General features: G+C 38.7%; 2 protein-coding genes and 1 pseudogene across 2 annotated transcripts; 1 reads left to right on the top strand and 2 right to left on the bottom strand.

Annotated features, from left to right (window-relative positions):
* Window positions 1-17,130: 17,130 nt before the first annotated feature.
* On the bottom strand, window positions 17,131-18,107 carry LOC102250790 (olfactory receptor 4F3/4F16/4F29). The gene has a single exon (XM_005861320.2). The coding sequence runs from the start codon at window positions 18,094-18,096 to the stop codon at window positions 17,158-17,160; it is 939 nt and encodes a 312-aa protein (XP_005861382.1). The 5' UTR covers window positions 18,097-18,107; the 3' UTR covers window positions 17,131-17,157.
* A 24,318-nt stretch (window positions 18,108-42,425) lies between these two features.
* Window positions 42,426-43,422, bottom strand: LOC102251975 (olfactory receptor 4F6). The gene has a single exon (XM_005861324.2). The coding sequence runs from the start codon at window positions 43,394-43,396 to the stop codon at window positions 42,458-42,460; it is 939 nt and encodes a 312-aa protein (XP_005861386.1). The 5' UTR covers window positions 43,397-43,422; the 3' UTR covers window positions 42,426-42,457.
* Window positions 43,423-53,355: 9,933 nt separating this feature from the next.
* Window positions 53,356-54,934, top strand: LOC102252271 (annotated as a pseudogene).
* Window positions 54,935-65,681: the final 10,747 nt, after the last annotated feature.

The following is a 65,681-nucleotide window of genomic DNA, read 5'->3' on the forward strand; positions in this document are numbered from 1 at the left end:
AGGCCTGGACACTTCAGCAGTGGGGCTGAGGGGACTGGGCGCCACCATCTTTGTGACGGAGTGATGGTTAATTTGCATATTACTCTTTTATTAGATAGGGTGCTACTATATTATACTTAACAACATTATATTTAATTATATTTGATTCAGCTCTTAGGCCTTATTTTTTCTATCTTTAGAGTATTCTTGCAATAAACATTCTAGTGCACCAGTGCTAGAAATTGTGCATGTGTATGTGTATTTTTTACGTACATATTCTTATTGTTGAATCATTTTTATATTTCAACAAATATTAACATTTGTTCTTCAAATGTTTTACTATTTTCTACACCCACCCAAAATTCTAAACATTATTACATATAGTCTAAGTACATTTTTAATTGACCATATTTCCTTTAATTTTGCTTATAATTTTTTGTTGTGGTTTTTTACTATAAAATTTATTAGGGTGACATTGGTTCTTTTGATTGAATAATTTAATTCTTTTACATTGGGTAGGTGAGGACTAATTATTGCCATTTAGTCAATGTTTTCTGACTGGTATGTAGTTTTGTTCCATTTCTTCCTCTCTTGCTGTCTTCCTTTGTGACTTGATGATTTGATTTTTTTGTCATGTTTTGCTTTGATTTATTTCCCTTCATCTTTTGTATATTTATTAAACAATATATTCCTTCTTTCAAGTGCACATGGAACATTTACAGAATTTGATCATTCATTGATTCTCAAAAAAAACATCAGTGTCACAAAGTAGAAATATTACAAAAAGTATTTAATAAAACTATAAGTTGAAAATAAATTTGAGAAACAAAGGACTCATCAACCTTGAAATTTAGAAGCCTGCTTTCAATATGAGGATTAAAGTGAATATACAGAAAAATACATGTAAATTTTCTGAATAGTGATAACAGAGCAGTACATATCAAGATATCTGAGATACAGTTAAAGTAGTGATCAGAGGAAAACCTGTAGCCTTAAACACATTTATTAATTAAAAAGAAAGAATTAAAGAAATGAATTAAATTGCCTCAACATTTTAAAAGGAAGCAAAAAAAATAAATAAAAAAAACTACAAGGAAAATAACAAGATAGCAATATACATTAATAAAATAAAGAAAAAGTACATCAATACCAAAAGTTTTATTTTGTTTAAATCTACAAAATGGGCAATTATAGTTTCATCAAGGATAAGAAAAATATAAAGAATAAAAACAGATAACCTATAATAATAAAAGCGTAATATGTTAATTAGACAGGACATCCTTCCAGATGTCCTTCCGGATGTCCTTCCAGACAAAGCCAGGGCTGCGAGGGAAGCCCGGATCTGGGTGCCTGCCAGTGGCCAAAGGGACGCCCAGGTCCCAGGTGCCAGATGGAAGCCCGGGTCCCAGGTGCCAGAGGGAAGCTGGTGCCAGCAGCCAGGGGAAGAAAGGCCTACGCTTGCATGAATTTTGTGCATCAGGCCTCTAGTAAATTATAAAAGGATATAATTATTAACAATAAGTGAATAAAAAGTCATTTGTAACAATGTTGATACACTGTACAAATAAATTTGAAAGCTATATGAAATAAATAATTTCTAGGAAAATGCATTTCACCACTACTCACTCCAGTAAAAATGTAACACTTAAAAAGACCAATTTCCATAGAAAATATACAGAAACTTATCAGGGAATTATAACACACATCCCAAGTTTAACTGGTTCACAAAGTAACCTAGCAAAGCTTTAGAAATCAAATAGTTTCAATAAAAATAAATTGTTTCAAAGAAATGAAATAACTTCCAAATTATTTTCATAAAGCAAGTGCAAACATTGAGCCCAGATTAAATAAAAATAGTACAAAAAATTATAGACCAATATTATTCATGAAAATTGAGGCAAAAATTCTAAATAAAAGATTAGTGAATTAGACTCCATTTCTCATACCATGCATAAGAATAGATTGCATTAGGTCTGAAATCCAAATGTGAAACATGAAGATACACAGTATAAATAAGGGTTGATGTCCCAAAATCCCTGAGTGCAAGGGAAAACTTTCAGTGACACTAAACCAAGATGGGTTTTTTTTTTAAGTGGTAAATTAAAACAATAACAAGCAATAACAAAATTTGCAATCCAAAATGTTATTTTAAAAAATAGATGCAAATTCAAGACAGATTGGGAGCAAATATTTACAACATATGTCACAGATTAGACTAATGTTATCTACACTAATAAAAGACAAAGATGCTAATTGACCATACCTTCGCTATGCCCAAGCCATGCCCACAAGCCAATCAGAGTGACTATATGCAAATTAACCCAACCAAGATGGCTGCCAGCAGCCACGGAGCTGGAGCAAGCAGGAGGCTTGGTTGCCCAGGCAATGGAGGAAGCCAAGCTTCCCGCCTGCTCTGGCTGGCTGTGGCCTCTGCAAAAGGCAACAAAGTTTCAATTATAGAAGCTAAATAAATCCCAGATACCTGCTTCCAGCCAGCCTCCACTGGGAGCTTGGGTGGCTGGGGGCCGTGGCCAGCCTGCAAACAGCCATCAGCCCCTCACCCAGAATGGTCACACCCTCATGGGGTGAGGGTCCCTGCTGGGGGGCTTGGCTAGCCTGTAAACAGCCATCAGCCCCTCACCCAGGCTGGCCAGGGACCCCAGCAGGACCCTCCACCCTGAAGAGGGTGTGGCCAGTGTGAAAACGGCCCTTAGCCCCTCACCCAGGCTGGCCAGGCACCCCAGCAGGACCCCCACCCTGATCTGGGACACTCTTCAAGGCAAACCAGCCAGCCCCCACCCATGCACCAGGCCTCTGTCCTATATAATAAAAGGGTAATATGCAAATTGACCCTAATAGCAGAGCAACTGGAAATGACTGGTCACTATGACACATTGACCACCAGGGAGCAGATGCTCAATGCAGGAGCTGCCCTCTGCTGGTCAGTGCACTCCCACAGGGGGAGCTCTGCTCAACCACAAGCTAGGCTGACAGCTGCCAGTACAGCGGTGGTGGTGGGAGCCTTTCCCACCTCCTCAGCAGCGCTAAGGATGTCCGACTGCAGCTAGTCCTGCTCCCTGCTGGCAAGTGGACATCCCCCGAGGGCTTCCAGGCTGCCAGAGGGATGTCTGACTGCCAACTTAGGCCCGTTCCCCCAGGGAGCAGGCCTAAGCCAGCAGGTGGTCATTCCCCGAGAGGTCCCAGATTGCGAGAGGGCACAGGCTGGGCTGAAGGACCCTCCCGAGTGCACAAATTTTTGTGCACTGGGCCTCTAGTTAATACATAAATAACTCTTACAATTGAAAGAGGAAGACCAAACATCTGGTAAATATAAAATGAACAGGGGTTGATGTTGGGGCAAATTGCAGAATAAGTAGATCCAAGGATTCATTGCTCTATAGAAACACTGACAAGTCAGGCAAAAGCTATCAGAATCAACTTTGTCAAAACTAGGGGAAATAGTCAAAGGCTTATAGCAACCAAGTGAATGATGAATAAAATAAAATGCAACTTAAAATGGTAGGATAACTTTGTAGCTTTTTTTTTCTTGCCATTTACCTAGACCCCTCCCTATGTCAGCATCAGTCTCTAAGATAGTGGCTCTGAGAGAATTGTGTTTGTTTGTTCTAAACTGTCTGAGGGCCACCTGAAGAACTTTGTTTCACCTAAATCAAAATTCACTGGAGGTGGAAAAGGGGCAGGCATCCTTCAAAAACACTGTAAGGCAAATGAATAACACAGCCACCTGGGACGAAAGATTGCAATTGAAGCAAACTATGCATACCTGAATGCCTGTGAGGAAAAAGTGGGCAGAGTTCTTTTGGGAAATGAAGTTATTCAAAACTGCTCATTTACACTTGCTACTGATTTTTTCCACCAAGAGGTTGAGTAGTGCAATGGGCTCACACAGTGCCGACCCAAAGGATTGTGGGTGATGCTATACCCGAAGTCATCGTAGAAAAGACATCTTGGGACTTGGGATGGGCAAGGCTTTGGAAATAGGCTGATATGAATTCATGGTATAAAACTTTATGTATAATGGTAGTTTTCCAAGTTTATTTCAGCTCATAATGTAAAGTATTTCAAATAAATTCTTAATCATTTTGCATGGAAAATTGATAGTGATACTAGTCTACAATTCTTTGCAGTTTTGCTTTCTTGGGGAAATTATAAACTAGGCACTGGGCAGTTTTTAAGCACTTTTAGTACAATGAGAAGTGATTTTTTGGAAATGGGTGACTTTCTAGCTTGTGAACTTGGCATCTCTGCCAGGTTAGTTTCGGCAGATTTCATGTGTCTTCTCCCTTTCCCCCATTTTTTTTACATAAATCAAATCATTTGGTAGAGGTGGAATTTAAGTGGTTGTCCATTTCGCTTTGCATGTGCAGCCTGCCGCTGTGCCCATTCAATGTTTGATGCATAATTGGACATTGAATCAATAAATGTAACTAGAACTTCTGATCTGTAATGCTTTTATACAAAGTTTATCTTAATAATAAACATTTTGTTCTTTTAAAATCCTGCTGATTTATAGTGGGGAATTGAGAAAGCCATATGCATGCCCAGGCAGGGCACACACTCAGAAAATGCCGGAGAAGATCATAAGCTTTCACCTCTGGCTGATTTATAGGCTCATTCTAGCAGAAAGTAAAGGCTAATGCCAAGTTATATGAGGCCTAGTAAAGGAGTGACCAAGCACATAACCATCCAACAAAGACTAGGAGAAGGGTTTTTTTATATTTTTCCCTCTGTCTTTCTTCTTCTTATTTTTCTTTTTTGGTTCTTGGTGTTCAAGAAAAATCTTTTTCAAAAATCACTAGCTGAACACATGCTAAAGGAATAGAGATTTCAGATACTCAACATAACAAAGAATACAGAAACTACAAAAATACTTTAAAAGAAATTAAACAAACAAATCTTGAGGAGAAGAATCTTATTTCCAGAATTTCAACTTTATAATGTTCAAAATTTCCATTTTAAAAATTTAAGCAGCATGCAAATAAAAAAATAAAATATAGCCTATGCACAGAAAAAATAAAAAAAATAAACAGATACTATCCTTGAGAAAGCACAGACATTGGATTTAATGAACAAAAACTGTTTTATACTAACTCAGCGAGCTAAAGAAAAGCAATAGAACAATAGGGAACAAATTGAGAATAGCAGTAAAGTTGCAATTATAAAAAGGAGCCAAACTTAATTTTAAAAAGCACAATTACTGAAGCAAAAGATCCTGGAAGAACTGGACATCCATATTCAAAAGAAGGAACTTGAACCCCCACCTCACACCATAAACAACATTTAATCCAACTTCAATAACTTCAACATAAGAGCTAAAACCACAAAACTCTGAGATGAAAATATAGGAATAAATCATGGCCTTGTATTGGTAATGAGTTCCTAGATATGACACCAAAAACTCAAACAACAAAAGAAAAAATAAATTGGACTTTATGAAAACTAAACTTTTTTATAACAAGGGACATTATCAAGTAAATGAAAAGACAACCTAGACATCAGAAAAATATTTATTAATCATATATCTGAAAAGGCTCTAGCATCTATATTTAAAAATTTACAATGGAGCAACAAAAAGACCAAAAACAACAAGAAGAAATAAACTACAACAATAAAACATGGGGAAAATGAATAAATATTTTTTCAAAGAAGATAAACAAATGTCCAAGAAGCACATGAAAAGATGCTCAACATTATAGCTATTAGGGAAATCACATCAAAACCACACAATACCACTTCATAATCAACATAAGGCCATTATCTTTTTTAGAAAAAGGAAATTTGTCGGTGTTGGTTAAGATGTGGAGAAATCAGAATCCTCATACACTGCTTGTGGATATGTAAAGTGGTACAACCACTTTGGAAAGCATTTTTACTGTTTTCAAAATGTTAAAAATAGATTTAGCAAATGACCCAGCAATTTCAATCCTAGGTATATACCTACAAGGATTGAAGAGAAGTACTTAGACAAAAATTATATAGATGTGTTCATAGCAGCACTTTTCACAATAGCCAAAATATCCAAACATCTGTCAACAAATGAATGGGTAAACAACATGTGGTATATTTATACAATGGACTATTACTCAACCATAAAAAGAAATAACATGCTATACATGCTACAATGTGGATGAACTTCAGAAATATGCTGAAAGAAGCCAAATACAAAAGGGTACCCATTGTATGATTCCACTTACATGAAATATCCATTTTAGGTAAATCTATAAACACAAAAGGCAAATTGGTAGTTTTCAGGGCCTGACAGGGACGCAGAATGGGGAGTAACTGCTTAATAGTATGTGGTTTACTTTTGGGGTGATGAAAATGTTTTGTAACTAGAGAGAGGGTGGTTGTGCAACATTGTGAATGTACTAAATGCCACTGAATTATTCACTTTAAAATTATAAATTTTACATTATGTACATTTAACCTCATTTTTTAAAGGACAAAAGATATAAACACTCTGAAAACAGATTTAAAAATCTCTTAACCATATAAAAATATTAGATTTCATCAACAGTAAGATAATGACAAGCTAAAACCACAATGAGATACCATTTCTCCCATATCAGGTTGACAAAAACACTAAAATTCTTGTCAAGACTATGGAGAAACCTAGTGTTCAAGTGGGAATGCAAAATAGTTCAATTTGCACCCTAACTGATTTTGCTCAGTGGGTAGAGCATAGTCCCATGGACTGAAGCATCCCAGGTTCAATTCCAGTCAAGGGCATAAACCTCAATTGAAGGCTCAATCCCCGGGCCTGGTCGAGACATGTGTGAGAGGCAATCAATTGATATGTTTCTCTCACAATGATGTTTCTCTCTCTCTGTGTCTATTCCCCCTCCCTTCCACTCTCTCTAAAAGTCAATGGAAAAATATCCTTGGGTGAGGATTAACAACAACAACAAAATAACTCAACTCCTATAGAAGGGAATTTGGCAATATCTAACAAAACTATGTATGCATCAATCTTTAATTCAACAATCCCACTGTTGGGACCTGGAGACACACCAACAAAGATACAAATATATATATATATAGTACTATTGTGATTGAAAAATATTACACACTACATAAGTGTGAAAATATTGGAGATATAGGTTTAATACATACAAATACTGCATATGTATTTGACTTGATGTCTGCCAAGTCAAATGAAAAAAAAATGGCCAATACAAACTATAGTGTCTTGGGATGCACATTTGGAATATAAAGCTGTAAAAATATGTAAGGAAGTTTTTACAATAACAGAATCATGATTTTGAGGAGAAAGGTGGTTGTGATTTGGATAAGTCACAGAGAAGATTTCTGGGACGGTATCATTTACATAGTTCTATACAATGACTTGAGTGATGACTACTTTATAAAATTGATTATACTATAAAATTTTGTGTATTATGTTTTATTTTGCAATTTAAAATAATAAATAAAATTAAAGCCAAAGTATGGTGAACTAGGTACAGCACAAAACCTCCAACCTTGTCATTCTTGCCTGGAAACCTACATTCAACTACCATTAGTAGAGACTAACCCTATCAGTATAAATATATTTTTAAAACTGAAACACAATGAACAAGGGAAATTTGGCTCCTCTGCCTTAGGGAATAAGGCGACTGCATCTTCAGGAAGCCAGAACAACTTAGAAAGTTTCTTTCTGTTGCATAATTCTCCCCTGTGCAAAGAGTTACACAAAATGCTGCCAATGTAAAGGCAGTTAATTAACAGCACTAATTATGCTTGGGAAGTGACCAAGTGGAATTGCAGAGACTTGGTATTGCCAGCCAGAAATCAGTCCATTATGGGAATTGTCTCTTAGAATCATTTTGGCTTTCCCAGGGTAACTAAGGGGAAAAGTGGTTAATGGGTCACTTGGGGGGTGACATCTCTTTCTGTAAATTACCATTTCCTTCCCCTATTACACTTTTTTTGGCCATAAAGCCAAAAGACAGCCCTTGCGTAACAAGGAAAGCAAATAATAACTGAATAAGAATAATGGGGAGGAAAATCTTGTGTCAATTGCAATATTACAATATTCCTGAGCCTTTGATTAATGCTATCTTCTATAATAAATTAAGGAGGTTCTGGCAGATCAAGCTCATTCTATATATGCCAGATTTGCATCTAAGTTTGCAGTCAACCAAACAAAGCAAACTATTACAGTCACTACCAGCCATCTGAACTAACATATTGAACACAAAATCATTGTTTAGTGCCATAATATCATTAAATGTGGCCCAACCCAATATTATATTCCTTCCATCTAGCCCAACACCCTTAGAATTCATTCCCATACATGTTCTAGATTTCTGTTTATATAAATATGTAAAATCTTGCAATTCTTTTGATGTGTACTCCATCTTCTCATGAATCCTACTTTGTCCTCGACTTATTGTAGATTTCTGGGACTTAAAACTGGTTATAAGACTAGGAGCAATGTGAATAGGTGAGGGCAGAAACTGAGGATTAACAGTAATCCCATGTATGGCAACCTATTCAGGGAAGTTCATTAGTTTCTTCAGGTAAGTGGAGACAAATATCATCAGATACAGAAAGAAAAGATGTCTCCACCAGTAGAAAGGATTGGAAGAATTTAGAGATTCAAGTTTCTTAGTTTTATTGGAATCTTCCCATATGCCTCCATTTTTATTTTACTTCTCAATCAATCCCATACCTTTAATTTAAGAGATGGTGTGATGTTGTGAACTCAGCTTGCCTTGTAATTCAGCAATATCCATATTAGAATTTTCCCTGTAGAAGACCTTATGCAGCAGTTACAGATGACAACAGTTTCTTTTAGGGGAGGCATAGAGGCTTTGATCTCAAGGCTTTGATCTCTCTTGCTTGATCTCTAAAGATGGGAATTTGCACTGACATGGTCTACATTTGGTATCAGGGTAATGCTTGTAAAATTAGTTTGGGACTGTTGACTTCTCTTCAATTTTTAAAAGAGTGTTTGTAAAGGATTTACATTAATTCTTTTATAAATATCTGGTAGAATTGACCAGTAAATCCATTTAGACCTGGACTTTTCTTTGTTGGAAAGTATTTGATTACTAACCTCCTCATTCATTGTTCCATTCAGATGTCACATTTATTTACAATTCAGAGTTGGTAGATCATATGTTTCTAAGAATTTGCCCATTTGTTCTAGGTTATCCAATTTGTTGGCATATAATTTTCTTATTTTTTTTACTTTAAAGTTTTTTTTATTTTTTAATTATAGCTGTCATACAATATTATATTAGTTTCAAGTGTATAACCCAGTTTTTAGACATTATATAACTAAGTGATCATCCCAAAAATTCATGTGCCCATCTGACATTATACATTGTTATTATGATACTAGAGGCCCGGTGCATGAACTTTGTGCATGGGGGGAGGGAGGAAGGGTGTACCCTCAGCCCAGCATGCACCCTCTCCAATTCGGGACCCCTCAGGAAATGTCTGACTGCCTCTCACAATCCGGGACTGCTGGCTCCTAACCACCTCTGCCTGCCTGCCTGCCTGATTGCCCCTAACCACCACTGCCTGCCTTATTACCCTTAACCACCTCTGCCTGCCTGCCTGATCACCCCTAACTGCTCCCCTGCTGGCCTGATCGCCCCTAACCACCTCAGCCTTGCTCCACACCTGGGACCCAGGATTCCCTACTCTGGCCAGTTGCAGGCACCTGGGACCTGGGCTTCCCTCCCTCTGGCCAGCCACAGGCACCCAGGATCTGGGCTGGCTTCACCCAGGCCGGCCACAGCTGCAGGGGACCGTGGGTGGGCGACTTCGCCTGGGCCGCAGCCACAGGCGCCTGGGACCATGGGGCGGGCGGCTTGGCCCTCTCCTGGGCCGCAGCCACAGGAACTGTCGCCTGGGACCATGGGATGAGTGACTTGTCCCTCTTCCGGGCTGCAGGCACAGGCGTTGGCACCCAGGACCATGGGGCGGCAGCTTGTTCCTCTCCCAGGCCACAGGTGCCGGTGCAGCCTTTGGCACAGGGGACCGAGGGGTGAGCGGCTTGTCCCTCTCCCGGGCCACAGCCCCAGCCGCTGGCACCTGGGACTGCAGAGTGGGTGGCTTGCCTGTCTCCCAGGCTGCAGGCGCTGGGCATGCAGCTTGTCCCTCTCCTGGGCTGCAGGGCCGGTGCAGCCTTTGGCACAGGGGACCAAGGGGTGAGCGGCTTGTCCCTCTCCCAGGCCACAAGTGCAGGTGCTGGGCATGCAGCTTGTCCCTCTCCTGGGCTGCAGGCACAGGTGCAGCCGCTGGCACCTGGGACCATGGGGCAGGTGGCTTGTCCCTCTCCTGGGCTGCAGGCACAGGTGCAGCCGCTGGCACCTGGGACCATGGGGCAGGTGGCTTGTCCCTCTCCTGGGCTGCAGGATGGCTGGTCCCCATTCCTCTCTTGCGAGCTCATTTGTGTCTGGTTGGTCCCCATTCCTCTCTCCCCAGTGTTGAGTGTCTGAGTTTGACGGCATGAGGGCATGGTGACCATTTGCATATTAGCTCTTTATTATATACGATTATTGACCATATTCCTATGCTGTACTTTACATCCCTTTAACTATTCTGTAACTACCAATTTGTACTTCTAAATCCCTTCATATTGTTCAACCATCCCCCACACGCCCTTTCATCTGCCAACCCTCAGCTTGTTCTCTGTCACTATTTGTCTGTTTATTTTATTTTTTACATTCATTTGTTGACAGATATGTATTTATTGCCATATTATTATTCATATTTTTAACTATTTGTCTTCTTCTTAAAGAAGACCCTTTAACATTCATTGTAATACTGGTTTGGTGTGATAAACTCCTTTAATTTTTCTTCTCTGGGAATCTCTTTATATGTCCTTCCATTCTAAATTATAGCTTTGATGGGTAGAGTAATCTTGGTTGTAGGTCCTTGCTTTAATCACCTTCAATATTTCTTTCCAATACCTCCTGACCTGCAATGTTTTTGTTTAGACATCAGCTGACAGTCTTATGGGAGCTCCCTTATAGGTACTAATTGCTTTGCTCTTAATGCTTATAAGATTCTCTGTCTTTAATCTTTGGCATTTTAATTATTCTGTGCCTTGATGTGGGCCTCTTTGGGTTCATTTTGTTTGGGACTCTGTGCTTCCTGGCATTGTGTGTCTTTTTTCTTCACCAAGTTAAGGAAGTTTTCAGTCATTATTTCTTCAAATAGATTATCAATCCCTTGCTTTCTCTCTTCTCCTTCTGGTACCACTATGATGTAGACATTGTTATGCTTCATGTTGTCCCAAAGATTCCTTAATCAATCCTCATTCCTTTTCATTCTTTTTTCTTTTCCTGCTCTGATTTTGTGTCTTCCAAATTACTGATTCAGTCCTCCACTTCATCCAACCTACTGTTTATTCCTTCCAGTGTAATCTTGATGTCAGATATTGTATTTTTTATTTTTGACTGGTATTTTTTATAGTTTCTATGTTCTTTTTCATGCTGTTGTAGTTCTCACTAAGTTTCTTGATCAACCTTATGATCATTACTTTGAACTCTATATCTGATAAATTGCTTGCCTCCATTTCATTTAGCTCTTTTTCTAGAGAGCTTGCCTCCTCATTTAGCTCTTTTTCTAGAGATTCTCTTTTTTTCATTTGGGACCTGTTTTTTTGTTGTTGTTGTTGTTGTTGTTGTTGTTGTTGTTGTTGTTTTTCTCCCCATCTTGGCTGCCTCTTTGTGTTTGTTTCTATGTTTTAGATAAACCTACTATGACTCCTAGTTGTCATGGGGTGGCCTTAAATAGTAGGTGTCCTGTGGATCCCATTGGCACAGACTCCTTGATCACCTGATGACAAGGGTACCCGTGTCTCTAGCAGATTCTGGTCTCTTTCCGGTCTCTTTCTTGGTGCTCCAGTAATGTTCCTTGTGTGGGTTATGTAGGCCCTCTTATTATAATTGAATCTTTTTTTGTTGTTTTTTGTTGTTTTGATTTTTGTTGCTGTTTTTAATCCTCATCCAAGGATAATTTTTCCCATTGATTTTTAGAGAGAGTGGAAGAGAGAGGGAAAGACAGAGATAAATACCGATGGGAGAGAAAAACATCGATTGATTGCCTCCTGCACAGGCCCTGACCAGGGCCCGGGCTGGGGAGGAGGCTGCAACTGAAATGCTCTATCCAGTAAGCCAAACCAGCTAGGGCTATAATTGAGCCTTGATTGCTATTGGTGCATTCCTGTGTAGAATTGACCCTCAGACTGGCTAACTGTGAGCCACAAACCCAACAATAGTAATTGAACTGCTGAGCAGGTGCTGACCACACAAAGCGGAATTTACCTCAGCAGAGTTTGGTGTCTGCCGAGATCTCCCTTTGGATATTCTGCTTGTGAAGCTTATTGCATCCTGCACTGATATTGTCTGAAGCTGGACACTGGGTGTGTTGGTTCTGGACCTTTTCAGAGGGACTCTGGTGCAGGCCAATGACAGACACTGTCTGTGCCTGGCCCTGGACAACCTGTTTGGAGCTACAAGCGATCCACAGTTTGTGGCTGCCTCTGCAGGGCTTGGATGCATGTGGGAAAAACCAAGCTGTGCGCCAAGTTTGGCTTTTACCAGCACCAGCTCCAGGAAGGAAAGCAGGTCAGCAAAAGTTCCTAGGCATCCTGAGATCTGCCTGCACCTGCCTCTGCCTGCCAGCTGCCTGTTAGGTCCAGTTATTATAAGAGCCTCTGTTGAAGTTGAGAGAATGGAGCTAGTGAATTTCCCATGATGGTGCCAGCTAGGCTTCAGGGAAGGTGGTGGATGTGGTCCCTGCCACATCCCACATAAGTCAATCTGTCCTGGATTTTACCCCAACCTCAGAAAGGCAGAGCCACTAGGGATCAGGTATTTAGGGCTTCCAGAGACCAAAGGGTGGGTCTGCGAAAAACTAAGAGGGTAGTTCTATCAATCTCCAGTGAGGGGGAAGCACCATTCAGATTCATGGGAAATTGAGTGGAATGGCCCCCACCCCAAAGCCAGACAACTTGGTCACTGACATACCCTGAGTTTGCCCAAACCTCTACACACTAGCCAAGGTAGCTGACTCCCAGCAGGGCCTAAGCTTTGCAGGGTGGGATGACAGAGTCCAGAGGGTGGGGCAATTGCTTTGCCCCAGGCTGATGCCACATAAAAGGGAGTGTTCCATCCAAAAAAGAGGGCATCTGTGGTATGGGAGAATGATTCAGCACAGGGATCCTGGTGGCTGTCCTCCCAGGTCTCTAGTCTGTTCTTCCTTCCCTCCACCAGAGCCCAGGGTGTGTCTGCAAATGAAATTTTGTTCACTTGCCCTTTAAAAGGGTACCCGTGTCTCTAGCAGATTCTGGTCTCTTTCTGGTACACAGAAACCCTGCTGCTTTTCATAGCCAGATATTATTGGGCACCTCTTCCTGGCTCTGGTGCTCTGGCTGGGGAGCCCAGCTTGGGGTTTAGGCTCCACACTTATAAGGGGAAACCCCCTCAACTGAGATATCCATCCAGAACCTCAATAACAGCCAGTGGGAGTAGGGACAGTCTTTTATGCATCTCCATCTTTCCTACCAGTCTCAATGTGCCTTCTTCTATAAATCCTTGGTTATAAGACTTCTTTCAGCTAGTCTTCAGTTGGTTATTCAGGATGATTGTTGTTATTCCAGTTTGGTCCTGGAAGAAGGTGAGTGTAACTTCTACCTATTCTGCCACCATCTTGAAATCCCCTGGATTTTGATTTTCTTCCCTAGATATGGGAAGTTTTCAGCCATGATTTCTTTAAATAGGGTTTATACTCCTCTCTCTTCTCTTCTCTTCTCTTTCTGGATCTACTCTGATACATATATTCATTTTCTTGTTGGTGTGTCATATTCCCTTAGTGTTTTTTCATTCTATTTCATTCTTTTATCCTTTTGCTCCTCTGACAGGTATAAATTCAAATGGCTTGTCATCAGGTTCATTAATTCTTCCTTTTTTTGGACGAATTCTTCTTTTGAATCCCCTCTAGTGAACTTCACAGTTCAATTATTGTATTCTTCACTTCCAGTATTTTTGTTGGTTCTTTTTCCTATCATATCTATCTCTTTTGTTGATATTCTCAGGGTGTTTTTTTTCCCCAAATGTTACTTTCCTGATTTTATTTAGTTGCCTATTATGTTCTCTTATAACTCAATGCTCCCATTAAAGATGATTATTTTTAATTACTTTTCAGACAATTCACAGATCTCCATTTCTTTTAGATTAGTTCCTGGAGATTTGTTTTCTTCCTTGGGTTGTGTCATGTTTCATTCTTTTTTTTAAATATATTTTATTGATTTTTTACAGAGAGGAAGGGAGAGAGAGAGTTAGAAACATCGATGAGAGAGAACCATTGATCAGCTGCCTCCTGCACATCTCCCACTGGGGATATGCCAGCAACCAAGGTACATGCCCCTGACCAGAATCGAACTTGGGACCCTTTCGTCCGCAGGCCGATGCTCTATCCACTGAGCCAAACCAGTTTCGGTTAGGTTTGCTTTTTTTGTCTGTGTATTTAAATAATCAACTTCCTCTTCAAGTCTTTATGAACTGGTTTTGACCAGGAGAGACCTTCACCAGTCAACAGTGCTCAATATAAAGCAAGATCCCTCAGTATGTGCTTTAAGGCTGGAACAAGACCCTCTTAACTTCTTTCTTGCCTTCCTGAAAAAAAGCCTTGGTTCTGTGCTTTTTGTCAATCTTACAGAACAGTGACAACTATAAGAGGATACACACTTCTTTACTTTGTTGCTTGCTTACCAGAAGACTTGGCTTTTCCAGTTTTTTAGCAAGTATGAGCCAGAACTTGGCTTCACAGAGGGCACTCTGAATTTCTGGGGATTAGGCCCCTTCTGCTTCCTTCCCTCCTTTCTGGAAATAAACCTCAGTTCTGTGTTTATTTCCAGTCTCACAGAGCAGCACCAGCTGTAAACAGTTGCCCTTCCCTTTCCTATGTTCTTAGCTGTGTCAGGGAACCAGGATCTCCAAACTGCCAATGCTAAATATGAGGTGAGATTAAAAACCTGCTCTCTTATAGGCCATAAGACAAGTCTTCATAAACTTTTATAATCCTCATCCAAGGACCTACTTTGATTTTAGAGAGAGAAACATCGATCAGTTGCCTTCTTGTAAGCAGCCTGACTGGGGATTGAATCCACAACCTTTCAGTGTATGGGACAACACTCCAACTGAGTCACACTGGCCAGGGCAAGTCTTCATAAATTTGAAACTATTCAAATCTTACAAAGTAGGTTATGAACTTCAGTGAAGATGAATTAGAATCAATAACAGAATATCTGAAAATTTTCCATAGAAATTTTATCCCATGTGTTTAATTTTTTTTAAATTAGAAATATATTGAACTGAATGAGAAGAAAACAAGATATAAAAATTTGTGATGCAGTTAAATCAGTGCATCACAAATTAAGGGGAAATCAATACAACTAAATGCCTTTATTTAAAAAATAAAAAGGTCTCAAATAAACAACCATAGTTTCTACCTAAAGAAACTAAGTAAAAGGCAAATTAAAAATGAAGAAAAAATAATATAAATATAAAAATTACAAGCAGAAATTAATGAAATAAAAAAACAGAAATAGAGAAAATAAACGAAACAAAAACCTGGTTCTCTGAGAAAATAAAAAAGTTGAAAAATTAGTCAAGCTGATAAGATAAAAAACAAAAAAGACACAAACCACCAATACTCCGAATGAGAAAGGAAAATATCACACATCTTACAGATATTTAGAAAGATAATAAGGGAATATTGGAAACAACCTAGTCCAATAAATTTAACAATATAGATAAATGTACTAATTTATTGGGATACTCAAAGTATATAAAAATTTAATTTATATGAAAACCTTCCCACAGAGAAAATTCCAGGCCTAGATGACTTCACTGGTAAATTTTACCAAACATTTAAGAAAGAAATCATATCAATTCTATAAAACTCTTTTTTTTTTCTAGAACCAAGACTGGCTTCATCTACTTTATTCACAGTTCTGCTTGGCTATGGCCCCAAGAACCTCTGTGGTCACACGGTGTGCCAAGGAAAATGACCCCAGCAAGAGATGCCACTGATTTTTTTTAAGAAGAACAAACAGAATTCTATAAAACTCTTGCAGTAACTTTAAAATAAGAAAATACATTTTAAAACTAAAAGTAATAAATAAGTACAAGAAAAACAAAAGAACTTATAGACACAGACAACAGTATAGTGATTACCAGAGGGAAAAAGGGTGGGAGGGTAGTAAAAGGTAAAGGGGATCAGACATATGGTGAGAGAAGATGGTTTGACTTTGGATTATGGGCACACAATGCTATATATTGATCATGTGTTATAGAAATGTACACTTGAAATGTATATAATCTTATTAACCAATATCACCTTGATATACTTAATTTTTAAAAAGACCAGCGTTACCCTGATACTAAACCAAAAAAGGTCATTTTACAAAATCCAACGTTTATTCTTGGTTTTAAAACCATTCAACAAACTGAATAGAATGGAACTTCCTCAACTTGATAAAGGACATCTATGAAAAACCTATAGTGAGCATGATATTTAAAAATAAAAAACTGAATGTTTTTCTCATAAGAATAGGAATAAATCAAGCATGTTCACTCTAACCACTTCTATTCAGCATTGTACCTTTTGATCTAGCAAGTATAATAAGGCAACAAAAATGAATAAAATCAACACATTAGAATAAAAGGTGTAAAATGTTTTTATTCACTGACATGATCATCTATAGAGAAAATCTTTATAAAAAAACTAGAAGTAATAAGTCTTCAGGATTCAATGTCAATCAATAAGCAAAAACAATCTATTGGATTTATGTATATTAGCAATAAACAATTATAAATTAAACAAAAATATACTTTTTAAAACAGTACCAAAAATTTAAATACTTAAAGATAAATCTCAAAAAAGATATGTAAGACCTATTCACTGAAAACTATATAACATATCTGAAAAAATGTTAATGGGAATTACATAGATAGATAGACTGTTTTATGGCTCACTCTTCCCTGGGAATATATATTCATCAGTTAAAAATTATGTTAAAGGTGTGATAACATTCAAATCAATATGTGGTGCCTCAAACTTCCTGAATCTAAAATATCAAACATAGAAACAAAAGGCTACATCATGGTTAGTAAAAAGGACTTATCATATCACTTAAGAGATCTTTCTGTAAATCACTAAATTTTTGCATGCTCTCTTCATTGCCTCCTTCATATCTTTATTCCTGAATGTGTAGATGACTGGATTCAGAAAAGGCGTGAGAACTGCGTCAAAAATAGCAAGAAACTTGTCCATCTGTGAATTGGGGTGTGGCCATGTATAAACAAACATGGTTGGGCCAAAGAACAAAAGGACCACAGTGATGTGAGCTGACAAAGTGGAGAAGGCCTTGGATGATCCCCCGGAAGAATGTTTCCAAACAGTAAACATGATGAAGATATAGGAAATAAGGAGAATAAAGAAGGAACCAACACAGATAAACCCACTGTTGACAGTGACCATGAACTGCAATCTGTAGGTATCTGTGCAGGCCAGTCTGAGGAGCCGAGGAAGGTCACAGTAAAAGCTGTCCAATACATTAGGACCACAGAAGGGCAGATTAACAATAAATGCTAGTTGGAACAACGAGTGACTGACACCAAGGGCCCAGGCAGCAGCTGTAAACAAAATGCACACTCGTGGGCTCATGATGGTCAGGTAGTGGAGAGGCTTACATATGGCCACATATCTGTCAAAGGCCATGGCAATGAGCAGCACCATCTCCACACCACCAATGACATGGATGAAGAAGATCTGAGCAATGCAGCCTCCAAAAGAGATGACTTTATGCTTTCTGAAAAGGTCATAAATCATCTTTGGTGAGGTGACAGAGCAGGCTCCTAAGTCAATGAAGGAAAGACTGGCCAATAGGAAGTACATGGGGGAGTGTAAATGAGGATCAGTGGTCACAGAAAATACAATGAGGATGTTTCCAGTCATGCTTGCCACATAGAGCACAGAGGAAGACACCAGGAGTAGAAGCTGGATCTCCCATGAATGGGTGAGTCCCAGAAACACAAACTCAGACACAACCGAGTGATTCCCTTCATCCATAGATCCACCCAACTGGGATGTGGCTGAAATTATGAGAACTAAGAAAATGAGGAGGAAATTGTGATTATGGAGATGACAACATGCCAAAGAATTTCAATGTTCTCATTATACATGAGAAGTATACAGTTATCCAGTTCCTCAAATATACAAAACGAAAAATAAAAGTCAATATAATATCACAACATGTGAGCTGCAACATACTTTAAACCTATCTCTAATACTCTCACTGTAATGTTCAGCTCTCAAATTAACAGATTAAGCAAGAACAAAAGATTCATGAGTGCTCGTGACATTCATCACCTGTTTAAATCACTTCTGATATTAACTATTCCTCATTTCCAACATATTCCATCTTGCTTTTATGAATATTCTCATTATCCTCTTCTTTTTCCAGTTTGTTCTCACAATCCGCTGACAGAAAGCAGGGATAAGAGGAAAGCATGATTAACTGAAGGGCTATCACCTGGAGTGAAAGGTTCCTGAGACATGAGTTGAGACTGAGTTAGGATAGACTGTAGATCAGCGGTTCTCAACCTGTGGGTCGAGACCCCTTTGGCGGTCGAATGACCCTTTCACAGGGGTCGCCTAAGACCATCCTGGATATCAGATATTTACATTACGATTCATAACAGTAGCAACATTACAGTTATGAAGTAGCAACAAAAATAATTTTATGGTTGGGCCACAACATGAGGAACTGTATTTAAAGGGCCAGAAGGTTGAGAACCACTGCTGTAGATTGAAACTAAATGAAGAGACTGGGGTTTGTGAAACTGGAGAGCCTCTAAATATAATAGAACAGGACAAGTATGTGGATCTTGATAAAATATAGGTAGATTGAAACTGAATGAAGAGGCTGGGGTTTGTGAAACTGGAGAGCCTCTAAGTATAGTAGAACAGGACAAGTATGTGGATCTTGATAAAATATAGAACCAGCACTATTTACTTTATCATGTCCACTGCTATCCTGGGTGTCTCTAATTTGCACACAATTTTTCATAACTACAAAGCCCTAAGCTGGCCTGCTATTTTCCATCGTACTTTATCATGTTCAAGCTATCCTGGGTGTCTCTAATTTCCACACAATTTTTCATAACTACAAAGCCCTAAGCTGGCCTCAACACTCTGCAAGGCTTTCATAAGGAGCCTATGCCTCCTAATGATGCAAGGCTTTCTCCAGGCCTAATCAATGTGTATTTGGGATATTTCATCAGAGTTTAGCCAAGGCACATGCCTAACTTAGCCACTGAAAATACAAAGTAGCGCTGCAGCTTTTTTCTGTCCATACAAACCTGGGTATTAAGGACCAACTGGAATAGTTGAGATATGGAATTTTAATTCATCAGTGATACCCTTTGGTGACACCCTTATGTCCACTGGCATCCCCCCACCCTTTAATATACTGAGTACTGCCTGCATGGTAACCCTCTGATATTTTATATTATCCTGCTTACTTTGACTGAAATACATTCTGATATTTTATCTTCAAGAGACTTTGTATTTTATACTTTTGATTTATGATTACAAAAATAAGAGAAATAACAAACACTAATGAGACACATTTTAGGAGGGCAGATTAGCTTTCTTCTTGATCTGAACCATAAAATACAAAATGTAACACTGGAGATTTAGTCCTTTGATATGTATTGTATTTATATGTGATGTGAAGGGTGGGCAGAAAACAGTGTTATGTTTCTCCATATTCAGTGCCCACCTCAATCATTCCCTATAGTAGAGAGTAGTTCCTGAAAACACTTAATACAGGTTAATCATTTTAGGAGTCGATGAAATACAATAGAACAAGTGTACTAACATCCTTCATTTTTGCAGCTACAACTCCACAAAGGGCCCTATGACTGATGCCCTCATTCATCCCAGACCATAAAACTCATAGAGGCTGTCACTGTGTCCTGACCCCAATTCTGGGTCACCATCACTGGCATGAATCTCTATATTCTCACCTACACGTGGTAATTACACTGTCACCTCTGGAGTCCACAGTCTCAAGCACACACTTTCTATTATCAAAACCTGGGCCCTGGGGTAGGGGGAGGCAGGGAGCAGCCACATGTGCTGCTCATCAGGGCAGGGAGAGTCTGCACAGGAGAAGACTGATGAGATGAATACGCATGGAGACGTGATGGAGACACTGGGGAGAGACCCAGGAAACTCAGTAATTGTTAAAAAAGACCCAAGGCCTTAGTGAGAAAAAGCACATGTCCACATTGTGATGAGAAAAATTCTCATGGAATTATATAAAGACCATGCTGTCCAATTGGTCATCACTCAGGTGGAAAACATGAGACCCAACAAAGTAAACTGAACTCCTCAGATTCACACAATTGTCAGAACTGGGCACCAACAGTTAGGTCTCTTGATTCCTATTCCAGAAAGACAAATGCTAGAGAAAATAAGTAAAAAAGAGAAAAATGGGAAACAGTGATGATTTTTCCTGGTTAAAACACAAACTAACCAGTGACATTTACACAAAGTGTCCATTACTAATACTAAACTATATAGCAGGCTAACAACAAATAAATGTAAAATGTGTGCCCAATTAAGGATTATTTGACCGATACAATAAATAGTTAATTGTATTTAGGAAAGTGATTATTCATTGATAGTGTAATTTGTATACTGATTCTTATTTTGCTGCTTCTGTAACTGGTCACTACAACTGTTAAAAAAAACTCAAGGTGAGCCCTGGCCCGTGTGCTCAGTTGGCTGAGTGTTGCCCCATGCACCAAGAGAATGCCAGTTCAATTCCCCGTCAGAGCACATGCCCGGTTGTGGGCTCGATCCACAGTAGGGAGATGCAGGAGGCAGCCAATCAATGTTTCTATCTCTCTCCCTCTCCCTTCCTCTCTGCCTAAAATCAATAAAAACATATTTTAAAAAATTTAAGGTGATGTTTCTAAGGAGTCCATTCTTTTGGTCTTTCTAAATTTTATTATGCCCAAAGGTCAATTAAAATCCCAAACACTTCTTGTTAAAAAAAAAGAAAAATTTCTTTCATAATGATTTGGTTGTGTTTTTTGTTGTTGTTTTTTTTGCTAACTCCTGTAAGTCAAAGAACCAAGAAAACAGTTGAAAATACATGAATTGCACACATAACAAATACAATCTAATGTGGTATACAATATGCTTAAAGTGAATAATAAGATGAATATTAGTGAGGGGTTTTTTGCTGGGGAGGGGCGGTGATAGAAGATAACTCACGTCAGCAAGACCAGGTGGGGAAGGCCAGGGGCACAGATATTGATTTGGCCTTTTAAGGATTAGAGAGAACTGAATAGGATAAAAGGAAGAAATTTACAATGTGAAGAAAATGCCTTAAATTATATAATAAGAAGTTGTCCCTTAATATTAACTATCATTATTCATATGTATATAGCCCATATTATATACCCAGATACCTAGAAAGTCAGTAGAAAGTTCTTGATTGAGAGGTTAGATTAATAACCCCAACCAGCCCTAGCCAGTTTGGCTCAGTGGATACAGCGTCGGCCTGTGGACAGAAGGGTCCCGGGTTCGATTCTGGTCAAGGTCATGATCAAGGTCATATACCTAGGTTGCAAGCTCCTCCCCGGCCCTGGAGCATGCAGGAGGCAACCAATCTATGTGTTTCTCTCACACTGATATTTCTCTCTGTCGTTTCCTCTCTCTTCCTCTCTCTCTGAAAGTTAATGGAAAAAATATCCTAGGGTGAGGATTAAAAAAATAAGTAAATAACCCCAGCCTGTAGTAAAGCCATGCCTTCAGGTCAGTGATCTTTATTATTTTTTATTCTATTCTTTCTCAGTCACATTTTCCAATAGTTTTAAACAGGCGTAAGGGAAAATTCCTCATTGAAAACTTTATAAAAGCCATGATTAATAGTCTCCCAGGGAGAAGGCACCTAAGGTTTCACAACATATTTCTTGCCAGGGATTAGAAAGCATTTAATCTCTAAACCTAGAGCCAGCACTCAACTTATTTTTCTAAAGTCTAAGGAATAATCTCATATGCAGGGGGAAAAATAAATTATAGAAAAGATAAAGAATGAAGATTGAAAATATGGGAAAGAAGGGGGAAGGAGTAATTAGGGAAGACATGCACAATATAAAGGAAATGAGCATCCGGAGAAAAGAGCTGAGAAGGTTCAGGTAATGTGAAATATGGTAGCCTCTGTTTCTGAGAACCCAGGTAAGTTAAAGAGAACATCATTCTCTCACCTTGAATTTGGGGCTGCTCCTGTCTTTGACACTGGGTTCATTTAAGGAAGGAGACAAAAAGCAGATGCTTCCATTACGTGCCCTCTAAGGCTCACAGAGTTTCTGTGAAAACCACACATGACAATGAACAGAAAGATTGCTTGTTATGTTGCACAATGATATACATATGTAATTTACTGTAAAGGTTTTTTTAACTGTTAGTATGATTTGAGGAGTCTAGTATATACCAAGCAGGAGAAGGAGGTATACAGGACAACAGACAACAAGCACATGAAATTCTCCCTGGTGTGTGTTTCCTGTGTGTTCTACCATTCCAGAAGGGTTCTCTGTCCAATAAGCTTCTGTTACTGAGGGTCACAGTACAGTTATTTCCAAAGGTATGTGGTTCCTCATGGTGGAGTTATCACACGGCTATATGATCACATTCAAAAGTCCAGAAATCATTTCTAAATTTTCATTCCTATCTTCTTTAACCCTAAAAAGACAAAAATTCACAGATTGCCTTTCAAACACTATACCAGAATGGTTAAAGCTTCGACTTTGACATTGGCCAGGCTTGTTTTTGAATCCAGGCTCCATCATTCACTTGCTATGTGATTACGACCAAGTTACTTGACCTCTCTGAGCTTCAGATTTCTCGTTACTAACATGGAGATAATAATACCTCACTTGCAGGGTGTTTGAGAAATAAATGATATAATAAATGTAAACATTCCTAACCATATCTAGCACATAGGCTGGCACAATAAATGGTATCTTTTATGTATTGAAAGCTATCTGTATGAGCAACTTTCAAGTATAGAAAATTATTCCTCAAATTCATTTCTGCCATTATTCTCAAGTATTGAAACTAGACCTAAATTTAGGTAAAGCTTTCATATCTACAACTGCACCCAATCACTTGAGTATATTTTCCAAATGAAAATTTTGCTTCTGGTGGAGATACTACTGAAAGGCTGCCTGAGGGATGCAGGGGGAGGCTTTGCGCTCTGATGAGGCTGTGCCCCTTCCACCGCTGCTGTCCCCACAGTCCAATGCCATAGACTTCAATTCCCACATGAAGAACATTAAATTAATTTTTATGACCACATCAGATTACACTGGGTATTTCACTTGTCCTTCAGGATAAATGAGAGGGGAAAAATGAAGAAAGGGCAAAGGCAGGTGCTTCAAGAGATTACTGAAGGTTGTGGCCATTCATATTGCAAATCTGTGTTGATCTGCCACGGCAAGAAAGACAAACTATACAATACCAGCTGCTCAGGATAATAGACTTTTCTCCCTAACTGCCTTTTCCATGAGGTGTATAAATTCTTTAGTTTTTACCTCCACTTTAATTGTGTAAGTGGAGAAAGAAGAGGAATTTTAGGCACATTATAAAGTCAGATGGCTCCTCAAGACCAAAGTTTTCAGTTATGTTCTACTCCTATTCTTACCTTCTCACTTATTCACTTTGTTAATTTAAAATGAATTTATTTGGAAGGCCTTAGACCATAAAACTCCTAGAAGAAAACTTGAAGTAAACTATCTAAAGAAGTCATTTTCAGCAGGTGGTAAAATATGGAAAACAGATACATTCAGTGTTCAGTGGGTTAATGACAAAGAATGCAGATTATCTACAACATAGATATTGTTTTGTAGAAGAAAATAATATGAGAAATATGGTAGAGATTAGTTTGTGCCTAACATTGAGACCTAATCTAGATATTTAGGAATTATTAAACATAGGGAGTCAATAAATAAGAGGGTACAAAGGGCCAACAAATCAGGCAGAATAATCACAGAGGTCAGAGGACAACCAGCAGTGTCCAGAGAAGCCAAAAGAGAAGAGTGTATCAAGAATGAAGGAGGAAATGGGTTAAGCAAAAAAGAGAAAAAAACTCATAGACACAGACAACATTACAATGGTTACCAGAGGGAAAGGGCAGTGGAGGAAAGTAGAAGAGGGTAAAGGGGGTGGAGAGATAAGAGTGGCAGAAAGATTTGACTTTGGGTGGTAAACACACAATACAATATACAGATGATGTATTATAGAGTCATACACTTGAAACCTATATAATTTTATTAACCAATGTCACCCCAATAAATTCAATAAAAATATTTAAAAAGAAAGCTTCCAAGCTTCTAATGATGGCTTTATCTTTCTGGTGACCAGCCCCCCTTCAGGAGCCCACCCACCAAGACTCGCCTCATTAGAACCAGAGATGCTCCTATCACCCAGGAATATCTAAGGGATTTAGGAGCCCTGTGTTGGGAAGCAGGTTCAAAAACCAAACATTAGAACAAAAGATGCTCCTTGTGCTATTATCACTTAGGAATTTATAAGGGTTCTCAGAACACTGTGCAAAGAACCAGGGACTGAAATATATATATATATATATATATATACACATTTTATATATATAAAATAACTCCATACCTATCAGAATGGCCAAAATTCAAAACACTGACAACACCAAATGCTAGCAAGGATGTGGAGCAACAGGAGCAGAAAACTAGTAGGAATGAAAAAATGGTACAGCCACTTTGTAAGACAATTTGGCAGGTTCTTACAAAACTAAATATACTCTCGGCTGGGGAGGGTTGGCGGCAGGGGGGTAAGAGATCAACCGAAGGACTTGTATGCATGCATAAAAGCATAACCAATGGACACAAGACACTGGGGGGTAGGGGAGGCCAGGGGAAGGTCAAGGGGAGAAAAAAAGGAGATATATGTAATACTCTTTATAATACTTTAAGCAATAAAACAAAATTTTTAAAAAACTAAATATACTCTCACCATAAGATTCAACAATCATGTTCCTTAGTATTTACTCAAATGGATTGAAAACTTTTGTCCAAATAAAAACCTGCACATGGATGTTTATAGCAGCTTTATGCATAATTGCCAAAACTTAGAAGTAACCAAAATGTTTTTAATAGGTGAGTGGGTAAATAAACTGGCACATCCGAATAATAGAATATAATTCTGTGTCAAAAAGAAATGAGCTATGAAACCATGAAAAGACATAAAGAAAACTTAAATGCATATTAGTAAGTGAAAGAAGTCAATCTGAAAAGACTATATACTGTATGATTCTAACTATATGACATTTGGACAAAGGCAAAACTATGGAGACAGCCAAAAGATTAGTGGTTGCCAGGAGTTAGAGGGGAAGGAGGGATGAGCAAATAGAGCATAGAAAACTTTGAAGGAATAAAACTAATCCATATGACACTACAATGGTGGATACAGGTCATTATTCATTTGTCAAACCCCATAAAATGTACAACACCGAGAGTGAATCCTAATGTAAACTATAAACTTGGTGATAATTATGTGCCAGTGTAGGTTCATCAATTATAACAAATGTACTACTCTGGTGGAGGATGTGTGTGTGTGTGTGTGTGTGTGTGTGTGTGTGTGTGTGTGTGTGTGTGTTTAAACAGGGGTATATGAAAACTATCTGTACCTTCTGCCCAATTTTGATCTGAACCTAAAAGTGCTCTAAAGAATAAAGTTTATTAATTAAATTTTTTAAAAAGAATGAAGGAGGAAAACAGAGGAGAAAGGGAGGAAATACAGTAATTTTGTGACTGAAGAAAGTAAGAAGAAATATATAAGAGAGCAGAAATAGAAGTTGAGGTAGCAATTTACATAAATTTTCCACTTTGTAAATGGGCAGTTTGGACCTGGTATATCATAGACACATATTATATATATATCAAATTGTTTCATTAAGCCCTGACCAGTTTGGCTCAGTGGATAGAGCGTCAGCCTGTGGACTGAAGGGTCCCGGGTTCGATGGGGGGGGGGTGCAGGAGGCAGCTGATCGATGTTTCTCTCTCATCGATGTTTCTAACTCTCTATCCCTCTCCCTTCCTCTTTTTAAAAATAATCAATAAAATAAAAAAATTGTTTCATTAATGAATGAATAATATGATAGGGCTGCCAAAGAATGAATTAATGAAAAGTCCCCATTAGAGGCTGGATGACAAAATTTTCAGAGGACCTACATGACACTCTGCTGTAACCCACACCAGTAATGCTCAACAGCTTTAAATCAGTCAAAAAGAGCTGCCAACATTAGGGTGATAAATGATGAGAAGTGGAATGGAAGGTGAGGCAGAAGATTACCGAAGGACTAAAGGTTTCTAGGTATTGGATAGACTAACCAGGTGGCCAGGCTGACTATAAACCACAGGCTGAAAGGAGGGCACGTGAAACCAAAAAAAAATAAAAATTAAAAAAAGAGATCAAAGAGTTGGGAAATTTGGAAAAGAGGACAAATAGTCATAGCTACACTCTGAGTCTTCCCTGAGATTCTTCTACAATTTTATTCTATTCTTTGAAAGCAAAATTTACACTTTCCCCCACTCAGATCCCCAACTGACCACTCAAATAATTCTCATTCATGAACTGGATTCCTGCTCCACCCTTCTTCTCTGGTGCCAGCAGCAACCTGCTGCATAGAAAGCTGACATCACAGTGAGTTAAGAAAAGCTTAGTTTTGCATGCCCGGAGCATAATAACCTTGGTTAGCTGATTTATTCACTATAGATTTTATTTCGGTCCCCTTACCTACTTATTTTGCCAGGGAACTAAGAGAATAGCATCAGTTAAGATTCAGAAAGATATAGTTCTTCCAAAATCAACTGGATCTTATGCAGGATCATTACAGACAAACACAAATGGCTTTATAAAACAATCAGAGCATCAGCTAATTACAGCCCCAGGGGGTAATGACCAAGGGATGCTGCAGAGATCTGAGACTGTGAGATCACTTGGCCTGGGGAATCATGGCCTATGGTCCTTTAGGTTTTCGCAGTGTAGCTAAGTAGGGACATTTTTAATGAGGAGAAAGAAAGGCATTTGGTTTGGGCACTTAGGCTGTTTCCAAAGCTTAGTTATAGTGAATTGTGCTGCATGAACATAGGGGTGCATATATCCTTTCTGATTGGTGTTTTTGGTTTCTTGGGATATATGCCTACAAGTGGGATCACTGGGTTAAATGGGAGTTCCATTTTTAACTTTTTGAGGAAACTCCATACTGTTTTCCACAATGGCTGCCCCAGTCTACATTCCCAACAGCAGAGCACGAGTGTTCCTTTTTCTCCATATCCTCTCCAGCACTTGTCGTTTGTTGATTTGTTGATGATAGCCATTCTGACAGGTATGAGATGGTACCGCATTGTCATTTTGGTTTCCATCTCTCAGATGATTAGTGACTTTGAGCATGTTTTCATATGTCTCTTGGCCTTCCTTCTGTCTTCTTTCGAAAAGTATCTATTTAGGTCCATTGCCCATTTTTTGATTGGGTTGTTTATCTTCCTTTTGTTAAGTTGTATGAGTTCCCGGTAAATGTTGGAGATTAAACCCTTATTGGCGATAACATTAGCAAATATTTTCTCCCATGCAGTGGGCTTTCTTGTTGTTTTGTTGATTGTTTCTTTTGCTGTGAAAAAGCTTTTTATTTTGATGTAGTCCCATTTGTTTATTTTCAAATTTTTCTTCTTTCACCTATAGCTACCTTCTTTGTTTTTTAATTGAATTTATTGGGGTGACATTGGTTAACAAAATTACATAGGATTCAGGTATACAATTCTACAATACGTCATCTGTATATTATATTGTCTGTTTGCCACCTCAAGTTAAGCCTCACCATTTATCCCCCCTTTACTCTCTCCTACCTCTCCCCACCCCCTTCCCTCTGGCAATCACCATACTGTTCTCTGTGTCCATGAGTCTTTTTTTTTTACCTAATTCCTAACCCTTTCACCCAGCTCCCAAGCCTCTCCCCTCTGACAGCTTTCAGTCAATTCTCTGTCTCTATGAGTCTGTCTCCACCATGTTTGTTACTTTATTTTATTCATGAGATTACACATATAAGTGAAATCATATAGTACTTGCTCTTCTCTGACTGGCTTATTTCACTTAACATAATACTCTCCAGATCCAATCATGTTATTGAAAAAGATAGCATATCTTTTTTATGGCTGAGTAGTATTCCACTGTGTAAGTGTACCACAGCTTTTTTTATCCACTCATCTACTGGTAGGCACTTGAGCTATTTCCAGGTCTTGGCTATTATAAATAACATCGCTATGAAAATAGGGGTGCATATATTCTTTCTGATTGGTGCTCAGGATTCTTGGGATAAATTCCCAGAAGTGGGATCACTGGGTCAAAAGGCAGTTCTAGATTTAATTATTTTTAGGAAACTACATACTGTTTTCCACAGTGGCTGCACCAATCTGCATTCCACCAACAGTGCACCATGGTTCCCTTTTCTCCACATCCCCACCAGTGCTTGTTATTTTTTATTTATTGGTGGCAGCCATTCTGGCAGACATGAGGTGATATCTCATTGTGGTATTAATTTCCATTTTTCTGATGATTAGTGACATTGAGCATTTTTTTCATATGTCTATTGGCATCTGTATGTCCTCTTTGGAGAAGTATCTATACAAGTTCTTTGTCAATTTTTTCATTGGATTGTTTGTCTTCCTGGTGTTGAGTTGTATAAGTTCTTTATATATTTTGGAAATTAACCCCTTATCAGATTTATCATTAGAAAACATGTTCTCCCACAAAGTAGGTTCCCTTTTCATTTTGTTGAAATGAAACCTTCTTATTTGGTTCCATATAAATTTTTGAAATATTTGTTCCAGATAATGAAATATGCCATTAGTATCTGATAGGGATTGCACTGAATCTGTAGATGGCTTTGGGTAGTATGGGTATTTGTGTTGGGGTGGGGGCTCCCTTCTCTGTGTCCCGCACAGGGAAAGAGAGCGCGAACCAGTTCTTTCAAGTAGAGGCGCTTTGAGATTGAAAAATGAAAGGAAAGCTGGGTCTGGGTGGGCTTCTGTCCTCTTCTGGCAGAGAGGCAGAGAGACCCAATACCAAAGCAGCGTGTTTATTTTATAGTCCAAATTCCCCAAAATATCAGGAAGTTTCACCAAAACTTAAGATAAAGGAGGTATTCCCGGTGCTTGACTGGATTTACATAATAAAAACCCATTCCTCACACCTAGGCTTTGAAGAGTTGAGCTGAAGGCAGAAATGCCCCCAAGGTATGGCTATGCCCACTCTTGAGTTCAGTCAACATGATTTAAAGGAGAGCCATGGCACCTTCCCTGGCAGGGGGCCTCCCATAGGTATTTTTTAAAAAATTTTGATCCATGAACACATATTATTTTTCCATTTATTTTTGTCTTCTTAAATTTCTTTCATCATTGTCCTATATATCACTGTTCAGATCTTTCACCTCATTGATTAAATGTATTCCTAAGTATTTTATTCTTTTTGGTACTTGTGAATGAGATTGTTTTCTATATATCTTTTTCAGATAGTTTATTGTCAGTGTATCAAAATGCAAGTGTAGTTCTGGTCAAGTTGGTAGAGTAAGTGGATGCTGTGGATGCCTCTTCCAATGAATACATCAAAATTATAATTAAATATATAATAATCAACCTGAAGAACCTTCTTGGAGACCAGCTGAGCAGAAGTCCTACAACTAAAGATATAAAGAAGAAACCAAGTCAGGAGTGGTAGGAGGGATAGAGACATTAAATGGACTGGCCTCACACCCAGATGTGGCAGTTAAGAATTCAAGAGGGACATCTCAACTGCAGAGGTCCCCCTAAGGAGCAAGGGGTCCTATCCCAGCCCTATGCCAGGCTCCCCAGTCCAGAGCGTCAGTGCTGGGAAGAGAAGCCCATAAAACATCCGGCTGTGAAAACCAACAGGGATTCTGTCTATCTGGATGAGGCAAAAGACTGCTGACAACCAAGATATACTCTTAAATGGATCACACACAGACTCTCACTTGCAGGCACTCACCTGGGCTCTGGTGGGGGAGGACAGTGGCTCAGAAGGCTCCAGAGACATACAAGGAGAAACTGAGTTATGTAGCTTCAGGGCAAGGACTCAAGGGACAAGTTGCCAATATCCCTGTGTTGAGCTCTACTTTGAGGTAGTCAGCAGGTGGATGCTATCCTTCCTATGTTCAGCCCTCCTCCAACACAGCCAAATCTGAATCTGTATTAACCTGGTGAACTTCATTTGCTCCACTCTGACAATTCCCTGAGACCCCACCCTATCCAACTTGTCTACCAACCAAGGCTCTTTGGGTGGCAGGCAGCCAGCCTTTGCCTGTGCTATTCTCTTACTTAAAAGACTCTTGAGGAGTTCTGGTCAAACTTGCAGGGTCGTCAGAGACATTCATGGAGAAACAGTTGTGTGGCTCCAGAACAAGTAAGTGCTGGAGGGACAGCCACCATGTATCTTATGTTGAGCCCTCCCCACAGACAGTCAAATCTGAATCTACATTAGCTTGGTAAATCCAACTAGCTCCACTGTGAGGATTTCCTGAGACCCTATCCCACCTCAAATATCCACAGGCCCAGGCAGGTGATGGCTGGCCTCGGTGTACACTCTGAATTTTTCTGAGTGGCCTCGGGCTCAGCATTGGTGCCAAATATGAATCTGCACTGACCTGGTAAATATTACTCACCCAAACCTGGTGACTCCCTGTGACCATGCCTCACCTAACCCATTTACTGCCCAAGGCTCTTTCAGCAGCTTAGCCTTTGGGGCAGCCAGGAGGCAGTGATAGGTCTTGGGGTGCCTTGTGCCTTTTACTGACCTACTCTAGGTCTTGTACTGGTGGCAGCCAGAGTTGGTTCACAGTATGGACTCTACCAGACATATCCAAATCCACCGCAGGCAGCTACCAACCACAGATTACTTTGTAGCTCCTAATAGGTAGCCCTGGGCCAGAAACAGACAGCACCTGACAGAACCCATTCCAAGAGTCCCCATAGCAAACACACCTGGTGGCAGGCTTCAGACCACAATAAAGGACCATGTAATTAGCTACACATGCAGCACACCCAAAGGGTGGTCTCAGCAGGCATCAGACTCCATTGGGGTAAATTCCATTCCATGGGATCAATACCTGCACAGCAGCTTATATGCTGTAGTTATGGCCAGTCCTCAACAGCCAGTTTCTCTGAGAGTCAATACCACCCACTGACATGCCAAAAGCAATGAAAACTCATTACAACAGAAGTGCACACAAGATTCATACAAGGGACACTCCTAGAATACCCAGACCAGGTAATCACTGGGCCTCATAGCACACTTACTACATAAGGCTACTTTGGCAAAACTAAGAGATGTGGTAAATCTAGCTGATTATAAAAACAAACAGAGAGGCAGCCAAAATTTAAAGATAAAAAAAAAATATGTTCCAAATGAAAGAAAGAAAACAAACAGGAGAAATCTTCAGAAAAAGAACTAAGTGAAATGGAGGCAAGCAAGATACCAAATACATACCTCAAAAATACCAGTTATAAGGATATTAAAAAAAACTTGTGAGAACTTCAACAACAAAAATAATAAGCATAAAATATAACACAGAAACCATAAATAAAACCCAGTTGGAAATAAAAAGTACAATAACTGAAATGAAGAACACACTAGAAGAAATCAGCAGATTAACTAAAGCAAAGATACAAATGAGCAAGGTAGCAGAAAATACCCAATAGGAACACCAAAAAAAACACACACACACACAAAAAAACACACACACCAAGAATTTTTAAAACTGAGGATAATTTAAGGAACTTCTAGGACAACTTTGAGTGTACCAACATTCAAATCATGTGTATGCTAGAAAAGAAGAAATATAGCAAGGAATCAAAAACCTGTGTAAAAAACTAATGACAGAAAACTTTTCTAACCTGATAAAGGAAATAGACATACAAGTCCAAGGAAGCACAGAGAGTCCCGAACAAGATGAACCCAAAGAGGCCCACAGCAAGGCACATCATAATTAAAATTACAAAGGTTAAATACAAAGAGAGCCGAAGCCGGTTTGGCTCGGTGGATAGAGCGTCAGCCTGCGGACTGAGGGGTCCCGGGTTCGATTCCGGTCAAGGGCATGTACTTGGGTTGCGGGCACATCCCCAGTGGGGGATGTGCAGGAGGCAGCTGATCGATGTTTCTAACTATCTATCTCTCTCCCTTCCTCTCTGTAAAAAATCAATAAAATATATTTTAAAAAAAAAATACAAAGAGAAAATCTTAAAAGCAGCAAGAGAATAGCAGTAGGTTACTTACAAGAGAGCTCCCATAAGACTATCAGCTGATTTCTCAAAGGAAACTTCACAGGCAAAGGGGGATTCACACAAAATATTCAAACTGATGAAAACCAAGCACCTATGAACCAAGATTACTCTACCCAGTAATGTTATCATTTAAAATTGAAGGAGAGCCCTAACCGGTTTGGCTCAGTGGATAGAGCATCGGCCTGCGGACTCAAGGGTCCCAGGTTCGATTCCGGTCAAGGGCATTGTACCTCAGTTGCGGGCACATCCCCAGTGAGGAGTGTGCAGGAAGCAGTTGATCCATGTTTCTCTCTCATGGATGTTTCTGATTCTCTCTATCCCTCTCCCTTCCTTTCTGTGGAAAATCAATAAAATATATTTAAAAAATAAAATAAAATAAAATTGAAGGAGAGATAAAGAACTTTCCAAACAAGAAAAAGCAAAGTAACTCATCATCTCCAAACCAGTTTTACAATAAATATTAAAGGTACAAGAAGAAGAAAAGAGAAGAAGAGGAGAAGGAGAAGGAGAAGGAGAAGGAGAAGGAGAAGGAGAAGGAGAAGGAGAAGGAGAAGGAGAAGGAGAAGGAGAAGGAGAAGGAGAAGGAGAAGGAGAAGGAGAAGGAGAAGGAGAAGGAGAAGGAGAAGGAGAAGGAGAAGGAGAAGGAGAAGGAGAAGGAGAAGGAGAAGGAGAAGGAGAAGGAGAAGGAGAAGGAGAAGGAGAAGGAGAAGGAGAAGGAGAAGGAGAAGGAGAAGGAGAAGGAGAAGGAGAAGGAGAAGGAGAAGGAGAAGGAGAAGGAGAAGGAGAAGGAGAAGGAGAAGGAGAAGGAGAAGGAGAAGGAGAAGGAGAAGGAGAAGGAGAAGGAGAAGGAGAAGGAGAAGGAGAAGGAGAAGGAGAAGGAGAAGGAGAAGGAGAATATTTTTTAAATAAAAGAAAAAAATAATAAAATTGAAATAACTACATTCCTGTCAATAAGCACTTTAAATGTAAATTGATTAAATGTTCCAATCAAAAGATATAGTGTACCTGAAGGGATAACAAAGCAAGACCCATACAAATGCTGTCTACAAAAGACCCCTTTCAGAAGGAAAGACACACAGCGACTAAAAGTAAAGGTATCTTAAAGATATTCATGCAAATAGAAATGAAAAAAAGCTGAAATAGCAATACATATATCAGATAATATAGACTTTAAAACAAAGGCGATAAGAGCCGAAGAAAGACATTACATAGTGATAAAGGAATTAATACAAACAAGAGAATATAACCCTTATAAACATTCATGCACAGAACATAGAAACACCTAAATATATAAAGCAAATCTTGATGGACATAAAGGGAGAGACTGACAGTAATACACTCATAGTAGGAGTGTCTAACACCCCACCGACATCAATGATTTTCCAGACAGAAAATCAACAAGGAAACAGTAACCTTAAATAGCACACCAGATTAGATGGATTTAATTGATATCTTCAGAGCATTTCACCCCAAAGCAACTGAATATACATTCTTTTCAAGTGTACATGGAACGTTTTCTAGAGTAGATCATATGTTAGGACATAAAACAAGTCTCAGTAACTTTAAGAAGATTGAAATTATATCAATCATCTTCTCTGACCATAATAGTATGAAACTAAATATCAATCACAAGAAAAAAACTGAAAAACATAAAGACATGGAGGCTAAGTAACATGTCAATAAAATAATGAGTGGGTTAACAATGAGATCGAGGAAGAAATCAACAGATACCTTGAGACAAATGAATTAAAAACACAAAGGCCTGAAATCTATGGCACACAGCAAAAGCAGTCCTACGAGATAAATTCATAGCAATACAGGCCTACCGCAAGAAACAAGAAAAATTTATAATAATAAAGCATAATATGCTAATTAGACCAGTCGTTCTTCTAGACGAAGCCAGGGGTGGGAGGGAAACCAGGGTCCTGGGTTCCTGCCGGCAGCCAGAGGGAACCCCGGGTCACGGGTGCCAGAGGAAAGCTGGTGGCATCAGCCAGGGGAAGGAAAGCCTGCTCTTGCATGGATTTTGTGCATTGGGCCTCTAGTCTCAAATAAATAAACTAACCTTACCCCTAAAGGAACTGGAAAAACAACAACACACAAAGCCCAGAGTAGAAAGAAAATAGTAAAATCAACACAGAAGAAAAAGGAATACTCTTAAAAAGCAATACAAAAGATTAATGAGACCAAGAGCTGGTTCTTTGACATGATAAATAAGATTTATAAACCTTTAAACAGACTCAGAAAGAAAAAAATAGAGAGGAATCAAATAAATAATATCAGAAATGAAACAGGAGAAGTAACAACTGTTACCACAGAAAAACAAAGAATTGCAAGAAAATACTGCAAACAATTATATGCCAGCAAATTAAATAATCTCTAAGAAATGGAGAAATTTCTAGAAACATTCAATCTTCCAAGATTAAAACAAGAAGAAATAAAAAGAAATAAAAAAACTCGCAACAAACAAAAGTCCTGGAATTAAAATCTATCTTTCTCAAAATATTCAAGAGAAGTGAAGGCTCCCATTCTCACTTTATGAAGCCATCATTACCCTAATTCCAAAACCAAACAAAGACATAACAAAAAAGAGAAATTAATATTCCTGATGAACATAGACGTAAAAATTATCAACAAAATATGAAACCAAATTCAGCAATACATTAAGAAGTTCATATACCATGATGAAGCGGGATTTATTCCAGGGATGCAAGATTAGTTCGATACCCAAAAATCAGTTAACATTATATATCACATAAGCAAATTGAAGAATAAAAATCATATTATCATATCAATACATACAGAAAAAGCATTTGACAAAATTCAGCATCCATTTATGATTAAACAAAAACTCTCAGCCAAGTGGGAATAGAGGAAACATGCCATAACATAATAGAGGCAATATATGACAAACCCACAGCCAACATCATTTTCAACAGGTATTTTCCTTAAGTATTCCTAAAAGTATTTTCCTTAAGATCAGATACATGACAAGGTTGTCCACGTTCACCATTTTCATTCAACACAGTATTAGAAGTCTGAACCACAGCAATTGAACAAGAAAAAGAAATAAAGGGCATCTGAATTAGAAAGGAAGGAGTAAAACTGTCATTATTTGGATATGACATGGTACTGTATAGAAAGAACCCTAAAGATTCCACACAAAAAACTACTAGAACTGATCAATGAATTCAGTAAAGTAGCAGAAAAACATTAATATTCAGAAATCAGTTACATTTTTATACACCAATAATGAACTATCAGAAAGAGAAATTAAGGGAACAATCCCGTTTGCATCAAAAAAAATACCTAGGATTAAGCTTAACCAAGGATGTAAAAGACCTGGACTAGAAAAATTAATTACACAATATTAACTTCTTGAAAGACAATTGTATGAATGCAACATAGCTAGACTGGATGTTTAATGAACTTGCAAGGTTTGTTTTTTAAAAAAGGCTGAATGACTTTTGTCATTTAGCATAATTGATAGATTTTGAGTATACAGTACTAGATATTAAAGGTCTTAAAACTAATTGAATTGAATTATCACAAACATTAAAATAATTAACTTGAGGGTTTCAGATTTGTTGTGTTAAAAAAAAATAAAAACATATTGATTGATATCTACTGTCAGTAAAAGATAGGATTCCTTCATCTCAAAAACAGACTCAAATTTTTAGTATTAAGAAATCAAATAAAAATAAGAGACAAAAACTAAAGTGCAATCACCAACTAGAAGAAAATGTCTAGCCTCTTTTGAATCTTGATTTGAAGCTACTGCCACTATGGTTTCTGATCCGAGAAAATAAAAGAAATAGCCACCCACCCTCCTACTTTTTCTGAGGTAAAGATAAATTTTAAAATTCACATTACAAGTATTCACATTAAAGGTTTTCACATTTTAGAACTTTTTATAGTAAGTAGTTTTGTTTATAAAACCAGGAAAAAAATGATATAATTTTTTACATTCTCAGTTTAGGAATTTCCTAAATAAAATGTTCTAAAGAATCTAAAAACCTCAATAGGCCAATAACTATGGAAGAAATTGAAGCAGTCATCAAAAAGCTCCCAGCAAACAAAAGCCCAGGACCAGATGGCTTCTCAGGGGAGTTTTACCAAACTTTCAAGGAAGAACTAAAACCTATCCTCCTCAGACTACTACAAAAAATTCAGGAGGAAGGAACACTTCCAAGCTCATTCTATGAAGCCAGCATCACCCTAATACCAAAACCAGGTAAAGACAACACAATGAAAGAGAATTACAGGCCAATATCCCTCATGAACATAGATGCCAAAATACTCAACAAAATCTTAGCAAATCGGATCCAACAGTACATCAGAAAGATCATACACCATGACCAAGTAGGATTTATCCCAGGAATGCAAGGATGGTACAACATCCGTAAATCAATAAACGTAATACATCACATAAACAAATTGAAAGAAAAAAACCACATGGTCATATCAATTGATGCAGAAAAAGCATTCTACAGCATTCATTAGTAAATTTAAGAGTTTTTATACAGAAATTTCCTCCTCAAATAGAAAAATTTGATATGATATTAGTAAACCATATTTTTTAGTTACTGCAGAAAGGAAGAACACAAGAATTCCAAACTAGCACTTAATTAGGACAAAGTGGGTTTGGGGTGAAGAAGGAAATGTTATGTATATCACAAGATATTCCCTGGTTGTTGTTACACAACTGATGAAAATGATTGTTCCAGTTCTCAGTCTTGCATAATTGATGACTGTGCTCTGACCAAACCAGAGGATCAAAAAAGTAGCCTCATTCCTGATCTACATCACTGTCAGGATCTCTAGATGGCATCGTTGTCACAGAAACAGTAGTTTTGCATTCATTTAGAGATTAATCTCCATACTCCTTTTGTCAAATGATGAGCTGGTGAATCATATGGTATGACAGTAACTGTACAGCAGCATTTAAAGGTTTGGAAGTTGCTTGCTCTTACAATGGAAAACCATAGTAATGATTACAGAATGTGTCAGAGACATAATTTAAAATTACCAAACTGAGGCTAAAATAATGTGTCCCTGGATCTATTAACCCTACCTGGCGAGCCAGGTAAACCCTCTTCTTCAGTTTAGAGATGAATTGTTCCATCTCACTCCTATATTTATCCAAGTGTAACAAAAAGTGTTGGCAATAACACAGGCATAACATACTTGGCTAGCTAATAGAAAATCTAAAGCTATTATCACATAGGCTAAAATATGTAGACTTATTTATTGAGCCTCAAGAGTTGTCAGAGTCACTATAGCTTTGGTTAAGGTTAGTACAAATTTCTGAACACATATTCTAATTAATAATCCTACTCTAGGAATCTCCTTTTGGATGGTGCCACAAAAAGTGAATCGGTGATCCCGCTAGGAAATTCTCCAGGTTTTGGGTCATACTAGGTTTTCTTGGGAGAATGAGGAAAAGATGCTCATACCTGTTGATGATAAGACTAAGTGTATTACATGAGTTCCTTCTGGCATTAGGCTATATCTGCTTGCAACAGGGTGGAGTCCAAGATCAGATGATATTATATACATCCATACATTAGGTGGAAGAATAGATAGGTAGATAGGTGCATAGATACATAGATACAGTTAAATATATAGAAACTTAGATACATATGTAAATTCTATGTTAGGTTTTGATATGTGTATATAACATTTTAACTGGAGTAACACTAATAAGGATTGCCAGTGCAGGGATTGGAGAAAGTTGTTTTTCAACATTTTACATCAGATATTTTACTTCAGGTGGGCCAGTAGGAGGAGCACTGTGATAAAGCAAGACTTGAGCAGGGACCTTAAAAGAGGGAGAGTATGAGCTAAGTAGGTGTACCTGGTGTTGTGGGCAGAGGGCACAGGCCAGTCCTGCTGTTTACTGGAAGGAGACGGGTGACGTGGAGGTGTGGAGGTCCCTGCGCAGGAATCTGACAATAATAGGGAACTAGAAGTGCTGGACCTGAGGCTCAGGGAGAGGGAACCTGACACCTGAGCTACAAAGCTGTGAAGCTACATGATACTAAAGCCCCAGCATCAGCCTGGTAGAGATCTGAGTCAAGGGTACAACAGCAATATGATATGACAGAACCTTGTCCCCTCACTGATCATGGCTGGTAGGAGGCAGGGTTCCTTGAAAAAATGTTCATATTATAACATCTAGCAAAAAAAATCAAGGTTGAAAAGTATATATTCATAAATTTTAATTTTTAAAAATTTATATTTTTATTTTAAAAAGAGCACTTACTGCAAAGCATGACTGATCCTTGTTTAAATCTCTGTAAGCCAGGGCTGGTATCTGCTTTATTTCTAATCTATTCCTACTCTATTGAACATTCTTGTTTCAAAATATCAGATGCTTACACGGTCAGTGTGGCTCAATGGTTGAGCATCGACCAATGAACCAGGAGGTCATGGTTTGATTCCTGGTCAGGGCACATGCTCGGGTTTCAGGTTCAATCCCCAGTGTTGTGCAGGAGGCCTATCAATGATTCTTTCTCATCATTGATGTTTCTATCTCCCTCTTCTTTCCTCTCTGAAATAAATAAAAATATATTTTTTTAAAATCCAGCCTCTGGAACCAGAATTAAACTCAAATATACCATTAGACAAGTTATTTAACATCTGTGTGCTCCATCTCCCAATCTGTAAAATGGGATGATAATAGTATCTATCTCAAGGATTAAATGAATTAAACAGGTAAAGCTAAGAGCAGTGCCTGACACATAGTATGTACTCTGTAAATATTTGCCATTATTATTTTTACCAATGAACTGAAAAAGGAAGTAAAGAATTAAATCTTCAATTTGACAGGTGACATAAAGCAATGAAAGTACATACCACAATCCTATGAAAAGACAAGATAATTGAGATATATCATAAGATATTTCCAGGGGGTGAAGAGAGTACAAAGGAGAAGACAAGGTTAATATGTATTAGAACATAAAACAAATTTTATTTTTAAACTGACAGACTCTAAGCAAATGATAATAGCCCAGGAAAGGAACCCAAGCTAATTTTTAAGTGGATAAAGCCCTTTCAAATATCATCTGACTTAGTCATAACCATAATCTGTGAGTTGTATTGCAATCTTTGAAGAAACTGAAATTCAGAGAGGTTAAGTAATTTATGAAGATAGCACAGCAAGTAAGTTGGTGCTGTTTGGACCAGAATCCCTGAATTTTAACTGCAAATTTTGAGTGATGCTATACTGCCTTTTATTTTAAGACAAAGACAATGATGTTTGGGGGAGTAGGGAAATCTATATGTTGGCCATCCCAAATCTGGCATGCTTCCTGTTTTTATTTCTATACTACAACAGTGGAATTGAGTGGTTGCAAAGGAGATAGTACAACCTACAAAATCAAAACAATCTGACCATTTACAGAAAAAGTTTGCTAACACCTGATTTATTTGACTAAAAATAAAGTCAAGAACATTCTTCAACATATAGAAAAAAGTATGAAAGCAAGATTTGTGAATTAGAATGTGTAAGTAACCACAGATCTAAAGATGATTGCTACTTTTTGCGCATAACCAAAAGGCTGAAATAACAAAGCAGAACAAGTGAAAAGGGAGATATGGAATACAAACAGATAATGAAGCATGGTTTTAACAAATGTACCAAAAATAAGGCAGAGTAGCTTGAAAACAATAGTATGGTTCTTCTAAAAAATACTTATTTACATCATAATTTAACATATGTGAAAGGTATTATTGGCACAGTAATTTTGGAACTGAAACAGAAGGGTTAATATAACCTTTGATCTCTATACCTACCATATAAAAGTCTCTCTGTCTTGTCAGGAAAGAATGTCACCCATTCTTCAGTTAAAAACAAAATACAGGAGAATATGGTGCTGAAGGGCCATATACCCTCAATGATGTATCGCAGAAAATGGTCCTGGTTCCAGTTCAAGATGGCACCTAAGAGGGCCCTAAACTCACCTTCTCCCTCAAACATACCAAATCTACAGTTACATTTGGATCAAATTCCTCTGGGGGAAAAAAAACTGGCTAAGTGACTAAGTGACTCCTACACATCAAGCCAAGGAGAGCAGGTAGGAGAGGCTAGAACACAATCTCATCATAAACCCCACACCAGGCACAGTGACCCATAGTTGGGAAGAACCCAAAACCTGGAGCTGCTCCGTGAGGAGCAAAGGGTTTGAACCCTACAACAGGCACCCCAACTTTTAAGATCTTCACCAGTGACAATCCCTTAAGACATCTAGCTTGTAAACTAACAGGGCTGTCATCCACAAGACCATCAAGGCTATAATAATCTGAGAAACTGCTTTTCAGGTGCAGAACTCACTTGCCCCAGGGCCCAGTGTAAAAATGGTGGTCAAGGGCTATCGGGACCTGGTGTGGGAGAAGCTCCTTTGATTTTTGCCTGCCTTGGAGCATGAGCCTGAGGTCAGGCATGTGACGTGACACACATTTGAGGACCTGCTGGAGCGCTCTCCAGAAAGAGACTGGCCAGCGCCATCTTCTCACTCTCCCTATGCAGAGCTCTAAAGCAATGCTTTTCAACCCATATGCCCCAAGAATGTTTAAAACATCCAATACCTAACTATTTAGTCAGGGGCACTGACCTCTTTTCCCTTAGATTGTCAAATTAAAGAAATGACAACAGCCAACACAATAGCTGTCTGGTGTGAATGAATCAAAATTTACCTATTTTTTAAATCAGTTCTGCCCAAAATATAAAATATATTTTGGATTGCTGCAGCATTTTAGTAGTTTATGTGCCATGAGATGAAAAAGGTTAAAAATCACTGCTCTAGAGCGTTAGTATCTCCCCAAGGGGAGCTTTTACATGGGTGCCTGGTGCCCTGGTCTTTGTGGCTGCCATCCAGAGGGTGTCTCTTGAACACCTGGCCCTGGTGGCCAGGGAGGCTGGGGTTCCTGGGTCTCAAAAGACTATAAAAATTGGAGAGACAGTTCTTGGCAGGACTACCACCCCCAGTGCACAGCACAGATAGCAGACTGAAACACAGCCCAGTCTTCTGTGAAAGAGGCCTATTTGCCTGTACTGGAGCTTTGGCCTGAGGGGAAAGCTTTAGGTTGGCTCACATATAGGGGCCTAAGGACAGACCTGCTCTCAGAGAATAGAGGCAAGTGCCCACCATCTTTGTATTCTCCCTCTGCTTCACAGAACTCATCATTATCTCCCAAATAGGAGCTTATATATTCGTTTGAAACCCCAATTTTTGTAACTGCTATCCAGGGGATTGCCTGGCACTGGTGGTCAGCAGGGCTTATGTTTGTAAATATATATAGTCCCACAGACTATATATATTTACAAACTTTAAAAATTGCTACCTGAAATCTGGCTTTCAATCATTCTGAATCTTGGTGCTGACCAAGATCCTCTCCTTGAGACACTGACAGGTCTTGGCACAGCCTCAACTACTGGGAGCCATTAAAAATAAAATGGGCTGACCCTGGCCAGTGTGTCTCAGTAGTTAGAGTGTTGGCCCACACACTGAAGGGTCATGAGTTCAATTCCCAGTCAAGTGCATGTACCTCAGTTGTGAGTTTATTCCCCAGCCCCAGTTGGGGTGTGTGGGAGGCAACCAATTGATGTGGCTCTCTCACATCAATATTTCTCTCTCTCTTTCTTTCTTTCTCTCTTTCTCTCTTTACCCCTCCCTTCTTCCCTCCCTTCACTCTCTTTGAAAATCAATTTTAAAAATATGCTCTGTAGGGGTTAACAAAATAAATAAATGAAATAAAATTAGAAAGTGTGAGATATAACCAAGAGTTAGGGCAGGGTTGAACAATAAGGTTTATCTCCTATATGAAGCCACTTTTTCAAGACTGGGAGCAATGGCTGCTTTATCTAATGCATGGAAACTTTCCCAGGCAGTCAGCAAAATGAAGGCTCAAAGGAATATGTTTCAAACAAAAGAACAAGACCTAAGAAAGATGGTTCATTCTCCATGAAGGTTTAGGGACATAAAATTTATGAAGAGTCACTTGGAAATTTTGTGTTTCAATAAAGCCACTTAGTGATTTTTTCTAAAACCCATAACCTGACTGAACACTCTCCTTATTGCCATCATCAGCTCTCTGTTCCTGAATGTGTAAATGACTGGATTTAGAAATGGAGTTAAAACTGCATCAAATATAGCTAGAAATTTATCCAGATGTGTTGAAGGCAAGGGCCACACATAGAAAAAAATCAGTGGACCAAAGAATAAAACCACCACAATAACATGAGCTGACAGTGTACAAAGAGCCTTGGATGAGCAACCTGAGGAGTGTTTCTGAAGAGTGACCAGGAGGAAGACGTAAGAGAGAATGAGCAAGAAGAAAGCACCCAAGGAAATGAACCCACTATTAGCAGTGACCATGAACTCCAACTTATAGGTGTCTGTGCAAGCAAGTTTGATGAGCCGAGGTATGTCACAATAAAAGCTGTCTACTACATTAGGCCCACAGAAGGGCAAGTTTACCACAAACGCCAACTGGGCCGAAGAGTGAATGAGACCAATAGTCCAGGCAACCACTAAAATCAAAATGCACAGTCGTGGGCTCATGATGGTCAGGTAGTGGAGAGGCCTACAGATGGCCACATATCTGTCAAAGGCCATGGAGATGAGCAGCACCATCTCAGTACCTCCGACAGCATGGCTAAAGAAAATCTGAGCTAAACAACCCCCAAAAGAGATGACTTTCTGCTTCCTGAAAAGATCACAAATCATCTTGGGTGCTGCAATGGAGCAAAATATCATGTCAATTATGGAGAGGTTGGCTAATAGAAAATACATGGGGGAGCGTAAGTAAGGGTCGAACGTCACAGTGACCACTATAAGGAGGTTTCCCATCATACTGGACATATAGAAAAGACAAGAAAAGCAAAAAAGAAGAAGCTGGATCTCCCAGGAGTTGGAGAGACCCAGGAACACAAACTCAGACACCACAGAATGATTGGCTCTATACATTGACTCATTTGGTAGGTGCACTCTTCTGTTACCTAAAGGAAGAAAATGACACAACTCAAATTAATACTATTATATTAATACCCTCTGTGGAAAAGTATATAAATTTTGGCAATCAAATATTACCTGAGCATTTCACAAAAATCAAATAACATTCTGTTGGCCACTGTTGCTGTCATTACTTATGACAGTAACTGAGTTGTCAGGTGGTCTTGCAGGCACAAGGAATGGTGAGCGATCTGGTGGACTGGTACCCATGGGTGCACCTGATAAAACCATAAACAATGGGCATTTGATATTAAATTGCTTTATCAGTTTTGTCACTGTAAAGTATCCTCTCCCTCACTAGATAGGCAAAAGAGGACTATTCCATGACAAAGAGACTTGTAAGATCCTGTGAGTCTGATTTTGCTCCTCAAGCAAGAAATTATCCTATTTTTATTTCCAAAAATATAATTAATTCATTAATATCCAAATCAAACGGTACCTCATGTCTAAGTTTACCCATGACCCACCTACGCATCTACATTTATTTACTGTATTTAGAGTTGGTCACATGTCTATTTCCTCAAGTGATTATAAACTACTCAAGGTTATAAATCATTGTGTCTTTAAATTTTTAATCCCATACAGTATCTTGCAAATATTAGGTAGTGAAAGAAATCTTTTAAATAAATGAATGAGTTACATCAGAGGAATGGCAGTGTGAGAGATCCCCTTGGCCTGTTGCCTGGAAACTTCAACAAGTTTATCAATTATAACTCAAAGAATATCAACAAAGAATTCCCTGCTCAATATAGAAGCACACCTGACAGACCCATGCATTGAAGCATTTAATGGTGAGAAACTGGGAATAAATGAGGAGGCAACAAGGAAGAAGAGCCCAAACAACCACAGATGCAGCCCAGCAGCTTGGCCCAGAGAGGGGAGGAAGTTGGTGGTAGCAGGCTCTTCCGTGGGTCTGGAAGAACAGAGAGTCAAGCTGGGCTCTCCAGCAGGCAAGCAGTGCAAATAGTGGCTGAGTCAGCACAGAGGGCAAGGACACAGCAGAGGGATGGTGCCACAACTGTCTGCTGTTGGGCAATGATGTTTCAGACAAAGAAATGGAGCCACGGAGCTCTGCCACACCTTGAACTCCCAAAACTCATGTCCAGTTGCCCTTGGTATTAGGTCGAGGAGCACATTATCTGCAAACCAAAAGCTATTGCAAGAGAATTGTGGTTTCCCTCTATGACTGATTCCCAGGTGGGGCACACTGGGAGGACCCCATGGAGGTCCAGGGTCATCACGATAGTGGGGACAAAACAAACCCCACCCCCAAGCAGCACAACTGTACTGTCTGAAGAAAGTCAGCGAGGCCAGCTCTGGGAGGTCACAAAGGTAAAAATCTTGTGATTCTGTGCCACCTACTGGAAAATAGTAGAAAGACCTCTTCAGAGAAAACTGGTTGAGAAAGGTCAGCAGTACAATAGATGCCTAGACAGAGGAGACCAGCAAATACCATGAATCGCCATGGTAATGAGGAAGTTCAGAAAGAAAATGAAAACTCTCCAAAAAGCTAGTTGGAACACATGGAAATATGTAATGTAAATGACCGAGAATTCAAGATTGCAGTTCTGAAAATACTCAATGAGATGTGAGAAAATAGATAGGCAATTCAAGGCACACAGAAAACAAATTAATGAACAAAATGAGTATTTTACCAAAGAGATTGAAGTTTTAAAAAAGAACAAATCAAATCCTGGAAATGAAACATGCAATTAAGGACATTAGCAATGAACTACTGACCTATATACTGAAAACTGCAAAGCATTATTAAAAGAGATTGAAAATATAAATAACAAAATGGAAAAATATCTTGTATTCATGGATTGGAAGAATCAACATAGTTAAAATGACCATATTACCCAAAGTAATATACAGACAATGCAATTCCCATTAAAATCCTAATGTCATTCTTTAAAGAAATAGAACAAAAAAATAAGATTTATATGAAACCACAAAATCCCTAATAACCATAACAATCCTGAGGGGAAAAAAGCATAGCTGGGGGTATCACACTTCAAATTCTGTTACAGAGCTATGATAATCAAAACAGCAAGGTAATGGCAAAAAGACACACATATCAATGAAACATAATTGAGAGTCCAGATATAAAACCACATGTATATGGGCTGATAATTTTTAACAAAGGAGCCAAGAAACACACCATGTAGTAAAGGGACTGTCTTCAGCCTGGCTGGTGTGACTCAGTGGTTGAGTGTTGACCTATGAACCAGGAGGTCACAGTTGGATTCCCGGTCAGGCACATGATCGCCAGTAGGGGGCATGTAGGAGACAGCTGATTGATGATTATCTCTTATCATTGATGTTTCTATCTTTCCCTCTCCCTGCCTCTCTCTGAAATCAATAAAAACATATTTTTTTAAAAAAAGAAAGCCTCTTCAATAAATGGTGTTGGTAAAATTGGAAAGACACATGAAAACAAATGAAATTGGACTATAGCTTGTCCCCTTGTACAGAAATTAACTCAAAATGGATCAAAGACCTAAATATAAGATCAGAAACAATAAATTACTTAGAATACAGCATAGGACTAAACTTATGGACCTTGGTCATAGAGAACATTTTATGACGTCGACTCCAAAGGCAAGAGAAGTAAAAGCAAAAATAAATGAATGGGATTATATCAAACTAAAAAGTTCTGCATCGCAAAAGAAACTGACAACTAAACAAAGAGGCAGGATTGAATGAGATATTTGTGAACAATAGCTCTGACAACGGCTTACTATCCAAAATACATATAAAGAACTCATAAAACTCAACACAAAACAAACAACTCAATTAAAAAATGGGCAGAGGTGCTATAAAAAAGAAGGAACTTTTACCATTTGCAGCAGCATGGATGGAACTGGAGAGCATTATGCGAAGCAAAATAAGCCAGTTGGAGAAAGATAAATATCACATGATCTCACTCATATGTGGGATATAATGATCAACATAATTTGATGAACAAGAATAGATCCAGAGACAAATGTTAGGGGAGGGGAGGTTAGAGAGCAATCAAAGGACTTGTATGCATGCATATTAGCATAACCAATGGACACAGACCCTGGGTGCTTTGGGGTAAAAGAAGACATATGTAAAACTTTAGACAATAAAAAAATGGACAGAGGACCTGAACAGACACCTCTCTGAAGAAGACATACAAATACCCACAAATAGCCAACAGATATATGAAAAGATGTTCAAACTCACTAGCAATTAGAGAAATGCAAATCAAAACTGCAATGAGATACCACCTCACGCCTGTTAGAGTGGCTATTATCAACAAGGCAAGTAATAACAAGTGCTAGAGAGGTTGTGGAGAAAAGGGAACCCTCATTCACTGCTGGTGGGAATGTAGACTGGTATAGCCACTATGGAAAACAGTCTGGCAATTCCTCCAAAAATTAAGAATAGAGCTACCATGTGATCTAGCAATCCCTCTCCTGCGTATATACCCAAAAAAAACTTGTAACTATGTAATCTCAAAGATATATGCACCCCTACGTTCACTGCAGCATTATTCACAGTGGCCAAGACATGGAGACAACTGAAGTGTCCTTTTATAGATGATTAGATAAAGAATACTTCTCAACTATAAGAAAGGATGAAATATTGCCATTTACAACAACATGGACAGACCTTGAGAATATTATGTAAATGAAATAAGTCAGGCAGAAAAAAACTAAGAACCATGCAGTTTCACTCATATGTGGGATATAAAACTGAAACTCATAGACACAAACAGCAGTGTTGCGGTTGCCAGAGGGAAAGGAGTTGGGGTTAAGGGGGCCTAATATATGTGCCAGAGACCAATTCCAGCATGACAACAGGGCTGCATCTGGGAATGGCTGAAGGCATTTCCCCAAACCTGAATAGGATACATTAAATTGATACCTGGCTGCCAGACAGCTAAAAGGCATCTTAATCTACATGTTATTGCTTCCTACTGGCCAAACACCTGAACAGCCAGTTGGCTAATTCCCCCATTCTGACAATGTTTCTGTATACCCTTTGAAGTGTATATCTCTGCCTCGCCTCAGGACAAGTTGTGTTAATAAAAAGCATGGGATCCTGGGGACGAGGAGAACCTAAGGCCTTAGACTTAACACCTTAGATCTTAGCTCCTTTAGCTAAGCTCTTCTGACCCCCAAATGCCTTTCAAAATTATATCTCGTCTCCGGACTCTTTATTAGTCTCTGGATTCCTATGTCATCTACGCACAGCCTTTTCCAGATTCCTGAACCTTTCTTAATGCTGGGACAAGAACCCCGGCATATATGGTGACTAAAAATGAGTTGACTTGGATGATGGGCAATATATAGATCTTGTAACTTAGAAATTTACACCTGAAACCTATTTGATCCTGTTAACAATGTCACCACAATAAATTTAATAATAAATAAGTAAATAAATAAATAATAATTGGACTGATTCAACTCAATTAATGTCATGTCCTATTAACTCATTTCCTTCAATAAACATTTATCAAACACCTACTATGTGCTAGGAAATAGTCTAAGCACTACCAATAGAGCAAAGAACAAAAGTACCTATCCCCTTGGATTTATATTTTGGCAGGAAAAAAAAGACAATTAAAAATTAAATACATAGATAGATATATAGATGTCAGTTGATGATTTCACTACGGATAAAAATAGGCAAAGGAGGGGAATAGGGCAGTATGGGGAGTGCTTTTATAATAGAATTGATGAGAAATTTTTGCTGATAGATTGATCAGAACGCTAAAGAAGGTGAATGAGCAAACCATGAAGGTTTGGGGGTGAGGATATTCCAGGTAGAGATAACACAAGATAAAAGCTCTGAGGTGTGAATTCACTTTGTCTTTAACCTGAGTTTTTGGGGGATGGAGCAAGGGGAGTGGTATGTGTAGTAGGGCCTTATGAGCCATAGGACTCTGGTTATCATTCTGAATGAGATAAGTAATTGGAGTTTGAACAGGAGAACAACAAAATCTGGCTTACATTGTTAAGAGATCACTCTGGCTGCTTTATTGTTAATACACTTAAAACTCTCAAGGATATAACCAGGATTATTTTTGCAATAATCCAAGCAAGAAATGATGGTGACTTAGAGGAGGGTGATAAAGGTAGAAGTAATGAGACGTTATATTCTGGATGTATTGAAATGATGCATGGTGACATATTCAGGGCTATAAATAACCCTCACATTTAGAGATTATAAAAATAGTGCACATAATGCAGAGCTTTAATAGGAAAATAAAAGAATTATGAAAGGTACTAATACAGTAAATGTACATTTGGTCACCAAATTTAGTAAGAACTCTAGAATAAGGAGGCATTTGAAGCTTTAAGATGGGAGTCTGTGGGAAATAAAAAGAAATCATCTCTAACACAGAAAGTAGAAAGCTACGGGACTCAATAGTGCAAATAGTAGTAACAGCTAAAATGTTGTTATAACCCAGTAGGAATTATTATGTGAAGAAAAAACAAAATATTCTCTATTTAATTTTTTTGAAGCTAAGTCGTTGACCTCTCAATACAACCTCACCAAAACACATCCAAAATTGCAAATAAAGAGCAAAATACTAGAGCTAAGTATATATTAGTTTCTGTGTTTAGCCAAAAAAAAAAAAAAAATACCAACTCAGTACTGTCAGACCTGCATGTACCAAAAGACAAAATGTCTCTCTGTTATGGTTGGCTACACTGGCAACTTACCAATGGCAGGCCAGATTGCACTTGGGCAAAGATGCAGATGTAGTTCCTAAAGCATACTTCAGCCACTTCTACTACAATGAATGGCGGATGCTACAAGGAAGAAGTTCTCCTTCTGTGTCATATGCATTTATTCTGCCAAGACATCTAGAGCTGTGATAGAAAACTATGTGTACTCTACTGAACACCCACAAAGATGAACATTGCAATATTACAGGCAAGTGTCAGCTTTACCACTATTTAAGAAGTTTCCTCTGCATATCTAAAATGTTAGGCAGAGAAAAATTTAATCCTCCTTAGCCTCTCTTTATAGGTTTATAACCAGGGTAAATTAAAAGTGAGAAGTATTTATCTCTGAAAGAGCTAAGAATTTTCAATACTATAGTAAAACTCTGCTGTCATTGACACCTACTAATTATCAAAACTTCAGCAAAAAGACAATTGCAAATTCCTCCCACTCCTACTCATGGCCAATAGATAAAGATTTCTTATAATCAAAGTTTTACAGGACCAAGTGAGGAGCAGGAAAGCATTTGAAGCAATAGTCAGATGATTCCTTGAATACTAGAACATAGAGAACCATGGCATTCCATCAACACTCTCCAAAACCTGAAGCAAGATATGCTTCAATCTAGAATTTAAGAGAAAACAGCATTGGAGCGTCAATAAGTGAAATGGTATAAGCAAAGGAAATGTAACGGTAAGGGACCTATATTATCTGCTGTATGAGCAAAGCAGTACAAACGTCTCACAACCAGTAAGATTTAATGGAACATTGTTTAACTGTTGCCAACCTTTGTTTATGGCATAAACTACTAATATATGAGAATAATAACCTCATTTAAAAGTAATCAAAAATTTTTATTAAAAAGGCACACATAGGCCCCCCAAAAATTTTCTTGTTGAGGTGATTACATATTCCAGTTCTTTGCATCCTGATCTGCACACCAGCTCATTTTTAATAGTTTATATTTAATAACTACTTTCTTTCAAAGAGAATTTATATTAAATATCTCTACAAGTCATTTCAACAGAAACTACATGGTAGAAAAAGCAACAATAAAGTCTAATTAACTATTTTGGCTGGATAATTTACCTGGATGAGTATCTGTCACATGAAATACCAAAACAAATCAATCATGAATTGTGATGAAGTTTTCTGATATGTATTATGTCCTTTTGGGATTGAACCAAGAACTGTTTTGCAGAAATATATTAGCAATGACCAGAGGTAGGAGCAAAGACAGAATATATCCAAAATATATCCCCAATATGTGCACCTTTCTTATAAGACTTATCAAAATGCATGGAAATAGGCCTTTTTCAATCTCTCTCAGTAAGCCAGTGGTCTTATTGAGGATGCTTAAGTAAAGCCCCCAACAACAAAGAAGTATCTAACCCCAAATGTCAATAGTGCCAAGGCTGAGAAGCCCTGCATTAAACTATATGTTTCTCCAGGGAAAAGTCAAAGTCTTTCATATTATTCTATTCCTCCAGGTTCCCCAGCACCATTCCCGTCATACAGTGTGCCTCTAATTAGTGTTTGTTGGAGGGGTGAATGAGTAAGTGGATGGATGGATGGATGGATGGATGGATGGATGGATGGATGACTGGGTTAAGAGAGGGAAGAATGATGAATAAATGGACAGACAAAAGATAGGTGAGAATAAAGCAAAGGAAGAAATATTTCTAAACAATTGCTAACAAGTCATTTTTATAAGCATTATGAGCTAATAATGACCACACTTCATAAAAATGTAAACTTTATGGAAGAATTCATTATCTCTACACACACACACACACACACACACACACACACACACACACACACACCATATACCTAATGTACTCCCTAATTTGGTAGTTAGAATTAGACTTTTTCTAGGCACCCACGTGATACATCTTGGAAGCAACATACTAATGTCCCCAGTCTTAAGCAATAAGAAATTACAACTCTTTCACATCCTTATGTAAATTACTTTTTCTTATCACTTTTTGGGAGTAGTAGCTAACACAAATATAGGTATTTAAGCCACTGGGATTTTAGATAGTATAAAAAGCCAAATAAATTTGGAACAGTATAATAAGCCTAAAGGAGATGCATCAAACTTTTGGATAAAGAAACAAGAAAAATATGGAGTCTAAAAATGGGTCTGATAATCTAAAAAGGGAAAGAAAGCAAAGCAAAGACCTGAATACCAGAACACATTAACGTGTTTATGGTTTGTGTCTTCAGGGTTTCAAAAACAAAAGTGACTTCTGGTTGAATACACAAAACTGGATGAAGGCATCTCCCAGCCCCCTGAAAGAGTGATAAGAGCCCATTTTTGCTCCAAGTAGATTGAGTATGTTCTACAAGAACACTGAATCTTTTGTTCTCCAGGATTTTCATTTACCACCAAACTTTTCTTAATTAATGGCCATGGAAGTTATAATGATTCTAACATTCACTCTAAACATCGTCATTTCTTTTTCAGACTTACATGGATTTGGTCAGTCCCCCAGGAGAGATTCTCGTTTATTTTCAATTTTATAGTTGAAGAAAGTAGAGAGAATTAGTGTGCTACTAATAAACCTACAGAAATAAACCAGTAAATATGTAAATGAATTTCTGGCCTGGCATATATAATACATCAGTTGGCATATCTAAATCATGAATAATATACACTATTTGAGAATTCAGTACCTCTGTTTAGCCATTCTTATGCTTTATCACTCTAGAGTCCAAAACGTTTTTCCTGCTTCCAACTGAACTCTTTAGTTCTTTATTTTAAGTCTATATCCACTTGTCTGTTGCTCTGTGAAAGTAAAATAAAGATATTATTAAGAACTATTTTAAATAAATCCTTACAGTACTTGATTGACTTAAGTAACCACATTTGTCTCTTTCTTCTTATGATCAATTTCCATATTCCTAGATTCCTAAATTTGTTATTTTCTTCTAACTTAATTTGACATTGTGGTGGCCAAAAGTAGATATGAAGGAAAAAACAACTAAATGCCCAACAAATAAAGATATTTTTCTATGTAACAGTCAAAAATGATGGTAGATATGTCAATAGACATGCAGGTGGGGTCAAGTACATTCTCAGGAAGACACTTTACCAGTCAATCCTTCTCCAAACTCTGTGCATCATTTGGTTCTGGTCTCAAGAAATACCTGAAGTGAATTTCTTCCTTTTTTAGCTTCTCTGTAAATACAGAAATAAAATAGAGTAAGTGGTCTTAATTTCTAACATCTGTGAATTATTAATTTCCCTTCACTCCAATAAAAAAAAGTTAATGAGATAAAAAGTAAATAACTCTTCTTCTAAGTCATCATTTGAAACACCAAATCCCTTGCCTATGATCCTGACTCCTCTCCTCCATAGCTTTAGTTTTACCTTGGAAACCTGAGACACACTTCTAGCACCAAGTAAAAGTAAAAGTCAGTTATTTGCTTTTCTCAACAGTCATATAGCTCCTTATACACTCCCTAATGTGATCTGTTCCTTTTCCCTACATTATAACCTACCTAACCACACAAAAATTGAATTGATATCTGCAAATGAAGATTCTATCATTAACACTATTTTTCTGAAACTGAACTGAATATAACAATTCAAAATTTTTTCCTGTTGTTATCTTGACTTTTCATCTTTCCACCTACCTGTTCTTAGACCACAGAATCTTCAGAGAACTAGAATACATTGATAACTGAGCTTCTGCTTATACCAATACTATTATATAAAAAGTTGAAAATTTTTTAAAGGCAATTAATTGACAGCACTGGAGAATAGTAATCCAGTGCTGCTGCACAGACTGGATTTGCTAACTTAGCTCAGGTGGTCAAGGGAATTGTCCCTGGAAACCAGTTGGTTTGGTAAGAACAACTGAAAGGAAAATCTTATAATGAGTCACTGGAGATGAAACAAAACGGAAGCTGGATGTTTTAAGAGCATCTCCTTTGACAATTTTACCTGTCAATTCTAGATTCACTTACTGGTGGTTTAAAATGAGGCAGAATACCTGGGGAGTGTGAAGACATTTAAACAAAGTCATGCAGATTTTACTATAAATTTCAATAAGGTTAAGCACACATAAGCTAAAGATGCAGGAGAAATTGCTTAAGCATCTTTCACATTTATAAACAATGGCATGGGTGAAAATAACAGGGTGAATTGTTATTCATGTTGGGTGTCAAGGTAACTGAGATCTCAGGGGTGAGGAGGAGCCAGCATGGAAGACAAAGAGGCATTGAGAATGCTTCTAGGAAAAGGAACAGCAGATCAGGCCTGGAGGCAGGTAGGAGTTGTGCATTTTTTACCCTTCAAAACCTGCTCAAAGCTCTCCTTTTCCAGAAACCTCCTAGTATTGACCCCAGTGCATATCGATTCTTCCATATCTTTTTGGCATTTTCAGGACCCCCATCCAAGCAAACCCAGCAATAAAATGTGCATAAAAATAAAACCAATCAAATATTACTTTATTTTTTAAATGATACCTTTACATTGAATAGATGCTTACAAAAAAATGAAACTAGGCCACCTTCTTATACCATTTACAAAAATAAACTCAAAATGATGAAAGACTTAAATATAAGACTCAAAACCATAAAAATTTTAGAAGAAAACATAGGCAGTAAAATCTCAGACATTTCTCATAGCAATATTTTTTTTCTGGCACATCTCCTCAAGCAAGGGAAACAAAAGAAAAAATAAATAAATGGGACTACGTCAAACTAAAAAGTTTTTGCAAAGAAAGCCATTAACAAAATGAAAAGACAATCCACTGAATGGGAGAACATATTCACCAATTATATACCTGATAAGGAGCTAATATCTAAATTTTATTAAGAACTTATGCTATTCACCTCACCATGAGCCGGAAGCTGCTTGCAGGCCTCTCCTGGGGCTGCGGCCCGGAGCCAGGATACCAGAAGGGCCATCTGTGAGGAAGTTTCACCATTTGGTCTCCCCCTTTGTGGGGTAGCAGGTGGTCAATACAGGGGGCAGCAGTAAGAAGCTAAAACCTGCCAGCTTCCAGTCCCTGTGGATCCAGGACACACAGGTCCATGGAAAGAAATTATTCCTTAGATTTGATCCAGATGAAGAAACCAGGTCTGGCAACAACCCACTGCCAGAACCTCTATGAAAAGGAGAGAGGAAGGAAGAGGCTGGGGACCAAAAGCAGACCTTGGGCCTTGCCAGCAAGGAAATCTCAGACCAGTCCTCCCATTCCCACAGTGGAGACAATGGTTCAGAGTGTTTTGGGGGAGACAGCTCTGCAAGAGGTGCTGAGAAGTGGCTGTAGGTTGGTCCTGCACTTTGGCGGTGGCGGCTTCCTGGCATTTTATAATTTTCAGATGTCTTGCAGCCCAGTGCTCCAACTCACCTCTGACATCTTGTCTGAAAAGTCCCATCAAGGACAAGCCTTGGAAGCTCTGGGCCAGGAGCAACCTGTCTGATATACGCTGTTGGACCAAAGATACTTCTCAGGCTGAGGGAACATCATTTAGAATGAAGCCTTGTACAGAGCTGAGATCCATCCCCTTTCTCTCGGTTCACTCCTCAGACCTTAGCAAATTGAAATCCTCGTGGATCACGTGGTGGAGTTCAGTACAGGCTGGCTTCAGGGTAAGTTCCAGGGAAGACAGAATCACACACAGATCTACCAGAAAGAGCAGTGCCCTGCTGGGCACCAGGTCAGGAAGGAGGCCTTTGGGCCTCCAGGTGGCTTCCAGAGGCTCACCTGGTGGTGCCCACAGTGCCAGCATAGGTTGCCACACAATGAGCCAGACCAAGTCCAGCTTTCCTAAGGCACTCGGGCCCCTTCTTCACAAAACCTTGCCCTTCAGGGACCATGATGCCTGAGTGTAGAGAAATGAGATGTGGGCAAGGATTTGGACTAGAGGCAGGAATTAGAGGGGAGGTTGGGTCAGGAGGATATCGGTCCTGTTGATATTCATCTCACTGAAGTTATGTCTAAAGCAGAGTTTTCACAGGGTTAGACTATTTTTTTCAAGTGTTGGTTAATTCTTCCTATCTAATTCTGCCATTGTGAAAGATAAGAAAAGTTATGTTGACATTAAGAGAAAAGCCTCCCAGAACAACAGTGGGTTCATGAAAATATAAGTCTGTGAAAATAGCTGTGCCCCAACATGGCTGTTTAGTTTGTTTTGGGTTTTGAAACATTGGTTAGTTTTAAAGCCCTCCATTTGAGAATCAGGAACATGGAATTGTCTTTCTTCATCCCCTGGAGAGATCCAGGGATGAGGATGGAGTAGTACAAGGTTCATGCTCAGTTTCAGCCTCTTGCCTGGGTCCTTTCTCGTGGAATAGAGATACCAGGAGAAGGGGTGGGGGTGACCCAGGAGCTGGACACCTTTCTGGTGTACCCTGTGGGCTTTAGAACAGACCAATTTGTTTCCTCCTAAGGTGATATATTTGTGACCATTGCTATGTGGAACCAGCAGGAATCGAAGGTTGTGGAGACACAGTATAAAGGTGTTAGCAACAGCTGGAAGAAACTGAATAAAGACATCTAAATAAAGCTCTTTGTTTACTCATACTATTCAACACCAAAAGAACAAACAATCCAATTAAAAATGGGCAGGGCAGCCATGCAGGCCTGCCTAGCAGGCCTGTGACTTTGATTCTCAGCGCACTCACATGGGGACTATGATTCTTGGCACATGCGCGAGGGGACTATGATTCTCAGCATATGCGAGGACCATGATACTCAGCACACGCACATGTGCCCCCCACTGATACAAGGCGGCCGAACCAAGCACCCATAACTCTGATTCTCAGCACATGCACACAGGGAAACTCGGTGCACACACTCTGTGACTCTGATTCTCAGCACATGTGCAAGGTCCCCGCTGACCCAAGGTGGCCGCACCAAGCGCCCATGACTCTGATACTTGGTGTATGCACACCCGGGGGGGCTGCTGCTGACACCCAGCAGCCACGCCACCACCTGCTAGCAGGCCAACTCTCAGCACCCGTGGCTCCTGCTGATCCAAGGTAGCGATGAGTCTCGGTGCCTGAGCTCTTCAGTGACCCTTGGGTTGCACGACGCTCCCGATGCACCTGGCTCAGGCCCCAACAACTCGGCACTTGGACTCTTTGGTGATAGCAAAATTAGGGAGGCAACAAAACAATCCCCAAAGGCAGAAAAGGAGGACTCGCCAAGAAAGGAACTAAATTAAATGGAGGCATGCAATATGTCAGAAAAAGAATTCATAGTAATAGTCATACAGTTCATAAACCAGATGGGCGAGAAAATCAACAACCTATACAAAACTAAGGAGGAAATCAAAAGTGATATAGCTACAATCAAAAACATGATGGAAGGTTCAACAGTAGACTAGGAGAAGCAGAGGGCCGAATTAGTGAGTTAGAAGATAAGGTAGAAAAACAAGCCCAATCTGAACAGCAATTGAAGAAAAAAATTAAAATGCAGGAGGAAAGCGTAAGGGAATTTTGGGACAACATGAAATAAAACAACATCCGCATAATAGTGGTGCCAGAAGGACAAGAAGAGCAGCAAGGATTAGAGAACATATTTGAAGAAATAATGACAGAAAACTTTCCTGATATGGGGGAGAAAAAAGTCACACATGCACAGAGAGTCCCAAACAAGATGAACCCAAAGAGACCCACCCCAAGACACATTGCAATTATAATGGCAAATGTTAACAACAAAGAAAGAATCTTAAAGACTGCAAGAGAGAGACAGAGAGTCACCTACAAATTATCTTCCATCAGATTATCAAATGATTTCTCAACAGAAACATATCAAGCTAGAAGAGAATGGAATGAAGTATACAAAGTGATGCAAAGCAAAGGACTGAATCCAAGAATACTCTACCCAGGAAGACTATCAATCAAAATTGAAGGGGAAATCAGGAAATCAGGAGTGCAGACAAAAAAAAAGGCTAAGGGAGTTTATCACTACCAAGCCAGCAATACAAGAAATGCTAAAGGGAATGCTGCAAAAAGAAGAAATAGAAAGGGAGGAAGGAAAACAGGCATAAAGAATATAAATGGCTACAAAACAAGTACCTAACAATAACAACATTAAATGAAAATGGACTATATGCTCCATCAAAAGACATTGAGTGATTGAATGGATAAGAAAATATGACCCATATATATGCTGTCTACAAGAGACCCACATCAGAACAAGGGACTCACACAGACTGAAAATGAAGGGATAGAAAAATATTTTTCAGGCAAAGGAAATTTTAAAAAAAAACTTGGGGTAGCAATATTTATATCTGACAAAATAGACCTCAAAGTGAAGGCCATTACAAGAGACAAGGAAGGCCACTTCATAATTCTAAAGGGACCAATACAACAAGAGGATATAACTCTGATAAAAATATATGCACCCAATAGAGGTGCACCCAAATACATTTAAAAAAAAATTCTGGAAGATATAGGGGAGAGATTGACAGCAATAAAATCATAGTAGGAGACGTTAATACTCCATTAACATCACTGGATAAATACTCTAGACAAAAAAAAAATCAGCAAAGAAACAGCAATCCTAAACAACTCGCTAGTCCAGATGGACTTAATCAACATCTTCAGAACATTCCACCCAAAGCTAAAGAATATACATTCTTCTCAAGTACACATGGGACATTCTCAAACATAAACCACATATTGGGATACAAGCAAAGTCTCTCCAAATTCCAGAAGATTGAAATCATATGAAGCATCTTCTTAGATCACAATGGCATAATACTAAAAATAAAATACAATATAAACAATCACAGCAGTCCCAGCAAAAACAACAAAAAAAATCACAGACATTCCAGAAAACTGGGATCTTAAGCCAGCGAAAGGAATGACATTTCAATTTTTCATTTTTATTTTTTTATTATTATCTTGTTAGCTTTTTTTTTTTTTTTTTTTGTTTTTTTTTCCCTTTTTTTTTTTGTTCTTTTTTTTTTTTTTTTGATTAAAAAACCAGCTCTGAGACTCCGCGGAGTTCTGGAAGGTGGAACCCTGCGAGTTCCCACAGCCTCCCAGGCTCTTGTTTACACACTTCCTCTTAAATCTGTGAGTTTGATTGTTGATCCCGGTGCATGTGATTGCCCAATTGGGGTCGCTAGCGGAGCTTGTAGGGGAAGATTGTTTTTGGGGAGCCTGGAAAACAGAGCTGAGAGTGGCGACTGGTGAAACAGATCTGGGCGGAGCTGGTTCAGGTACAATAGAGAACTCCTGGTCAGAGAGGACTTAAAGCCTTGGAGGTCAATCCAGACACACTGCCACCCAGAGGCAGAGCCACGAACTGACTCTTCTGTACATACAAATACAGCAGTAAGGGGAACCAATACGGCCTGCCTTAAAATCAGGACTGTGGCTTACAACACGGAGGAACAGTGTATCAGAGGGAAATTCAACATTCTCCTGAATTCCGGGCGTGCCAAAAAGAAGAGTAGAAGATCTGAAGCACCTGCATTACTGCACATTTTTATTTTTATTTTTTTTAATTACTTTTTCACCTTTTAACTAAGAAAACATTGTTTTTCTTTTTTTTTTTTCCCATCACCTGATTTTACCCTTTCAACTACTACATTTTTATTTTTAACTAGTATTATTACCGCTACCATTTTACCATTTTTTAAAGTGTCATTTTCTTTTCTTTTATTTTTTTTATTTTTTTATTTTGGGACTAATGTCCTCCATTCTATTTTCATCGTTCCTTTAGCAACATTTTTCTCTACCTCAATTTGCCTCTGTGCTAAACCCTCTTCCCCACTTTTTCCCTTTTGTTGTCCTGTTTCTCTTACCCTACTCCAGCTTTAGATTTTCCCTATTCTTTTTACCCCCTGTCAAAATTTCACCCTACTTATATACCCTATGTCCAATCCCCTGCTCTAAATCCTTATACACCTTTCCCTTATCTTCCTTCACTATCCAAATTTTTTTCTTCTTCTTCTTCTTTTCTCTCTCTATTGTTTATTGTTGTTTGCTCGATTGACGAGTATATTGGGGGTTTTTTTAGGATCGTTTGTGAGGTTAGTCTGCTTATTCTTTTTATTTTTCTCCCCCCGCCCCCCGGTTATTTCTGTGCTTCTGTTTTCCCTTGCGTCGCTTGATATTATTGGTTGTTTGTAGTTTGTATTCATCTCCAGGAATCTGCTGCTGTAAATTGTTGGTATTAGTGGCGGTTCTATAGGAGTTTTCTCCTCATATAAATAGTCTCTTCCCCTCTTATACTTCACTCTCTTTTCTCTCTTACTTTTTTTTTCTTTTTTTCCTCTTCTTTTTTTTCCCTCCCTTTTTCCAATTTTATTTTTGCACTCCTTTTTTTTTCTTTTTTCTTTCTTTCTTTTTTCTCTTCTACCTTTTTCTCTTCTTTCTTCCTTATCTCCTAACTCTCTTAGCTCGGGTGGCCACCTTTATTTGGGGTTATTGATATCGTAAATACATTCGTGTTCAGTGCCTGGTACGTTGTGCCTTGTTGTGTTGTATTTTGTGCCTTTAAATCAACGCAGCAGATTCAAGCAACAGCGGCCTCCTGATCTCCACACGCTCTGTCTGGGGAACAGTTACTGTGTGTGAAGCCTCCCTCCACCTGCCAGAAGAGCCACCACAGCTGTGAACAGCACCCACCAGAGGCCCTGCTATCAACGGAGGAGCCACTGCTACCACAACCGCCCAAGGAGCAACCACAGCCCGAGGAGCCACTGCCACCCAGGGAGCAGCCACTGAACGACTCAACAACTAGATATGTCAGTGAGATCAAACATGGGTAGACAAAGAAACCCCCAAAGGAAAGAGAAGGAGGACTCGCCAGAAAAGCAGCTAAGTGAGACAGAGGCATGCAACATGACGGAAAAAGAATTCAGAATAAGGGTCTTAGAGTACATGCACCGGTCGGAGGAAAAAATCAATACCATATGCAAGAAGCTAGAAGAAACAGATGAAAAAATCAACAACTTAAGTAAGGCCCAAGAAGAAATGAAGAGTGATATAGCTGCCATAAAAAACTCCATTGAAAGTATCAACAGTAGACTAGGAGAAGCGGAGGACCGAATTAGTGAATTAGAAGACAAGGAAGCAAAACACACCCAAACTATACTGCAAATGGAGAAAAAAATTAAAAGACAGGAGGAGAGCCTAAGGGAGCTTTGGGACAACATGAAACGAAACAACATACGAATAATAGGGGTGCCAGAACAACAGAAAGATGAACATGGATTAGAAAACCTATTCGAAGAAATAATATCAGAAAACTTCCCTGAGGTGGGGAAGAAAAAAGTCACACAAGCCCAGAGAGTCCCAAACAAGGTGAATCCGAAAAGACCCACACCAAGACACATCATAATTACCATGGCAAATGTTCAGGACAAAGAGAGAATCTTACAGGCTGCAAGAGAGAGACGGAAAGTTACATACAAGGGATCTCCCATTAGATTATCAAATGATTTCTCAACAGAAACACATCAGGCCAGAAAAGAATGGACGGAAATTTACAAAGTGATGCAAAGCAAAGGACTGAATCCAAGAATACTCTATCCAGCAAGGCTTTCATTCAAAATTGAAGGGGAAATAAGAAGCTTCACAGACAAAAAAAGGCTAAGGGAGTTTATCACCACCAAGCCAGCCATGCAAGAAATGCTAAAGGGACTGGTGTAAAAAGAAGAAATAACAAGCTCAGAAAGAAAACAGCCACACACAAAAAAAGAAATGGCTACAAACAAGTACCTTTCAATAATAACTTTAAATGTAAACGGACTAAATGCTCCAACCAAAAGACATCGAGTGGCTGAATGGATAAAAAAACATGACCCATACATCTGCTGTCTACAAGAGACCCACCTCATTAGAAGGGACTCACACAGACTGAAAGTGAAGGGATGGAAAAATATCTTTCACGCAAATGGAAAGGAAAAGAAAGCTGGGGTAGCAATACTTATATCGGACAAAATACATCTCAAAGTGAAGGCCATAACCAGAGATAAGGAAGGCCACTTCATAATACTAAAGGGATCAATACAACAAGAAGATATAACCCTGGTAAACATATATGCACCCAATGCAGGAGCACCCAAATTCATAAAAAAACTCCTGGAAGATATCAAAGGAGAGATCGACAACAATACAATCATAGTAGGGGACTTTAATACACCACTGACATCACTGGATAAGTCCTCTAGACAAACAATCAGCAAAGAAACAGCAATCCTAAATGACTCACTAGATCAGATGGACTTAATTGACATCTTCAGAACACTTCACCCCAAAGCCATGGAATATACATTCCTCTCAGGTGCTCATGGGACATATTCAAAAATAGACCACATATTGGGTCACAAGCAAAGTCTCCACAAATTCAAGAAGATTGAAATCATAAAAAGCATCTTCTCAGACCACGATGGCATAATATTAGAAATAAACTACAATAAAAACAACCCAAAATACTCAAACACTTGGAAGCTGAATAGCATGTTATTAAATATTGATTGGGTTACCAATGAGATCAAAGAAGAAATTAAAAGCATCTTGGAAACTAATGACAATGATAACACAACAATCCAAAACCTATGGGACGCAATGAAAGCAGTCCTGAGAGGGAAGTTTATAGCTCTTCAGGCCTATCTCAAAAAGCAAGAAAAAATGGTAGTAAATCATCTAAATCTACAGCTCAAAGAATTAGAAAGAGAGCAACAAGAAAACCCCAGAGTGAGCAGAAGGAAGGAGATAATAAAGATTAGAGCAGAAATAAATGACATAGAGACCAAAAAAACAATACAGAAAATCAATGAAACCAAGAGCTGGTTCTTTGAAAGGATAAACAAGATTGACAAACCTCTAGCCAGGCTCACCAAGAAGCAAAGAGAGAGGACCCAAATAAACCAAATCAGAAACGATAGAGGCGAAATAACAACAGACCCCACAGAAATACAAATGATTGTTAAACAATACTATGGACAGCTCTACTCCAACAAACTAGACAACCTGGAGGAAATGGACAAATTCCTAGGAAAGTACAACATTCCAAAACTCAATCAGGAAGAATCTAAAAATCTCAATAGGCCAATAACTATGGAAGAAATTGAAGCAGTCATCAAAAAGCTTCCAGCAAACAAAAGCCCAGGACCAGATGGCTTCTCAGGGGAGTTTTACCAAACTTTCAAGGAAGAACTAAAACCTATCCTCCTCAGACTACTACAAAAAATTCAGGAGGAAGGAACACTTCCAAGCTCATTCTATGAAGCCAGCATCACCCTAATACCAAAACCAGGTAAAGACAACACAATGAAAGAGAATTACAGGCCAATATCCCTCATGAACATAGATGCCAAAATCCTCAACAAAATCTTAGCAAATCGGATCCAGCAGTACATCAGAAAGATCATACACCATGACCAAGTAGGATTTATTCCAGGGATGCAAGGATGGTACAATATCCGCAAATCAATAAACGTGATACATCACATAAACAAATTGAAAGAAAAAAACCACATGGTCATATCAATTGATGCAGAAAAAGCATTTGACAAAATCCAACACCCATTTTTGATAAAAACTCTCAGCAAGGTGGGAGTAGAAGGATCATACCTCAACATAATAAAAGCCATATATGACAGGCCCACAGCCAACATCATACTCAATGGACAAAAACTAACACCATTTCCCCTAAGAACAGGAACAAGACAGGGATGCCCACTCTCGCCACTCCTCTTCAACATAGTCCTGGAAGTATTAGCCATTGCAATTAGACAAGAAGAAGAAATAAAAGGCATCCAAATTGGAAAAGAGGAAGTAAAACTGTCCTTATTTGCAGACGACATGATATTATACATACAAAACCCTAGAGACTCCATCAAAAAACTACTAGACTTAATACATGAATTTGGCAATGTAGCAGGATACAAAATTAACCCCAAGAAATCTGAGGCATTTCTATACACCAATAGTGAACTTTCAGAAAGAGAGATTATAAAAACAATCCCATTTACCATCGCACCAAAAAAATTAAGCTACCTAGGAATAAACTTAACTAAAGAGGTAAAAGACCTCTACTCAGAAAACTACAGGACGTTGAAAAAAGAGATAGAGGAAGACATAAAGAGATGGAAGAACATACCATGTTCTTGGATTGGTAGAATCAACATCATTAAAATGTCCATACTACCCAAAGCAATCTATAAATTCAACGCACTTCCCATTAAAATACCAATGGCCTACTTCAAAGATCTAGAACGAACTCTCCAAAAATTCATCTGGAATAAAAAAAGACCCCGAATAGCTGCAGCGATCCTGAGAAAGAACAAAGTAGGTGGGATCTCAATGCCAGATATCAAGCTGTATTACAAAGCCACTGTTCTCAAAACTGCCTGGTACTGGCACAAGAACAGACATATAGATCAGTGGAATAGAATAGAGAGTCCAGAAATTAGCCCGAACCAATATGCTCAATTAATATTTGACAAAGGAGGCAAGAACATACAATGGAGCCAAGATAGTCTCTTCAATAAGTGGTGTTGGGAAAATTGGACAGATATATGCAAGAAAATGAAACTAGACCACCAACTTACACCATACACAAAAATAAACTCAAAATGGATAAAGGACTTAAATGTACGACAGGAAACCATAAAAATTCTAGAAGAATTCAAAGGCAACAAAATCTCAGACATATGCCGAAGCAATTTCTTCACTGATACAGCTCCTAGGGCAGTTGAAACTAAAGAGAAAATGAACAAATGGGACTACATCAAAATAAAAAGCTTCTGCACAGCAAAAGAAACCATCAACAAAACAACAAGAAAACCCACTGCGTGGGAAAACATATTTGCCAATGTCATATCTGATAAGGGCCTAATCTCCAAAATTTATAGGGAACTCATACAACTTAACAAAAGGAAGATAAACAATCCAATCAAAAAATGGGCAAAGGACCTAAATAGACACCTTTTAAAAGAGGACATTCAGAAAGCCAAGAGACATATGAAAACATGCTCAAAGTCGCTAATCATCCGAGAGATGCAAATCAAAACAACAATGAGGTACCATCTCACACCTGTCAGACTGGCTATCATCAACAAATCAACAAACGACAAGTGCTGGAGAGGATGTGGAGAAAAAGGAACACTTGTGCACTGCTGGTGGGAATGCAGACTGGTGCAGCCACTATGGAAGACAGTATGGAGTTTCCTCAAAAAACAAAACATGGAACTCCCATTTGACCCTGTGATCCCACTTCTAGGAATATATCCCAAGAAACCAGAAACACCAATCAGAAAGGATCTATGCACCCCTATGTTCATAGCAGCACAATTCACCATAGCTAAGATTTGGAAACAGCCTAAGTGCCCATCAGTAGATGAATGGATTAGAAAACTGTGGTACATCTACACGATGGAATACTATGCTGCTGTAAAAAAGAAGGAACTCTTACCATTTGCAACAGCATGGATGGAACTGGAGAGCATTATGCTAAGTGAAATAAGCCAGTCAATGAAGGAAAAATACCACATGATCTCACTCATTCATGGATAATAAAGACCATTATAAACTTATGAATAATAATAGATACAGAGGCAGAGCTGCCTCAAACAGATTGTCAAACTGCAGCGGGAAGGCAGGGGAGGGTTGGGGGGCAGAAGGCAGGGGGTTAAGAGATCAACCAAAGGACTTGTATGCATGCATATAAGCATAACCAATGGACATAAGAAACTGGGGGGTAGGGGAGGCCAGCAGATTGTCAAGGGCAGGGGAAAAAAGGAGACATATGTAATACTCTTTGTAATACTTTAAGCAATAAAACAATAAAAAAATACTTATAAGAATCCATTAGAGTAATGTTTAAAAAATAAATAAATAAATAAAATACATATATATTATATATAATTTAATCTCCACTTTCTCTCTCTCTTCCCACTTTTTCATTACCCAAGGAAAATCAATTTCCCATTTTATTTTAGGTTCTCTTTGATTTTTAAATTGTGGGAAGGACTCTAATTCTTGGAGAAAAGTGTTGGTGAACTAGTAATAAGTTGTCACAAGAAGAAAACATCTTAAGTGCAGAATATAGATTTTTTAAAACACCATCAATATCTTGTGAAGGCAGCCTGAGAGCCCCCCCAATCTGCATTCCAATGCATATGCTTGCTAGGCCCAACCCCCTATCCACTTGTGTCCTAGCTAGCCTTGCAAAAACCTGGTTCCCTGAATACTTCCATTTTTCAGAGGCCATAAACCATGAACCATACACAACCCCCCGAGGGGGTTGGTGGCACTGGTGCCAGCCAGGCCAGGCCTTTGGGTGTAGTCTCACTTCCCCCATTCCAACCGATGGGGGCTACAAAGCCCATGAAAAGTCCAGAAGCCTGGTCCATATTTGGGAGACAAAGAAACTAAGAGGATAAAAGGGAAAGCTCCCACGCATTTGGGCTCAGATTTGGGATCCAATTTCCCTGGGCCATTCAGCACCGGTGCTTCCTGAAATAAAAAAGTGTTCCTGATCTTTCGAATGCCCCTTGTGTGTTTTCTGGCCGCCTGGTAAATTCTGCAGCAATCTAAAATGCTCAAGTT

This window comes from Myotis brandtii, unplaced genomic scaffold, assembly GCF_000412655.1.
Source record: "Myotis brandtii unplaced genomic scaffold, ASM41265v1 scaffold1480, whole genome shotgun sequence".
Classification (NCBI taxonomy): domain Eukaryota; kingdom Metazoa; phylum Chordata; class Mammalia; order Chiroptera; family Vespertilionidae; genus Myotis; species Myotis brandtii.

Excerpts from the sequence above, each read along its gene's own strand:
- LOC102250790 (XM_005861320.2), bottom strand. The coding sequence starts at position 18,096 with ATGGATGAAGGGAATCACTCGGTTGTGTCTGAGTTTGTGTTTCTGGGA.
- LOC102251975 (XM_005861324.2), bottom strand. The coding sequence starts at position 43,396 with ATGTATAGAGCCAATCATTCTGTGGTGTCTGAGTTTGTGTTCCTGGGT.